This window comes from Erinaceus europaeus, chromosome 4, assembly GCF_950295315.1.
Source record: "Erinaceus europaeus chromosome 4, mEriEur2.1, whole genome shotgun sequence".
NCBI classification, from domain to species: Eukaryota; Metazoa; Chordata; class Mammalia; order Eulipotyphla; family Erinaceidae; genus Erinaceus; species Erinaceus europaeus.
In genome coordinates this window covers 35,985,856-36,046,803 of record NC_080165.1, presented here as the reverse complement: position 1 = coordinate 36,046,803, position 60,948 = coordinate 35,985,856, and the positions used below count along the sequence as shown (strand labels likewise).

The 60,948-nt window shown below is 38.5% G+C and overlaps 1 protein-coding gene and 2 pseudogenes across 1 annotated transcript; all 3 read right to left on the bottom strand.

The window, feature by feature from the left end:
• Positions 1 to 19,210: 19,210 nt before the first annotated feature.
• On the bottom strand, positions 19,211 to 20,152 carry LOC103127473 (putative olfactory receptor 2B8). Its single transcript, XM_007538374.2, has one exon. It carries the CDS (start codon positions 20,150 to 20,152, stop codon positions 19,211 to 19,213), a length of 942 nt encoding a protein of 313 aa, XP_007538436.2.
• Positions 20,153 to 45,213: 25,061 nt separating this feature from the next.
• LOC132538195 (putative olfactory receptor 2B8) lies at positions 45,214 to 46,167 on the bottom strand (annotated as a pseudogene).
• Positions 46,168 to 49,794: 3,627 nt separating this feature from the next.
• Positions 49,795 to 50,748, bottom strand: LOC132538194 (putative olfactory receptor 2B8; annotated as a pseudogene).
• Positions 50,749 to 60,948: the final 10,200 nt, after the last annotated feature.

Here is a 60,948-nt window from a genome sequence, read left to right as displayed (position 1 = left end):
TACTAGAGTAGATTATATTACAGCTAAATATATTAATATATTTTCTATTTCATACTGTAATTACAAACATACTGCAATAAATTAAATATCTAATAGAATTTTCTTCTAAAATAATCAATTGAATTTAGGTATTTTATTTGGTAAATTTCTATAGTATGTCCCTTTTGCCAAGTATCACTATTAAAATCACTATAACTATTTTGTTTCAAGCACAACTTCAACTGAAAATAAATTTGACAATTCCTAAAACAATAAAGAGAGCATTTTTCTTTCCACCCAAATTAGTTTACCAAATTAGTTTACCATTAGTTTACTAAGAAATTAGTTCTTTCCACCCAAATTTGTTTATCGCCATGTTCTAAGCTATTTTCCTATCTCACTTCCAAGTTAAGACAGTTCATATAGTGCTAAGAGTTGAAGCTTGGATATTTAGAATCAAGAAACAGGCTATATGAAATGAGAGCAAACTCTGATTTTTACCTAAGTTGGTTTATCCAGGAGTTTTTCTTAAACAAGATGATAGCTTCTCAGATGAATTCACACATGATCACAAGTACTGGAGATCGGCATTCTGCCTCTAATATGAAGATGAAGGAAGGCAATTTTGAACTGTGTTATTTTCCAAACAGAAGGACTTAGCTTTATGCCAGGGAGAATCTTATGAGTAACAAGAGAGAGTAGTATGAAACTGGACTGCACAGAGAAACAACCTCAGTTACCTTGCATTTGTCTCTGGGGATATACATCAGACATTGCTAATTAGCTATGTTGTAAGCTGTCCAGAGATAATATTCCTCAGAGAAAAGGCACCATCAAAAAGGGTGCCAGATTGTATATACTCCCCCTAATTTATAATTTCATATGTTTGAGAGAAAGCATAAAACTGCCTAGGCCGTACAGTTGCCAGGTTTGAATGATGCAGATTGTTTCATCAAAGATGTCCTTGAGGTTTAGGTGGGAAAGTGTTTCATCAATGTTTTCCCCTAAGTATTTGATAGTTTCCGGTCTGACATCCAAATCTTTGATCCATTTGGAGTTGATTTATGTTTCTGGTGAGATAAAGTGGTTCAATTTCATTCTTCTGCATGTTATAACCCAGTTTTCCCAGCACCATTTATTGAAGAGAGCCTCCTTTCTCCATTTAATACTTTGGGCCCCCTTATCAAAGATTAGATGTCCATAGGTGTTGGGGTTTAGATCTGGGCTTTCAATTCTGTTCCACTGGTCTGTGTGCCTATTTTTGTTCCAGTACCAGGCTGTTTTGATGATGATGGCATTATAATATAATTTGAGATCTGGGAGTGTGATGCCTCCATTTCTGTTTCTTTTCCTCAAGATGGTTTTGGCAATTCTAGGTGTTTTCAGGTTCCAGATAAATGAATGTAGTTTTTGTTCTATTTTCTTAAAGAAGCTTGGTGGAATTTGATGGGTATCACATTAAATTTGTATATGGCTCTGGGGAGACTATTCATTTTGATGATATTTATTCTTCCGATCCATGAGCATGGTATGTCTTTCCATTTCTTGGTATTAGTTTCTATTTCCTTGAAGAGTGACTCATAGTTTTCAATATACAAGTCTTTCACTTCTTTGATCAGCTTTACTCCTAGGTATTTTATTGATTTTGTTGCAACAGTGAATGGGAGTGATTTCTGGATGTCTTCTTCTTCAGTTTTAGTGTTTGCATAGAGAAATGCCTCTGATTTTTGTACATTGATTTTGTAGCCTGACACCTTGCTATATTGCCTAATAACTTCCAGTAATTTTCTACTGGATTCTTTAGGTTATTTCTACGTATACTATCATGTCATCTGCAAATAGTGAGAGTTTTACTTCTTCCTTTCCAATCTGTATTCCTTTGATTTCTTTCTCTTGCCTGATTGCTATGGCAAGAACTTCCAATCCAATGTTGAAGAGTAATGGTGATAGAGGGCAGCCCTGTCTAGTCACTGATCTGAGAGGAAATGCTTTCAACTTCTGTCCATTGAGTATGATGTTGGCTGTTGGTTTGCTATATATGGATTCCACTATCTTGAGGAATTTCCCGTCTATTCCCATTTTTTGTAGAGTTTTGAGCATGAATGGGTGTTGGATTTTGTCAAAGGCTTTCTCTGCATTTATTGAGATAATTATGTGGTTTTTGGCTTTGATTTTATTGATGTGGTGAATGACATTGATAGACTTATGGATGTTGAATCAGCCTTGCATTCCTTGGATGAATCCCACTTGGTCATCATGAACTATCTTTTTGATATGCTGCTGTATCTGGTTGGCCAAGATCTTGTTTAATATTTTGGCATCTATGTTCATCAGAGATATTTGTCTGTAGTTTTCCTTTTTGTGTGTGTCTCTATCTGCTTTTGGTATCAGAGTGATGTTGGCTTCATAGAAGGTGGAAGGGAGTGTCCCTGTTTCTTGATCTTATGGAAAAGCTTTAGAAGTATGGGTATTAACTGTTTCCTGAAGATTTTGTAGAATTCGTTTGTGAAGCCATCTGGTCCAGGACTTTTGTTATTGGGGAGATTCTTAATAACAGTTTCGATTTCTTTGTCTGTGACTGGTGCATTTAGGTTTTTTAGTTCTTCTTGGTTCAGTTTTGGAAGGGCATATGCTTCTAGGAATTCTTCCGTTTCTTCCAGATTTTCTAGCTTGGTGGCGTATAGTTCTTCATAGAAGTCTCGCATAATTTTCTGGATTTCTGTGGTGTCAGTTGTGATATCTCCTCTATCGTTTACAATTCTATGAATTTGAGTCTTCTCCCTTTTTTGTTTAGTGAGTCTGGCTAGGGGTTTGTCAACCTTGTTTAATTTTTCAAAAGAACCAACATTTGGCTTCATTGATCTTCTGTATGGTTCTCTTATTTTTGATGTTGTTTAGTTCTGCTCTAATTTTAGTGATTTCTGTCCTTCTGGTTGCTTTAGGATTCCTTTATTCCTCTTCCTCTAAGTCCTTAAGGTGTGCAGTAAGGTTGTTTATTTGGATTTTTTCTTGCTGTTTAATATGTGATTGTATGGCTCTGAGTTTCCCTCTCAGTACTGCTTTAGCTGTGTCCCAAGTTTTTGATAGCTTGTGTCTTCATTTTCAATTGTTTCCAGGAACATTTGTATTTCCTGCTTGAGTCTCTCTGACCCAGTGGTTCTTAAGCAGTTGTTGTTTAGTTTCCAAATTCTGTGACTTTTAATAATTTTCTGTTTGTTGTTAAATGTTAGTTTTACTCCACTGTGGTCTGAGAAGGTACTTGGGATGATTTTGATGCTCTTCAATTTATTGATGCTGTCTTTGTGTCCTAACATGTGGTCTATCCTTGAGTATGGTTGTATGGATTTGAAAAGAATGTGTATTCCAATTTTTTGGGGTGAAGAGCTCTGAAAATGTCCAAGATGTCTAGTCTGTCCATCTCTTCATTTAATTCTCTTGTTTCTTTGTTGATTCTGTGTTTTGTTGATCTGTCTAAGTGTGAGAATGGAGTGTTAAAGTCTCACACTGTTATTGTATTATTATTGATGTATTTTTGAAGTTCTTTGAGAAGGTGCTTGATGTATTTAGGTGGTCCCTCATTGGGTGCTTAGATGTCAATAATTTTTATATCTTCTTGGCTGATTGATCCTTTAGTCATTATGTAATGACCTTGCCTATCTTTTATTACTTCATTTAATTTAAAATCTATTGTGTCAGAGATGAGAATGGCTGTTCCTGCCTTTTTTTCTAGTCCATTAGCCTGCAGGATAGTTTTCCATCCTTTCACTTTGAGTCTGTGTTTATCTTTTGGGCCAAGTGGGATTCTTGCAAGCAGTATATGGTTGGGTTATATTTTCTGATCCATCCTCCCACTCTGTGCCTTTTGATGGGTGAGTTTAAGCCATTGACATTTACTGATATTATGGATTTAATGTGTTGTAGTGCCATTGTTCAACAAGTTTTCATTTGATATGTTGCAAGTAATATAGTGATGTTCTTGTTTATAAGAGGTCTTTTAGAACCTCTTTCAGGGCCAGTTTGGTGATGGTTGCTTCCTTTAACTGTTGTTTCTCTGAGAAGTTTTTGATGACTCCATCTAATTTGAATGAAAGTCTAGTGGGATATATTATCCTTGGTTGAAACCCTTTTTCATTCAGGGCTCGATAGATATCTCTTTTTTTCTTTTTTTTTTTTTAATTTCTTATTTAAGAAAGGATTAATGAACAAAAACATAAGGTAGGAGGGGTACAACTCCACACAATTCCCACCACCCAATCTCCATAACCCACCCCCTCCCATGATAGCTTTCCCATTCTCTTGCCCTCTGGGAGCATGGACCCAGGGTCGTTGAGGGTTGCAGAAGGTAGAAGGTCTGGCTTCTATAATTGCTTCCCCGCTGAACATGGGCGTTGACTGGTTGGTCCATACTCCCAGTCTGCCTCTCTCTTTCCCTAGTAAGGTGTGTCTCTGGGGAAGCTGTGCTCCAGGACACATTGGTTGGGTCTTCAATCCAGGGAAGCCTGGCCAGCATCATGGTGGCATCTGGAACCTGGTGATTGAAAAGAGAGTTAACATACGAAGCCAAACAAATTGTTGAGCAATCATGGATCCCAAGCTTGGAATAGTGTAGAGGAAGTGTTAGGGAGGTACTCACTGCAAACTCTAGTGTACTTCTGCTTTCAGGTATATATTTTGCAGTAGTTTATGGATACATGTGAACATAAGCTCTCTCTCACAGAAACTGGTGTATATCTAGGTTATGGGACTTTGTTAGAAAGTGAACTACCTGAGATGAAATTAGAGTGTACTATAAAAGGAAAGGTCTCACCCGAGTAATGAAGCTGAAGGGTTATCATTCCACACGTGAAGTCTCTGGACACAGTCTGAGCTGAAGCATGTTGAGGTGGCAATCGTTGCGTTGTCGATAGATATCTTGTCATTCTCTTCTGGCCTTTAGAGTTTGGGTGGAGAAGTCTGCTGATAGACTTATGGGTTTTCCCCTGTATGTGTTTTTTTGTTTTTTCTCTTGCAGCCTTTAGGATCCTTTCTTTATCCTTCCTTCTTTTCATTGTGACTATGATGTGTCTTGGTGTCTTCAGGTCTGGGTTTATTCTGTTTGGGACTCTGAACCTCTTGGATCTTAATGTCCTTTCTGTTGTTCAGGTCTGGGAAGTTTTCTTCTATAATTTCCTTTAGCATGCTTGTTTCCCCTTCCTCTCTTTCTTCCTCTGGCAGGCCAATTATACGAATGTTACTTCTTTTGAGATCATCCCATATGTCTCTGCTGTTGTTTTCAGTGTCTCTCAATCTCTTTTTTAGCTCTTTCACCTCTTTCTTAGTTTTCTCTAGCTCATCCTCTGTCTGACTAATTCTGTTTTCTGCTGCTAGTCTGCTTTCCCTTCCCTCTGCTGCTTTCTTCTTTACAGCGATTTCAGCTTTCAGTTCTCTAATTGCCTCAAGATAGTATTTTCCTTGAGGGTCTCATCTGTTGTTTCCCTAATACTGCTATTCCTTTCCTCCAAAGTTGTTTTCATTTCTGTGATTAATAAATTCATTATTGCTTACATGCTTTTCTTATCTATGGTTACTTCTGGCTGATTTGTAGTTTCTTCTAGTCTCTTGTCTTCATTCATTGTATTAGTAGTTTTATTTGCTCTTGATCTACCCATTTTTAATGTGTTTTTTAATTTATGTTCCGTTGTTCCTCAGTTGTTTTGTTTTATGTACAAGCCACACTACACTAAATACCTTTATGAAAAATGCAATCACCACCCTCAGAAATTACAATAGTAACTAAAGCAATGAATGAAGCAGTTTAACCATTACCAGTTGGTCCCACAATGTCTCCAGTTCAAGAAAAAATAGCAACCAAATCTAAATGTTAAAGAAAGAGAAAAGAAAAAAGAGATATCAGGAATAGACAATTATGCAAATCTACTGTCCACTGTAGACTCTAGGAGTAGCAAGAGGGGAAGGGGAAGTAGATCAGAGACACACACAAAGAGAGTCCACTCTGAGTCAGACTTCTTCCCTGAAATAGTACACAAATAAGTATCAGTGAATTCAGAAGGCAGAGGGAGGAGGAAGGGATAAAGGAAGACAGGGGGAAAAGGGAGAGAAAATAAAATAGAAAAGAAGGAAACAGAAAAAAAAAGCAGTGAAAGGAGAATTGTATTTTTTTTTTTGAATTGGCTTGGAGGTGGCAGAAGGGCGATAGTAGATAGAGGAGGTATGAAAAGTGAGACAAGTTTCTCTCACAGTAAGTGATAATTCTTGTCACCTAGCAATGGAAAGTATACTAAGAGTTAATTTTGGTCAACCTGAGGGAGGGGAAGAAAGGAATATGCATGTATATATAATATTATTTGTAAAATAGAACAGAGTAAAAAACCCAAGCAGTGGGTCTGCAGCTTGGACAACTCCCAGTTATCCTATGTTCATTGAGTCTAGACAGCTGATTGAGAAAGAAAACACAAAACAAAACAAATGAGAAAAAAAAAAAACTTTCAAGCAGTCTTTCCCAGGCTGGGTGAGGCTTGCTTGATTAGCTAATTGTCACTTGAATGTGTCTAAGTCCCTTACTCAGAGGAAAAACAAAAATAGCCTAGAAATTTGGAAGCAGGGTTTAATGGCACCCCGATGGGCCAGGAATCTTGGGAAAGAAAGGAGCTAAATGGGGAGCCTGCTAGCAGCAGCTCCCTACCCTTGGGGTCTGGTTATGGAGAGAGGGGAACTGAGAGAAATAATCAAGAAATTTCCTTTCTTTTTGCTCTAATTTTTAACCCAAATTGAATTATAGTCACCTCCCTCATCCACGTTTAGGATGCGTCCTTGCTTCTCCTGCTGAAGGCCAGGATTTCAAGGCTTTCTAGCAGTTGATGTCAGAGCCCATGGGTGCTGCTACTTTCCAATCACCATCTTGGCTCCGCCCTCTCAGCTTTCCTATTCTTTATCCCTCTGGGAGTATGGACCCAGGATCATTGTGGGATGCAGAGGGTGGAAGGTCTGGCTTCTGTAATTGCTTCTCTGCTGAACATGGGCATTGGCAGGTGGATCCATACTCCCAAACTATTTCTTTTCTTTTTTTTTTTTTTATTAAAGAAAGGATTAATTAACAAAACCATAAGGTAGGAGGGGTACAACTCCACACAATTCCCACCACCCAATATCCATAACCCACCCCCTCCCCTGATAGCTTTACCCTTCTCTATCCCTCGGGGAGCATGGACCCAGGGTCATTGAGGGTTGCAGAAGGTATAAGGTCTGGCTTCTGTAATTGCTTCCCCGCTTCTTCTTCTTCTAGCGTTTGCTTCCCTGCTGAACATGGGCATTGACTGGTCGGTCCATACTCCCAGTCTGCCTCTCTCTTTCCCTAGTAGGGTGGGTCTCTGGGGAAGCTGAGCTCCAGGACACATTGCTGGGGTCTTCAATCCAGGGAAGCCTGGCCAGCATCATGGTGGCATCTGGAACCTGGTGATTGAAAAGAGAGTTAACATACGAAGCCAAACAAATTGTTGAACAATCATGGACCCAAAGCTTAGAATAGTGTAGAGGAAGTGTTAGGGAGGTACTCACTGCAAACTCTAGTGTACTTCTGCTTTCAGGTATATATTTTGCAGTAGTTTATGGATACATGTGAACATAAGCTCTCTCTCACAGAAACTGGTGTATATCTAGGTTATGGGACTTTGTTAGAAAGTGAGCCACCTGAGATGAAATTAGAGTGTACTATAAAAGGAAAGGTCTCACCCGAGTAATGAAGCTGAAGGGTTATCATTCCACACATGAAGTCTCTGGACACAGTCTGAGCTGAAGCATGTTGAGGTGGCAATCGTTGCGTTGGTTAGGTTGTGATCGGCGGATGCAATATTATTTGGTATGGATTGGGAGAGGCATACAGGAAAGTGGGCCCTATCCAAAGGTTCAAGGACTGGGGGAAGTAGGGGTTCTATAGTGAAGATGTGAGGTTCCTGCTGTCTTAGGGTTCAAAAAGACAATCAATAGTTAATGTTATCATCACATTATTTGTTAGTTGGGTTAACTTTGAAAAGTCCTTTTGTTATGGCTTGCTGTACAGTATCCAGTATCTTGTATATAGCTGTGCTATTGGATGCTTCTAATCAACTGGGTCTAGGCTTTTGAGAGAGTCCGCATATCAAATACACAGCCTATATATTAAAAAGATTCAGTTTGTGTTTTGAAAAAATTAGACACATACAATTAATTTTCCCCCTCTCATATTAATTAACTACTGATTTATATGTCTACATTTTGCTAGGAATGTACATAAACACCATTCCCACCACCAAAAGACTGTGACCCATCCCTCCCACCCACTCCCACCCCCCACTGCCCCAGGAAGCTGCATGTCTACCCCTCACCACAGGGTTTTTACTTTGGTGCCCTACTTACAATTTGATCAGGTCCTGCTTTTAGTTTCCCTTTCAGATCTTCTTACTCAACTTCTGTTGATGAGTGGGATCATCCCATACTCATCTTTATCTTTCTGACTTAGTTCACTTAACATAATTCCTTCTAGCTCTGTCCAAGATGGGTCAGAGAAGGTGGGTTCATTGTTCTTGATAGCTGCATAGTATTCCATTGTGTATATATACCACAGATTTCTCAACCACTCATCTGTTGTTGGGTACCTGGTTTGCTTCCAGGTTTTAGCTATTATGAATTGTGCTGCTATGAACATAGGAGTACACATCTCTTTTTGGTTGGGTGTTATGGAGTCCTTGGGGTATAAGCCCAGGAGAGGAATTACCGGATCATATGGAAGGTCCATGTCTAGCCTTCTGAGAGTTTTCCAGAATGCTCTCCACAGAGGCTGTACCAATTTACATTCCCACCAGCAATGTAAAAGGGTTCCTCTGTCCCCACATCCTCTCCAGCATTTGTTGCTGCTGTCCTTTTTGATTTCCCAACCTGTTTCTTTCCCTAGTGGGGCAGGGATCTGGGGAAGCGGGGCTCCAAGACACAGGCATTTTTTGTTTATTGACAACCTGTAAAAAATCCAAATGCCCATCAATGGTCAATAAAATAGCTTTGAAGAACTAGGAAGGATTGCAGCAGTTCTCCATCTCTATCTCCCTAACTCCCTCTTCCATCTCAGTTTCTGTCTTTATCCTAAACAAATAAATAAAGTATTAAGTTAATTAGCTCACCGGGATTGTGCATGGGCTTTGGCATGTACTCAAGCCCAATCTCTACCATATTGGCCTAAGCTTTGGTGCTATGCTGTTTTCCTTTTCTCTCTCATTCTCTGTTGTCCTGTCTCTGCCTAAAAAGTCAGCCCAGAGTGGAGAAGCTCAGCATTGAAAATAAATAAATAAATAAGCCTGTTAATAGAAACAGGTAACTTCTGTGGTCAGGTACTGGCACCTTAGGTAAAATGCATACGTTACAATGCACAAGGACCTAAATTCAAGCTCCTGTTGCCTACCTATAGAAATGAAGCGGTAATGAAGGGGTATCCTTTACTTCCTAGCTCCCCTTCCCTCTCGATTTCTCTCTCTTTCTATCCAAATTAAGTAAATTATTTTTTAAAGGAAATTCTGATAACGTACTTTAAAAATATGCAACAACATACTCTATGTTTCACCTGAAGAAGATGAGTCCTGACATTGGGGTAGCTTGGAACATTCCTACTCATAACCACCGAATGTAAGCTCAGATCTACAGGGATCCAGAGGTCACATAGGCTCCTAAGCTGAATATGGGACCCAGATCACATCAAATCAATGGGGTTTACAGTCAACAATACTTACACACAATTCCCATATTTTTCCAGCCATGACATCATCTCCCCAGAAAATAACTTGGTCCACCTGCATATTAGATGTCAGGCTCAGAAAAAAGAAACTAGAATAGTTATAGGCCCTTTGGAATTAACTAAAATAGGACTACTAACTATATACAAAACAGAGACTCCCCACCCCAGCTCTTTATCTGAACTATTCCAGCCTTTAGGTTCATGATTAGTCAACAATTTGTTTGGCTCTATATGTTAACTCTTATTCCAGCCACCAGGTTCCAGATGCTAACAGGATGCCAACCAGACTTCCCTGGACAGTCAATCCCACCAATGTGTCCTGGAAGCCCACTTCCCCAAAGCCCCACCCCACTAGAGAAAGAGAGACAGGCTGGGATTATGGATCTACCTTTCAACACCCATGTTCAGCGGGAAAGCAATTACAGAAGCCAGACCTTCCCCCTTCTGCACCCTATAATGACCCTGGGTCCACATTCCCAGAAGGATAAAGAACAAGAAAGCTATCAGGGGGAAGAGATGGGATATGGAGTTATGGTGGTGGGAATTGTGTGAAGTTGTAACCCTCTTATCCTATGCTTTTTGTCAGTGTTTCTTTTTATTCAATTTTTTTATATTTATGTCCCTTTTGTTGCCCTTGTTTTTTATTGTTGTTGTAGTTATTAATGTTGTCATTGTTGTTAGATAGGACAGAGAGAAATGGAAAGAGGAGGGGAAGACAGAGAGGGGGAGAAGCAAGCCCCCTGCAGGTGGGGAGTCATGGGTTTGAACTGGGGTCCTTATGCCGGTCCTTGTGCTTTGCGCCATGTGCGCCACGTGCGCTTAACCTGCCGCGCTACTGCCCAACTCCCAAGTGTTTTCCTTTTTATAAATAATTTTTTTTTTAAAAAAAAACCGCAAGTAACTGGTTCAAACTAGGAGTTGGAAAAGTGGCTAAGGCATAGGAATGGTAAGCATAAGGTCTCAAGTTCCAACCTGGCATTGCATGTAATATAGTGATGCCCAGGTTCTGCTACCTCTCACTCTCATGAATAGGTAGATCTTTCTGTTAACGTACCAAGTGACAGTCACAGAGTAGAGCACTATACAGTGACCAATCTGAATATACCACTACTAAACAAATGTAATCATTTGAATTTTTGAATGTATCCCCACTATGTATTCAGGCATTCTTTCCCCTTCATATGTATTTTGCTGTCATCTTTGGAGTCTTCTTTCTAGATATTAGCACTTTTATAGCTACTCTTAATCTCTGTCCTATTGACAGGTTTGTTTTACTCTCCACCAGACCCAAAAATACACATTTACACAATTTTTAAGATCATTTTTCTTAATTTCCTTTATTTTTTTATTTTTATCATTTTTTACTTGATAGAACAGAGACAAATTGAAATGGAAAAGGGATGGAGACAAAGAGAGACAAACAGAGAGAATTGTAACACTGCTTGATCATTCTTGAAGCTTCTCTCTTTTGGTGGGGACCTGAGGCTTGAACTCAAGCTCTTGCACGTGGTAACATGTGGTGTATAACTAGGTGTGTCACAACTCAACTCCTTTAAAGTTTTCAGATATTATTTCATCATTTTATGGCAGGGGAGTAATGGTTTACAATAGTTGTTAGCATGTAGGCACAATTTTTCACCCCTCAGTGATAGGTGTCAGTGAAACACTCAACCCCAACTTATGTCCTTTTCCACTATCAAAAACCAGGACCCCAACATGATGTACATCTTTTCCTCTTCCTTTTTCCCAGAGTCCTGTGATCCGGTGCAATACATCACCTATAGTCTTAAGTTTCATTTTGTGTTTTACCTTTCTGTCCTTGTTTCTTATGTTCCACCTATATGTGAGATCACATATTTGTTCTCCTTTTTCTTATACACCTAACATGATTCCTTTAAGTTCTAAAATAAAGCAAAGAAGATGATTTAAAAAGTTTGAGGCATTCAATCAGCTTCCCCCTCTCATATTAATTAAATAGTGATTTATGAGACCACAAGTTAATAAGAATGTACATCAACACCTTACCGACCAGTAAAGGACTGTTTGGGTCTCTCCCCTCCCCCAAGTGAAGCTGAACATCTACTATCACCCTCCACCCTGAGATTTTTTACTTTGGTGCCCTACTCTAAATTCAGTCAGAGTCTGCTTGAGTTTTCCTTCTGTTCTTCTTTCTCAACTTCTGTCAATGAGTGGGATCATCTCATATGCATCTTTGTCTTTCTGATTTATCTCACTTAACACAATTCCTTCTAGCTCCATTCAAAAGGGGTCAAAGAAGGTGGATTCATTGTTCTTAATAGCTGCATAGTATTGCATTGTGTAAATAAACCACAACTTTCTCAGCCATTCATCTGTTGTTGGGCACCTGGTTTGCTTCCAGGTTTTAGCTATTATGAATTGTGTTGCTATGAACATAGGCTTGCACATATCTTTTTGGCCGGGTGTTATGGTGTCCTTGGGTTTTATCACTAAGAGAGGAATTATTGGGTCATATGGAAGGTCCATGTCTAGCCTTGTGAGAGTCCTCCAGACTGCTCTCCACAGGGGTTGGACCAATTTACATTCCCATCAGCAGTGCAGAAGGATTCTTTTGGCCCCACAACCTGCCCTCAATGTGGATCATCAAGGGGAAAGAATGTCCCATCTTCTGAAGGGAGGCTGTATAGCATACTCTACCACCTGAGGAAGGTGGGTCCTATATTGGGGCAGCTTGGAACATTCCTACTCATGACCACAGACTGTGAACTCATATCTACAGGGATGCAGAGGTCACATAGGCTCCTAAGCTGAATATGGACCCCTAATCAAATCGATGCAGTCTATAGTCAATAATATTTATACAGCTTTCCTATATTTGGGAGCTACTCTCTTCCCTGACCCAGATTTCTGGTCCTTTTTCCAGCCATGACATCATCACCCCATACAATATCTTGGGTCCACATGCCTATTAGAGGTAAGGCTCAGGATAAAACTAGTATAGTCATGGGCCCTTTGGATTATAAATAAAATAGGCCTGCAAGCTATCTTAAATACAGAGATCCCTATGCTCTATCTCAGGGGACCTGGACTATATCTAGGTTTGATGCTGACCAGACTTCCCTGGACAGACGACCCCATCAATGTGTACTGGAGCTCCACTTCCTCAGAGCCCCACCATACTAGGGAAAGAGAGAGGCAGACTGGGAGTATGAATCGACCAGTCAACGCACATGTTCAGCGGGGAAACAATTACAGAAGCCAGACCTTCCATCCTCTGCAACCCACAATGACCCTGGATCCATACTCCCAGAGAGATAGAGAATGCGAAGGCTATCAGGGGATGGGATGGGATATGGAGATCGGGTTATGGGAATTTGAGGAATTGTACCCCTCTTATTCTATGGCTTTGTTAATGTCTCCTTTCTTAAATAATAAAAATAAATAAATAAATAAATAAATAAAACAGAGACACCAAATTTTCATCTGAACTATTCCAGCCTTTAGGTTCATGATTAGTCAACAATTTGTTTGGCTCTATATGTTAACTCTTATTTCAGCCACCAGGTTCCAGATGCTAACAAGATGCCAACCAGACCTCCCTGGACAGACGACCCCACCAATACGTCCTGGAGCCTTGCTTCCCCCGGGCCCTGACCCACTAGAGAAAGAGAGACAGGCTGGGAGTATGGATCAACCTGCCAACACCCATGTTCAGCGGGAAAGCAATTACAGAAGCCAGACCTTCCACCTTCTGCACCCCATAATGACCCTGGGTCCATACTCCCAGAGGAATAAAGAATAAGCAAGCTATCAGAGGAGGGGAGGGAATATCGAGTACTGGTGGTGGGAATTGTGTGGAGTTGTACCCCTCTTATTCTGTGTTTTTTTATTGTTTCCTTTTTTATAAATAAAAATTAAAAATAAATGAATAACAAATTTCTTCCAGAAAAAAATAAGATGATTTAATCTCTTTTAACAACTGGGCAGTATTTCACTTTGTATATATGTTGATACTACAACTTTCTTAGTAACTCATTTATTGTTGGGCATATAAACTGCTTCAAAGTTTAGGTTGTTAGAATGAGTTATGCTGCTATAAACACAGGTCTACATATATGTCTTTGGATAGGTATTTTTGTTTCCTTTGGATAAATTCTCAGAATAGGAATTTCTGGGTCATAGGTTAGGTTCATTTCTAGTGTCCTGAGAAATCTCAAAACTATTTCAAACAAGGGCTGGGACAACTTGCATTCCCACCTGCAGTGTAGAAGGGATACTTTATCCCCACATTTCCAACACCTACTTCTGTCCTTTCCAATGTGTGATATCCTCACATGTATAAAGTGCTATTTTCTTTTTTGTTGTTGTTGTTTCTTTTTTTAATTTATTTTTAATTTAAGAGAGGATAAATTAACAAATCCATAGGGTAGGAGGGGTACAACTCCGCACAATTCCCACCACCCAATCTCCATAACCCACCCCCTCCCCTGATAGCTTTCCCATTCTCTATCCCTCTGGGAGCATGGACCTAGGGTCATTGTGGATTGCAGAAGGTGGAAAGTTTGGCTTCTGTAATTGCTTCCCGCTGAACATGGACATTGACTGGTCGGTCCATACTCCCAGTCTGCCTCTCTCTTTCCCTAGAAGGATGGGTCTCTGAGGAAGCAGAGCTCCTGGGGCACATTGGTGGGGTCTTCAGTCCAGGAAAGCCTGGCCGGCATCCTGATGGCATCTGGAACCTGGTGACTGAAAAGAGAGTTAACATATAAAGCCTAACAAATTGTTGAGCAATCATGGACCCAAAGCTTGGAACAGTGGAGAGGAAGTGTCAGGGAGGTATTCACTGCAAACTCTAGTGTACTTCTGCTTTCAGGTATATATTTTGCAGTAGTTTATGGATACATGTGAACATATGCTCTCTCTCACAGAAACTGGTGTATATCTAGGTTTTGGGACTTTGTTAGAAAGTGAACCACCTGGGATGGAATTAGAGAACACTATGAAAGGAAAGGTCTCACCCGAGTAATGAAGCTGAAGGGTTGTCATTCCACATGTGAAGTCTCTGGACACAGTCTGAGCTGAAGCATGTTGAGGTGGCAATCGTTGCGTTGATTAGGTTGCAATCAGCAGATGCAATATTATTTGATATGGATTGGGAGAGGCATATGGGAAAGTGGGCCCTATCCAAAGGTTCAAGGACTGGGGGAAGTAGGGGTTCTATAGTGGAGATGTGAGGTTCCTGTTGTCCTAGGGTTCAAAAAGACAGTGGATACTTAATGTTATTATCACATTATTTGGTAATTGGGTTAACTTTGAAAAATCCTTTTGTTAGGGTTTGCTGTACAGTACCCAGTATCTTCTTGTATATAGCTGTGCTATTGGTTGCTTCTGATCTACTTGGTCTAGGCTTTTGGGAGAGTCAGCACATCAAATACACATCCTATATATTAAAAAGGCTCAGTCTGTGTTTCAAAAACTTCGAGACATACAATTAATTTTTCCCCTCTCATATTAATTAACTAGTGATTTATATGACTACACTTTACTAGAAGTATACACAAACACCATTCCCACCACCAAAAATCTGTGACCCATCCCTCCCACCCACTCCCACCCCCCACTGGCCCAGGAAGCTGCATGTCTACCCCTCACCACAGGGTTTTTACTTTGGTGCCCTACTTACAATTTAGTCAGGTCCTGCTTTTAGTTTCCCTTTCAGATCTTCTTTCTCAACTTCTGTTGATGAGTGGGATCATCCCATACTCATCTTTATCTTTTTGACTTAGCTCACTTAATATAATTTCTTCTAGCTATGACCAAGATGGGTCAGAGAAGGTGGGTTCATTGTTCTTGATAGCTGCATAGTATTCCGTTGTGTATATATACCACAGATTTCTCAGCCACTCATCTGTTGTTGGGTACCTGGTTTGCTTCCAGGTTTTAGCGATTATGAATTGTGCTGCTATGAACATAGGAGTACACACCTTTTTGGTTGGGTGTTATGGAGTCCTTGGGGTATAAGCCCAGGAGAGGAACTACTGGATCATATGGAAGGTCCATGTCTAGCCTTCTGAGAGTTTTCCAGACTGCTCTCCGCAGAGGCTGGGCCAATTTGCATTCCCACCAGCAATACAAAAGGGTTCCTCTGTCCCCACAGCCTCTCCAGCATTTGTTGCTGCTGTCCTTTTTCATGTATGCCATTCTTACAGGAGTGAGGTGGTGTCTTAATGTTGTCTTAATTTGCATTTCTCTGACAATCAGTGACCTAGAGAAGTTTTTCATATGTTTGTTAGCCTTTTGGATCTCCTCTGAGGTGAATGTTTTGTTCATATCCCCTGCCCATTTTTGGATGGGGTCATTTGTTTTTTTGGTGCTAAGTTTGCTGAGCTCTTTATATATTTTGGTGATTAGTTTCTTGTCTGATGTATGGCATGTGAAGATCTTCTCCCATTCTGTGAGGGGGTCTCTCTGTTTGTTTAATAGTTTCTTTGGATGTGCAGAAGCTTTTCAATTTGATGTAGTCCCATTGGTTTGTTTCTGCTTTAGTCTTCCTTGCAATTGGGTTTGATTCATCAAAGATGTCCTTGAGGTGTAGGTGGGAAAGTGTTTTACCAATGTTTTCCTCTAAGTATTTGATTGTTTCTGGTCTAACATCCAGGTCTTTGATCCATTTGGAGTTGATTTTTGTTTCTGGTGAGATAAAGTGGTTCAATTTCATTCTTCTGCATGTTACAGCCTAGTTTTCCCAGCACCATTTATTGAAGGGAGCCTCCTTCTTCCATTTAATGCTTTGGGCCCCCTTATCAAAGATTAGATGTCCATAGCTGTGGGGAAAAAGCTATTTTCATTGTTGTCTTCTTTTGTATTTCTCTGATAATAAATGACATTGAGCATTTTTTCATGTCTTTGGCTCCATGGATTGATTTGTTAGTGAATATTCTGCATATGTTCTCTCCCCATCTTTTAATGGAGTTGTTTATTTGTTGCTGAGTTTAGTGAGCTCTATATAAATTTTTATTATTAGTCCTTAGTGTGAAGTATGTGTAAAGATTTTCAACACGCATAAGATGTCTTTTCTGTAGGGTGTGGGGAGCTTAATACTTTACAATACAGTTGTTGGCACAAGGGTACAATTTCTCATCTCAGAATAAGAGTCTGCAAAACACTCTCACACCCAAGTTAAGCCCATCAACATATAACAAGATTTGAAAGTTCCCCCTCTTGCCAATCCATTTTCCACCCTCCTTCTGCAGAGTTCTCTGGATGGATAGATAGATAGATAGATAGATAGATAGATAGATAGATAGATAGATTTAATTAAAGAGATAGAGAGAGATTGAGTGGGAAATGGAGGTTAGAGAAAGACACAGACTCCTTCAGCTATATTTCACCACTTATGAAACTTCCTCCCATCAGTGAGGATCTGGTATTTAATACCAGTTCTTTGAGCATGGTAGTATGTGCACTTTACTAAATGTGCTACTCTCTGGCATCTGTAGGGCATCTTTCTGTTTCAGTGATGGCTCTTTTTGCTGTGCAGACTTTTTAATTTGATGTTGTTCCACTGGTTTTTCATTTTCCTTGCTATTGTACTCTTCAAAGATATTTCTAAAGTATAGATGATGACATGTTATGGCAATATTATCTCCTGTGTTAGTAGATTTTTCTCTAGTGTTCATGTCTTTCATCCATTTGAAGTTGATATTTATGCATGGTGATTTTGGTGGTTCAGTTTCAATCATCTGAACATGTCAACACAATTTTCCTAGCACTATGTGTTAAAGAGACTCTCCTTTTTCCAGAACTTTTGGGGAAGTTCAGACAGGAGAGGGAGCATAGGGTGTCAGGGGTCTTGGCACATGATGCTGGGAAAGGACCTAAGCTAAGGGTCAGGGTGCTTAACAGACAACTATCACTTATGTATGGGCCAGCAACTGTGCTGAAATTCATTAATACACCAATAAATTTATTTTAAAAAGAGAACTGTGAAAGAAAATACCATGAAGTAATCTGAACATATTTTATCCTTTGAACATTGTTCAGCATTACTTTCATAAAATGTGTGTAGTCAAAAACCTGGGTCATACAATTTACAGATATAAAAATGCATAAACTTCATCATAAATGGGGAAGAAGATCAATAGCTCAAAAACTTAAAATAACCTGGGGAGAGGCTATAGCGCAGTGGTTTAAGCGCACATGCTGCAAAGCATAACAACTGGTGCAAGGATCCTGGTTTGAGCCCAGCTATCCATCTGTAGGGGGGTCGCTTCACAGGCGGTGAAGCAGGTCTGCAGGTGTCTATCTTTCTCTCCCTCCTCTCTGTCTTCCCCATTTCTCTCCATTTCTCTATGTCTATCCAACAAAAATGACAGCAACAACAATAAGAAGAACAACGATGAAACAAAAGGGAAAAAATAGCCCCCAGGAGCACTGGATTCGTGGTGCAGGAACTGAGCCCCAGCAATAACCCTGGAGGCAAAAAAAAAAAAATTAAATAACCAACTTCCATACTTCACATCTTATATCTCTCTAGCTATTTTCAAAATTATACACACTTCTATGTTATAGTAATTAACGCTAATATTACCACTAGCAAAACTGTATCACATTCATCACTCAGTTATTTTTGTGCACAAGCTTCTGTGAAAATAATCAAAAGGCTGCTACACTGATGAGGTCACACACTAATTTCTAAATGGTTTCACAAATTTAGACTTCAGCATATTTTATTAGAGATTAAAGTGTGCTTGTTTGATTAACATGTACTCCTATGTTCATAGCTGATTACTCACAATAGCCAAAAAGTGGAAGTAGCCCAAATGACTATTGGCAGGTAAGTGGCTAAAAAAAAACTATCTAAGCAGAGGTAGATAGTATAATGGTTATGCAAAGAGACTCTGATACCTGAGGTTCCAGTGTTACAGCTTCAATACCCTGCACCACCATAAAACAGAGCTGAGCAGTGCTCTGGTAGAATGAAAGAAAGATAGAAAGAAAGAAAGAAAGAAAGAAAGAAAGAAAGAAAGAAAGAAAGAAAGAAAGAAAGGGAAAGAAAGAGAAAGAATGAAAGAATGAGATGACAAAAGGAGGGTAAAAAGGAAGGAAGGAAGAAAGAAACTATCTAATATATGGTCCACAGAATACTACTCTGCAGTTAAAAAGGCATGATAGTATACCCTTTGAATGGAACTGGATGTAATCATTCTTAGAGAAATAAGTAATGAATTAAATAACAATTACCATATGGTTTCACCCTTATGTGGAATCTAGAGAACGTGGGGAAAAATAGAAGCAAGCAAACTATTTCTAAGACTTGTGAGAACAACGATGATTGTCTTTGAAAGGTAGGGGAGTAGAAACACAGACCTTTGACTCTGAGTGTGGTGTGGAACTAAACACTAATCTTAAATTCTTATATCCCACTATTAAACACACAAAAAATAAAATTCATTTGATTTATTTTGATATTCAAGTCATTAGTGTCCTCCACAATCATCTGAAGCTATAGACTTTCAGAAACACCTTCTTCATTGCTCCCTTTACATCCTTGTTCCTCAGTGTGTATATGAGGGGATTGATCATGGGTATAAAGACAGTGTAGAAGAGAGAGGTAAACTTGCCTTGATCCTGAGAGTAGTTGTTGCTGGGCTGGAGATAAGCATAGATGGCTGTGCCATAGAACAGAGAGACCACTATGAGGTGGGATCCACAGGTGCCAAAGGCTTTTCTCCTTCCAGCTGATGATTTTATTCTTAAGATGGCACTAACAATCTGACCATAGGATAAGGTGACCAATGCAACAGGAATGAGAAGAACAATGACACTGGCAAAGAACATTTCAGCCTCAGTCCTTGAAGTATCAATGCAGGCAAGCTTAATTAATGCAGGGATCTCACAAAGAAAGTGGTCTAATTTATTTTTCCCACAGAGTGGTATAAGGAAGGTCAGCACAGTCTGCAGTAAGGAATTGGAGAAACCAAAGATCCATGAAGCAGAAGCCAGGAGGGCACAGAGACAAGGGTGCATGATCACAGTGTACTGCAGGGGCCTGCAAACAGCTGCATAGCGGTCAAATGCCATGACTCCTAACAATACACACTCAGTACATCCCAACCCAAGAGAGCTATACAACTGAGCCACACAGCCACCAAAGGAGATAGATTTGTCAGCTCCACTGAGATTAACCAGGAATTGAGGAACAATACCAGTAGTGTAACATAGGTCCAGGAAGCTTAGGTTGGAGAGGAAAAAGTACATTGGGGTGTGAAGGTTTGGGTCTAAGTGGTACAGTGCAATGATAGTCATGTTTCCCAGTAAAGTGAAGCTATAGAAAATCAGAAGAACTACAAAGAGGACTAACTCCAGTTGAGGCCTGTCAGAGAAACCCAGTAGGATGAATCCAGTGAAAGAGCTGGCATTTTTCTGTTCCATCATTTGTTAGTGACTGTTTCCTGTCAAAAAAAATTATTTGACAATTTTTTTAAATCCATCTTTAAAAAATGGGTGAGAACAATTCATCTTAGTAAAAGTTATATGCCTACAGTGCACATGCAAATATTTAACGTAATTATAACTGACATGGTTTATGAAACAATTTAGTTTTATTCATCACAAAAAGCAAACATTCCTATCCAATGTGACAGCACCTTATCTGGAACCAGAAGAAAAAAAAAAAGCCAAAAGTCCTCAGGGAAAAACAAGGACAAGAGTGGAAGCTTCACATACTTTGTCTTCTAACTATACTAGAGGTCTATAGTCATCAAAACTGTGTGATAACAGTTTTGATGACAAAATAGCCACAGAAAACAGTGCAATAGACTGACAGCTCAGAATTCAGCCCTCATACATAGGGACAGTTATTTTATGACAAGAGGCTCGGAACAGAGAACAAAGAATCATTAATAAGTGCTGTTGGGAAAATTGGGTTACAACATTCAAAAGAATGGAACAGGACAACATATCCCACCATGCAAAAAAGAAAAAAGAAAGAAAGAAAGAAAGAAAGGAAGAGAGAAAGAAAAAATGAAGTAACTTAAAATTGATTAAAATTGTGAAATATCAGACCTGAAATTATAGTGGTTAAAATAAATGAATTTGGAAAAAAATAACCAGACTATTCCTTTTACAAGGTGGGGGTATGGGAGTGGGGGCCAACTGATGGGGCACAAAATTTTGGTGGGTTAAAAGCATGATGTGGGCGGGGGGGGCTAAGCGGTAGCATAATAGCACAGGGACCAGCATAAAGTTCTCAGTTCAAGGCCCCAGCTCCCCACCTGCAGGAAGTCACTTCATAGGCAGTGAAGCAGGTCTGTAGATGTCTATCTTTCGCTCCCCCCCCCCTACCTTCCCCTTCTTCTTCGATTTCTCTATTTCCTAACCAATAACAACAAGGGCAACAAAATGGGAATAATGGCCTCCTGGAGCAGTGGATTCATGGTGCAGACACTGAGCCTCAGCAGTAACAGTGGAGACAAAAAAATTAATAAAAACTCTTATGTGTATATGAAAATGCTCCTGCAATCTGATAATTCTGAAAAGTGTTAAATAATTAATAAAAATATATAAAACACTGGCAAAACATTCCACAATATTTGCTTCAGAGACAGCTTCAAAGATAACATTCCAAAAGCAAGGAATACAAAAACAAAGCATTAAAAACAAAAAGAATGGGACTACATCAGACTGAAAACTTCCACAGAGCAAAAAGATCCATCACTAAAACAAAAAGACACCCTACATATTCTTGCCTTTAGGTTCCTGATTAGTCAACAATTTGTTCTGCTTTATTTTTTTTTATTTATTAATTAGATAGAGACTGCCAAACATAGAGACGGTAGGGGGTAATAGAGAGGGAGACAGAGAAACACCTGCAACAAAACTTGACCACTCACAAAGCTTTCCCCATGCTGGTGGGGACCAGAGGCTCGAACCTGGATCCTTGTGCATTGTATCATGTGCACTCAACCAGATGTGCCACCACCCCGTACTTCTGCTTTATAGCTTAATTCTTTTTCAGCCACCAAGTTCCAGATGCTAACATGATGTCAATTGGACTTGCCTGAGAAGACAACCCCACCAATGTGTCCTGGAGCCCTTCCTCCCCAGAGCCCTGCCCCAGTGCGGAAAAAGAGATACAGGCTGGGAGTATGGGCTGACCTGCCAACACCCATGTTTAGTGGAGAAGCAGTTACAGAAGCCAGACCCTCTACCTTCTGCACCCCACAATGATCCTGGGTCCATACTCCTGGAAGGATAAAGAATAGGAAAGCTTTCAAGGGAGAGGTTGGGATTCGGAGTTCTGGTGATGGGAATTGTTTGGATATATATCCTTTTTATCTTGTGGTCTTGTCAATATTTCCACCTTATAAATAGAAAAGATATTTTTACATGCAGCAAACAAAGGACCAGTAGTGAAAATATATAAAGAGCACATACATCTTAGTAACAACAGCAAAATTAAAGCCTGGAAAGAAGACATAGACAAACTCTTTACCAAGCCATAATTTGGATCGCCAAAGACATATGAAAAAAATGCTTAAACTCTTTGACCATGAAAGAAATATAAATAAGATAGCAACGTGATACCACCTCACATCTGTCAGAATATCATACACTAAGCTCTCATACACTTACTCCTCATCTGCAGGGATGAGAAGGGGACACTTCACAAGAGGTGAAGCAGGTCTACAAGTACCAATCTTCCTCTCCCTAACCCCCTCAATTTCTCTCTGATCTATCTAATAATAAAAAAGAAAAAATGTGCTATCAGGAATGGTGAATTCATCATGTAGGCACCAAGGCACAGCAATAAACAGGGTGGCAGTAAAAACAATTTTTAAAAAGAATGACCTCAAACTATATTATAAAGCCATCATCATCAAAACAGCATGGCACTGGAACAAAAATAGGCACACAGACCAGTGGAACAGAATTGAAAACCTAGATCGAAATCCCCACACCTATGGACATCTAATCTTTGATAAGGGGGCCCAAAGCATTAAATGGAAGAAGGAGGCTCTCTTCAATAAATGGTGCTGGGAAAACTGGGCTGTAACATGCAGAAGAATGAAATTGAACCACTTTATCTAACCAGAAACAAAAATCAACTCCAAATGGATCAAAGAGCTACATGTCAGACCAGAAACAATCAAATACTTAGAGGAAAACATTGGTAAAACAATTTCCCACCTACACCTCAAGGACATCTTTGATGAATCAAACCCAATTGCAAGGAAGACTAAAGCAGAAACAAACCAATGGGACTACATCAAATTGAAAAGCTTTTGCACATCCAAAGAAACTATTAAACAAACAGAGAGACCCCTCACAGAATGGGAGAAGATCTTCACATGCCAGACATCAGACAAGAAACTAATCACCAAAATATATAAAGAGCTCAGCAAACTTAGCACCAAAAAAGCAAATGACCCCATCCAAAAATGGGTAGAAGATATGAATAAAACATTTACCTCAGAGGAGATCCAAAAGGTTAACAAACATATGAGAAACTGCTCTAGGTCACTGATTGTCAGAGAAATGCAAATTAAGACAACATTAAGACACCACCTCACTCCTGTAAGAATGGCATACATGAAAAAGGACAGCAGCAACAAATGCTGGAGAGGATGTGGGGACAGAGGAACCCTTTTGTATTGCTGGTGGGAATGTAAATTGGCCCAGCCTCTGTGGAGAGCAGTCTGGAAAACTCTCAGAAGGCTAGACATGGACCTTCCATATGATCCAGTAATTCCTTTCCTGGGCTTATACCCCAAGGACTCAACAACACCCAACCAAAAAGAGGTATGTAGTCCTATGTTCATAGCAGCACAATTCATAATAGCTAAAACCTGGAAGCAACCCAGGTGCCCAACAACAGATGAGTGGCTGAGAAAGCTGTGGTATATATACACAATGGAATACTAGCAGCTATCAAGAACAATCAACCCACCTTCTCTGACCCATCTTGGTCATAGCTAGAAGGAATTATGTTAAGTGAGCTAAATCAGAAAGATAAAGATGAGTATGTGATGATCCCACTCATCAACAGAAGTTGAGTAAGAAGATCTGAAAGGGAAACTAAAAACAGGATTTGACTAAATTGTAAGTATAGCACCAAAGTAAAAACCCTGTGGTGAGGGGTAGACATGCAGCTTCCTGGGCCAGTGGGTGGTGGGGGTGGGTGGGTGGGATGGGACATAGCCTTTTGGTGGTGGGAATGGTGTTTATGTACACTCCTAGTAAAGTGTAGTCATATAAATCACTAGTAAATTAATATGAGAGAGGGAAAATTAATTGTATGTCTCGAAGTTTTTAAAACACAGACTGAGTCTTTTTAATATATAGGCTGTGTATTTGAATCTGAATTTTTTACAGTAGACTCTGATGACCTGGAGGTTGTATAACTGTTATACAACTGAGGTGGAAAATGCATGTATCATCATATTGGAAATGGCAGGTCAATAAACATGTATAGCATCATAGGCAGAGTTCTGCATAAGAATAAAAGAAATTAAAATGCATACTGCTTGTTGAAGGAAAAATAAAGACATCAAGGGAACAAAAGAGAACAAAATTTCAAAGCATAAATCTCAACTGGAATACAGCATAAGTCTGGTCCAGTAGGAGCTTGGAGAAGGAGTCTCACATAGAACTATCTGTGGGAGTAGAAGCAGTCTGTCTTCATGTCTAGTACAATAACTATTATTATCATATTAACTACCTGAGCATTTACAACATGGTAACTATAGAATTGAATTGTCTGGACTGTGGAGTTGTGGGCCTAGGGCATGCCTTTCTTAGGAACCACATACTTTCACTCACACACTGGAAAGTGCAGACATAGACAAATGTGTTAGCTCAAAGTGAATGACTCAAGAGTTTCTGGAGAGACTTTCGGAGGCAGAGCTACGAGCAGCAGCTCTTTCTCTTTCTCTCCTCTTCTCTCCTCTCCCAGATCAACTAGGAATACCAAAGGGATACCGATACAAGACTGGACTAGAATGACCACAGGAACCCACTAAATTACCGGTGAGTACAAAAACGTGTGGCTGGTGACAGAGAGGAGCATAGGGAGAGATTAAGTGACTGCTAACAGTCAGCAGTTTATCAGTTGAGACACCACCTCCAATCTGCTCCACCAACAAGGGGACAGCTGAAGGGAGGAGAGTGTTGGGAACATGTGTGAGCCTGATAGAGCTTAGGGAGAACCACCCCCATCTTTGGATGGAGGTCTGAGAAGATAACCTCTTGGTAAGTCTCTCTCAACCAAGGTGAGCATAAGGGGGGAGACTCAGACGGTTCTTTCCTTCTTGACTCTCAGGTCCACAGATACCCCAGTACTTCCCTCCATTAACTGCAGGCCACATGGCCACAGATTCACTCATTCAAAGTCACCTTCTGATCACAGAAGAACACACCTTATCACACACTTAATCACACACCTCAGACCCCAGACAAGAGAAATTCCAAACTATATGGCCTTTTGATATCCATCTTCTCTCTGTCTCACCCTACGGGTTTAACCCCTATGCTTCTCTCAAATACCTTTGGGTAATTAAGTTGCTTATGTTATGGAAAATAACTATCTTGTATCTCATCAATTCCTGTCATACCAACCCCCTACCTTAGGGGCATGCTGACTGTTAAGAAACCTGTAATTTCTGTCATATTGCAACAATAATTACCTCCATTGCTTTTCTACTTAACTCATGTCAATTTTGCTAATAAACGGACTCTAGGATTCTGGGACTCAAGGACTCAGATTCTAGATTCACGCTAAGAGTCCCCTGGTGTCTTTTACTTCGTGTCACCCCTGTCGTGAGCGAGAAAGAACCAGCCCGTTACCTTTCCCCTGGAGGACACCCTGCCGGAGAAGGAGAGAGATACCCCGAAAGGAGAGGACTCCCCAGAGACTCACCAAGTGCAACTCTGAGTCTCCATTGCTACTGCCCTCAGAATCTGGAGCAGCGACAGGGAGGGATACCAGGGGACAGATATCTAACCAGGAAACTCAAGAGAAGACCCATACCTCGGTGGCATAGCTGAGGGGCTGTGAAAGTCTCTTTGCATAACCACTGGATTATCTCTGCCACATCCTTGTTTATCTCTTGGTCTGGAGTCAGTGATTAAGCTAAGAAGCCTATTGATAGTTTAAAAGCCCTCAGGCTCCCATAGCCTACAGGGAAGAAAAAAAAAGAGGCTTTTAAACCACTGAGCTTCAACTCAGGGAATAAAATACTATTGAAACAACTGTTAACTCTGTGAACCCTTTAATTAACTTACTTAGACACAAGTCAATCCAGGCAATAGTAATCAGTAATTTGAAAAGTACTGAGAGAGGAACTCATAACATAATACATAAAATGGTTAAAACAACAAGAAGAAATATTGGAGAAACGAACCAGGTTAAGAGTCCAGCTAAAAGTCCCCCAGAGGATGAAGCAAAATAACGAGTTCAACATCCAAACACTAGCTAAGGAAATAATCACAGGAGTGAATAAAGAATTTGAAAAAATTGTAATCAGAAATACAGGAACAACAAATGAGACTATGAAAGAAAATACTAATTATCTCATGGTTATTAGCTGAAAGCTGAAATCGCTGAGCTAAGAACACAACTACCTGAACAAGCTAAAACAGTATCAGAACAGGGCAACAAAATAGATGAACTCAAGAAAACAGTAGAGAGCAGAGAGAATAGAATCAATGAGGCTGGAGACAGAATTAGCAAGATCGAGGATGAATTAGAGACAACTAAAAAAGAAGTAAGAGATCTCAAAAACAGATTAAGTGATGCTGAAAACAATAACAGAGTCCTATGGGATGACTTCAAAAGAAACAATATACGCATTATTAGCATATCAGAGGAAGAAAGAGAAGGAGAGGAAGAAAGCATTCTCTAGGCCATAATAGCTGAAAACTTCTCTAGTCTAGACAACATCAAAGACATAAAGGTTCAAGAAGCCCAGAGGGTCTAAAACAGAATTAACCCAGACCTAAAGACACCAAGACATATCATGCTTAGAATGGAAAGGAATAGGGATAAAGAAAGGATCCCTTTTGGAAATCATCAGGCAATACAGTAAGGTATCAGGCTATAAAATTAACATTAAAAAGTCAGTGGCATTCCTCTATGCAAACACTAAGTTAGAAGAAATTGAAATCCAGAAATCCAGAAATCCAGAAATCCAGAAATCAATTGCTTTTACTATAGCAACAAAAACAATAAAATGCCTAGAAGTAAATCTAACCAAAGAAGTAAAATACTTGTATACTGAAAATTTTGAGTAACTACTCAGAGAAATTAAAAAAGAAATTAAAAAAGAAATTAAAAAAGACACAAAGAAGTGGAAAGATATTCCATGTTCATGGGTTGGACGAATTAACATCATCAAATGAATATATTACCCAGAGCCATCTACAAAATGAATATATTACCCAGAGCCATCTACAAATTTAATGCTATCGCCATCAAGGTACCAACCACATTTTTTAGGAGAATAGAACAAATGCTACTAATGTTTATCTGGAATCAGAAAAGACCTAGAATTGCCAAAACAATCTTGAGAAAAAAGAACAGAACCGGAGGCATCACACTCCCAGATTTCAAACTGTATTATAGGTCCATTGTCATCAAAACTGCTTGGTACTGGAACATGAATAGACACACTGACCAGTGGAATAGAATTGAGAGCCCGGAAGTGAGGCCCCACACCTATGGACATCTAATCTTTGACAAAGGTTCCCAGACTATTAAATGGGGAAAGGTGAGTCTCTTCAACAAATGGTGTTGGAAACAATGGGTTGAAACCTGCAGAAGAATGAAACTGAATCACTGTATTTCACCAAATACAAAAGTAAATTCCAAGTGGATAGAGGACTTGGATGTTAGACCAGAAACTATCAGATACTTAGAGGAAAATATTGGCAGAACTCTTTTCCACATAAATCTTAAAGACATCTTCAATGAAGTGAATCCAATTACAAAAAAGACTGAGGCAAGTATAAACCTATGGGACTACATCAAATTAAAAAGCTTCTTCACAGCAAAAGAAACCACTACCCAAACCAAGAGACCCCTCACAGAATGGGAGAAGATCTTCACATGCCATACATCAGACAAGAGTTTAATAACCAACATATATAAAGAGCTTGCCAAACTCAACAAGACAACAAATAACCCCATCCAAAAATGGGGGGAGGTTTTCGACAGAATATTCACCACAGAAGAGATCCAAAATGCCAAGAAACACATGAAAAAATGCTCTAAGACCCTGATTGTCAGAGAAATGCAAATAAAGACAACAATGAGATATCACTTCACTCCTGTGAGAATGTCATACATCACAAAAGGTAACAGCAGCAAATGCTGTAAAGGGTATGGGGTCAAAGGAACCCTCCTACACTGCTGGTGGGAATGTCAATTGGTCCAACCTCTGTGGAGAACAATCTGGAGAACTCTCAGAAGGCTAGAAATAGACCTTCCCTAGGATCCTGCAATTCCTCTCCTGGGGATATATCCTAAGGAACCCAACACATCCATCCAAAAATATCTGTGTACACATATGTTCTTGGCAGCACAATTTGTAATAGCCAAAACCTGGAAGCAACTCAGGTGTCCAACAACAGATGAGTGGCTGAGCAAGTTGTGGTATATATACACAATGGAATACTACTCAGCTGTAAAGAATAGTGACTTCACCATTTTCTGCCGATCTTGGATGGACATGACAAATTCATGTTAAGTGAAATAAGTCAGAAACAGAAGATGAATATGGGATGATCTCACTCTCAGGCAGAAATTGAAAAACAAGATCAGAAAAAAAAAAAACAAACACAAGTAGAACCTGAAATGGAATTGGCGTATTGCTCCAAAGTAAAAGACTCTGGGGTTGGGGGCGGTGGGGGGGGAAGAATACTAGTCCAAGAGGGATGATAGAGGACATAGTCAGGGTTGTATTGTTATATGGGAAACTGGGGAATGTTATGCATGTACAAACTATTGTATTTACTGTTGAATGTAAAACGTTAATTCCCCAATAAATAAAAAAAAATGGTGACTTCACCATTTACAGCCTATCTTGGATGGACCTTAAAAAAAAAAAAAAAGAATTGAATTTTAAATTTATTTAATTTCATTTGTATTTTTAAAATTAAACTACATGTATTTTTCACAATTATGGCCAGGTCCACTTATTTCTTTACTACTACATTCTGAAGTTTATCAAACTCAAATTATGCTATCAAGAAGAAATACTAAACAGACACAGAAAGTGCAATCTTTGAGCTCAATCACAAAACATACAAGTTTAGTTCACAAAAAATGACACAGAGAACTCCACTGTTTACACAACCTGACATTTTCATTTACCTTGCCTATCTAATAGTTCTCATCAATTTCATAGGAGCCTTGGAGCTCAATTTCTAGTCACTATCAACAAGTTGGCCTATCGGATCAGTAGGATTCCACTTTGATTATCAGAACATTCTACAGGACATAATGAGCAGTGGAATAGAATTGAGAACCCAGAAGTAAGCCACAGCACCTATGGACATTTAATCTTTGATAAAGGTGGCCAGACTGTCAAATGGGGAAAGCAGAGTCTCTTCAACAAATGGTGATGGAAAAAATGGGTTGAAACATGAAGAAGAATAAAGCTGAAACACTCACTATATTTCACCAAACACAAAAGTAAATTCCAAGTGGACCAAGGACCTAGATGTTAGACCAGAAACTATCAGATACATAGAGGAAAATATTGGCAGAACTCTTTTCTGCATAAATTTTAAAGACATCTTCAATGAAACGACCCAATTACATAGAAGACTAAGGCAAATATAAACCTGTTGGACTACATCAAATTAAAAAGCTTCTGCACAGCAAATGAAACCACTACCCAAACCAAGAGACCCCTCACAGAATGGGAGAAGAGCTTTACATGCCATACATCAGATACATCAGACAAGAGCTTAATAACCAAAATATATAAAGAGCTTACCAAACTCAAAAACAAGGTAACAGCCCCATCCAAAAAATGTGGAGAGGACATGGACAGAATAGTCACCACAGAAGAGATGCAAAAGGCCAAAAAAAAACATGAAAAAATGTTCCAAGTCTTTGAGTGTCAGAGAACTGCAAATCAAGATAACAATGAGATACCACTTCACTCCTGTGAGAAAGTCATACATCAGTAAAGGTAGCAGCAGCAAATGCCAGGGAGGTTGTCAAAGGAAGCCTCCTGCATGGCTGGTGGGAACGTCAATTGGTCCAATCTCTGTGGAGAACTCTCAGAAAGCTAGAAATGGACCTACCCTATGATCCTGCAATTCCTCTCCTGGGGATATATTCTAAGGAACCGAACACACTCACCCAAAAAGATCTGTGTACACATATGTTCTTAGCAGCACAATTTGTTATAGCCAAAACCTGGAAGCAACCCAGGTGTCCAACAACAGATGAGTGGCTGAGCAAGTTGTGGTATATATACACAATGGAATACTACTCAGCTATTAAAAATGGTGACTTCACCATTTTCAGCCAATCTTATATGGAGCTTGAAGAAATCATGTTAAGTGAAATAAATCAGAAACAGAAGGATGAATATAGGATGATCTCACTCTCAGGCAGAAGTTGAAAAGCAAGATCAGAAGAGAAAACACAAGTAGAACCTGAACTGGAATTGGCATATTGCATCTAATTAAAAAATCTGGGGTCCATGGGAAGAAGAATAATGGGATAAGAATAATTGGAATGTTCATATAATTTTTTTGGATTTGGTGTATTTTTTTAAATATTATTTATTGGGAGGGGGTTAGTGGTTTACAGTATATTCTTTAACACAGAGACAAAGTTTCGCATCTCCTGTTGACTGGTGTCTAAGAGACACAGCTGGATCCCAGAATACCTTTCTTCTGTCCTTTGCCTTCTGTGGAGTCCCCAGCTTTGGTGCAATATACAACATCCAATCTAAGTTTCATTTTATGTTTTGTCTTTCTGTTCTTTATTCTTAAGTCCATCTATAAATGATATTATAAAGTATTGGTCTTTCTGGCTTTCAAGCCCAAAATGATGCCCATGAGTTCTAATCATGACAATGCAAAGGAAATGAGTTCATCATTTACAACAACTACATAGTACTCCATTGTGTATATGTAACAAATCTTCCTTAGCCATACATCCTTCACTGAGCATCTGGGTTCTTCCAAATTTGGGCTATTACAAACTGCTGCTATGAACATAGACATGTATAGACCTTTTTGGATAGGTGTTTTTGTTTTGTTTTTCCTGGGAAAAGTCCTAGGAGAGGGAATGCTGGGTCATAAGGTCAATCCTTTTCTAGAATTCTTATAAATCTCAGACACTTTTCCATAGCTATTGAACCAACTTACATTCCTACAAGCAGTGTAAGAGGGACCCTTTCTGCCCACAGCCTCTCCAACAATTTGTGCTTGTTTTTTCTAATTTATGCACTACATCAACAAAAAGAAATCCAAAAACCATAACTATCTAAATAGATGCAGAGAAAGCCTAATGACAAGATCCAATATCTATCCATGGTTAAAACATTTAAAAGAATAGGAATAGGTAGAAAATTCCTCAAACTAGTTGAATCTATATGTAACAACTCTATAGCCAACATCAACTCAATGAAAAGAAACTGAAAGATTATAATCAGGTACAAGACAGGGCAGCCTACTGTGCCCATACTATTCAAAATAGTCTTGGAAGTCCTTGCCATAACAATCAGACAGGAGAGATTAAAGTGATATAAATTTTTTAAAAATACTTTTTAATTTATTTATTTTCCCTTTTGTTGCACTTGTTTTTTATTGTTGCTATAGTTATTATTGTTGTTGTTGTTATTGATGTCATCAGTGTTAGATAGGACAGAGAAAAATGGAGAGAGGAGGGGAAGACAGAGAGGGAGAGAGAAAGATAGACACCTGCAGACCAGCTTCACTGCCTGTGAAGCAACTCCCCTGCAGGTGAGGAGCCAGGGGCTCAAACCAGGATCCTTATGCAGGCTCTTTGCTTCACACCACGTGTGCTTAACCCGCTGTGCTACCACCGGACTCTCAAGTAATATAAATTCTTAAAAAAGAGGAAGTCTAACTGCCCATATTCATAAATGATATGATAGTATACACAGAAAAAAACACAAGAATCCAGCAGAAAACTCCAGAAAATTATCGAGTAATATAGTAAAGGTATCTGGCTACAAAATCAACACAGAAATCAGTGGCATTCTTCTATGCAAACACCAAACCAAAAGAAAAAGAAATCCAGACATCAATTTTAGTCACAACAGCAAAAACAATGAAATATATACCAAGGCATAAACACAACAAAAGAAATGAATGACATTTATGCTGAAAACTGTAAGACACTTCTCAAGTTACAAAGAAAAAAAAAGAAAAAGTTACAAAGAAATAAAAAGACATCCCATGCTCAGGGACTAGAACTAACATTGTCAAAATTACTATGCTAGTCTTGGCCACATAATCTTTTTTTTTTTTAATATTTTATTTATTTATTCCCTTTCATTGCCCTTGTTGTTTTATTATTGTAGTTATTATTGTTGTCGTAGTTGTTGGATAGGACAGAGAGAAATGGAGAGAGGTGGGGAAGACAGAGAGGGGGAGAGAAAGATAGACACCTGCAGACCTGCTTCACCACTTGTGAAGCGACTCCCCTACAGGTGGGGAGTCAGGGCTCAAACCGAGATCCTCAAGCCGGTCCTTGTGCTTTGCGCCACCTGCGCGTAACCTGCTGTGCTACAGCCTGACTCCCAGCCACGTAATCTTTTAGTTAATTTAATTAATTTAGATTTGTGTAGGTATGAAACAGTCTACTACTATTAGGAAAGTGAGATTTTCCTTTCATCTGAGAGCAATTCTCAAAAAAAATAATAAATGTAGCCATAAAAAGTAAGGTTTTATGAGTACACCAGGTACATTACACATCATACCAATGCAATTCCAGACATTGTCACTGCCTAATGCAATTAACATTTGAATCAGCTTGTCTCTACCTTACTGTGCTTCTCTTAAAATTGGTATTTATACTCAGTTGAAGAATAATAATCTCTTTAACATTAAACTGAGAAAAAAACTTCATTGAGGAAAATATTGGTGGAATTTTTTCCCATCTAAATCTCAAGACCACCTTTGATGATACAGAACCAATTGCAAGGAAGACTAAAACAAAAATAAACCAATGGAACAACATCAAATTGAAAAGCTTCTGCACAGCAAAAGAAACCACAACCTAAACAAAGAGACTCCTCACAGAATGGGAAAGATTACCATACATCAGAGAAGAGGCTAATAACCAAATATATAAAGACCACAACAAACTTAGCAGTGAAAAAGCAAATGATCTAATCCAGAAGTGGTGAGATGATAGGAACAGAATATTCCCTACAGAAGAGATGCAAAATTCCATCAGACATGGAAAATCACTCCAAGTGACTGATTGTCAGAGAAATGCAAATAAAGACAACAATAAGATACCACCTCACAAGAAACGACAGCAACAGCAAATGCTGGAAAGGTTGTGGGGGAAAGTAATCCTCCTGCTCTGCTGGTAGGAATATAAATTGTTCCAGTCCCTTTGGAGAGCAGTCTGGAAAACCCTCACAAGGCTAGAAATGGACTTTCCTAGGACTCATTAATTAATTCTTCTCCTAGGGATATATCCTAAGGAGTCAAACACAACCATCCAAAAAGATATGTGTACATCTATGTTCACAGGAAATTACCTATGTTGTTGTGTCCAACAACAAATGAGTGGCTGAGACAGTTGTGGTCTATATACACAAGGGAATACTACAGCTATTAAGAATAATGAATCCATCTTAGATGGAGCTAGAAGGAATTACATTAGGTGAGATAAGCCACATAAAAAAATATGAGTATAGGATGATCCCACTCATAAACAGAAGTTGAGAAAGAACAGAAAGGAAAATGTAAAGCAGAATTTGATCGAGTTTGGTGTATTGCACCAAAATAAAAATCTCTGGGGAGATCAGGGTGGGAAGTGTAGTTTTTTAGCTTCACTGTAGAAGGGTGTGGATAGGGACATAGATCTTTGGTGGTGGTAATGGTGTTAATATATATTCCTTTTAACTTATAGTCTTATAAATCATTATTTAATCAATATGAAAGGGGGAAATAGATTGAATGTCTAGAGCTTTTTAATGCATAGACTTCAGTTCTGAGTATATATTCCTTCAACCTAAGCACTCAAGGTTTCCAATGAGTAAACTGATTGAATTTTAACATTGGGCTTAAATTGTTAATGCATTTCTAATAATAGCTTTTTGGAATATTCAATCACCTATATCTTAGACCAAGAAGACCAGAAGTAACCAGTCTTATCAGTATCTAAGATATAGTTATTCGTAAACACCATTAAATCACACAAATCATGGCAAAGTCTTGTATAATATAGTAAATCCTAACCATGAGATTTTCAAAGTAAATCAAGTTTCCAAATAATTTCATTATAATTATACCTATTTCCTTCTTAAACTTAAGAGAGCAAGAAATCTTTCATGTTCTCTATAAGCCCATACTTATCCCCATTATGAAACCTCTGGGACTTTGCAGATTCTCCTTCATTCTTTTCTGGATCTATACCATTTGATACTGCATAAACTGATTTCCACCAAATCAATGCAGTCAGTGCTACCTCTACATATTCTACTTCAGACTGTGTCCAGAGACACTAGGCATGGAATGCCAACCCTCCAGCTCCAATACTCTGGTGAGACCTTTCCTAGCTCATAGGACTCCTTAGTTCTATTTCAGGTGGCATGCTTTCTAACAAAGTTACAGAACCTAGATCTAGACCAGGGCCCATGAGATAGGGCACATGTGCGATGTATCCACAAGTTGGAGGAATATACATACCTTAAAGTAAAAGTGCACAATAGTCTACAGTGACTCAACTAGTGCAGCAAACAAGTAAGAAGACCTAAAATAGACAGCATAAAGTACTTAATCAAGTATCTTCTACTTAGACCTAGATATCCTCCTCACCTAATCCTTATTTCCCTTTCCTCAATCACTTTAAGTCTAACCATGTCATATAAAGTAAGGACTACAAAAGCTGGATAAGGTCAAGAGAATAATACACTTAATGATGGCCCTTTTGGTCACTACCAGGCAATCCCATCATGTGGGGCCCTAGTCAGGAAATCCTACAATTCCCATATAGATATGATGGGTCTGGACCTCTAGTAGATCCCTCTCTCCATTATCATTGATCATCTCCATTAGGAACAATATCACAAACCCTCTTGTTGGCCTCTACAGGACATTGCCCTCAGTGTAGAACAACAGTGGTAGAAATTGGCCCCACTCTCTGGAGAAAGGCTGGGTCAACATACTCTGCCACTCAAGGAAGACTGGTCCTGAAATGAGTATAGTGTAGAATGCTCCTAGATTGTTCCTACTCATGACCACCGAATGTGAGCTCAGATCTACAAGGATCCAGAGGTCACATAGGTTCCTAAGCTGAATATGAGGCCCATGTCAGATAAAATATATGGGGTTTAACAGTCAACAATATTTATACAACTTTCCCATATTTGGAAGCTACTCTCTTTCCTGATCCAGCTTTCTGGTCCTTTTTCCAGCTATGACATCAACTCCCCAGACAATAACATGGATCCACCTACGTATCAGATGTCAGGCTTAGGGGAAAAAAAAAACTAATATAGTCATGGGCCCTTTGGAATATAACTAAAATAGGACTACTAACCATATACAAAACAGAGAGCCACCAACTCTTCATCTGAACTATTCTAGCCTTTAGGTTCATGATTAGTCAACAATTTGATTGGCTCTATATGTTCACTCTTTTTTCAGCCACCAGGCTCCAGATGCTAAGATGATGCCAACCAGACTACCCTGGACAGACGACCTCACCAATATGCCCTGGAACCCAACCTACCCAGAGTCCTACACAACTATGGAAAGATAGAAACAGGCTGGGGGTATGGATTCACCTGCCAATGCCCATGTCAGTGGAGAAGCAATTACAGAAGCCAGACCTCCCACCTCCTGCATCTCATAAAGAATTTTGGTCCATACTCCCAGAGGGATAAAGAACAGGGAAATTTCCAATGGAGGAGGAGGGGATATAGAACTCTGGTGGTGTGAATTGTATGAAAATGCACCACCTTTATACCACAATTTTGTCAGCCACTATTAAGTAACTAATAAAAATATATTTTAAAAAACTTCATTGATATGATTTTCACAAAATGAAACTTATTGATAGTTTAACATTTAATACATATTTTAAAATTTTCTCTACCTTTATGTAGCATTTAACCTAAACTATGGAAATAAGTTTTCCTTAGAGAGCAAATATTAATTTCACAGAGAATAATGAGGCAAAGGGAGAAAATGAAAGCAAATAGTCAAATATGTTTATATTCAAATATTCACAATACAGTATTGTTCTATTACTAGAATAGATTATATTACAGCTAAATATATTATACTGTAATGACAAACATACTACAATAAATTAAATATCTGATCGAATTTTCTTCTAAAATAATCAATTGAATTTAGGTATTTTATTTGGTAAATTTCTATAGTATGTCCCTTTTGCCAACTATTACTATGAAAACAATATAACTATTTTGTTTCAAGCACAACTTCAACTGAAAATAAATTTGACAATTCCTAAAACAATAAAGAGAGCATTTTTCTTTCCACCCTCATTAGTTTACCATATCACCAGGTCCTAAACTATTTTCCTATCTCACTTCCAAGTTAAGACAGTTCATATAGTGCTAAGAGTTGAAGCTTGGATATTTAGAATCAAGAAACAGGCTATATGGAATGAGAGCAAACTCTGATTTTTACCTAAGTTGGTTTATCCAGGAGTTTTTCTTAAACAAGATGATAGCTTCTCAGATGAATTCACATATGATCACAAGTACTGGAGATTGGCATTCTGCCTCTAAGATGAAGATGAAGGAAGGCAATTTTGAACTGTGTTATTTTCCAAACAGAAGGACTTAGCTTTATGCCAGGGAGAATCTTATGAGTAACAAGAGAGAGTAGTATGAAACTGGACTGCACAGAGAAACAACCTCAGTTACCTTGCATTTGTCTCTGGGGGTATACATCAGGCATTGCTAATTAGCTATGTTTGTAAGCTGTCCAGAGATAATATTCCTCAGAGAAAAGGCACTATCAAAAAGGATGCCAGAATATATCTAATCCCCCTAATTTGTAATTTCATATATTTGAGAGAAAGCATAAAACTGCCTAGACCTTACAGTTGACAGGTTTGAATGATGCAGATGTTTTACAAAACACAAGATTGTCACACTTCAAAAAAAAAATTCAATATATACCCATATTAGTAAATAAGAATTCATTTATTTCATGGTAACTATAAATGTGTAGATTTATTTTATATATTTTATTCATAGAAAATAAGAATTGCAGAATTATTTTTCTATCTATAGCCAGTTATTTCCCGTATAACTTTAAATCCCATATTTTTATAACCATCATCCCTAAAATACTGTATCCTGTGGAAAAAAATCCCTAGATTAGAATTTTCTCAATTTCTTCTGCTTCATAATCTCATCACAACATTTATTTAAGTGTGTAGTAAAGACAATACTACATAGGGTGTCCAGTTAAATAGACACTATGAACCTATTATGAAATATTTTGTTCCCAGTTTTCTCTTATTGCTGCAACGATTATATGGTAAAATCACTATAGGTAAAAGTTTGGCATTATTAAGTAATCTAACCTAAAGTACATTAGGAGAATAATATTCTTTAATGTAATCCTGGTCATGTGTACAAAGAGACAGATATAACAACAGCACTTTTTATGTCTTCGTGCTTTTTAAATTTATTTATAAAATGGAGATATTGACAATAGGATAAGAGGAATACATTTCCACACAATGCCCTCCCCCCCCCCCTGAGCTCCATATTCAAGCCCCTCCCTTGATGGCCTTCCTATTCTTTATCCCTCTGGGAGTATGGACCCAGGATCACTGTGGGATGCAGAGGGTGGAAGGTCTGGCTTTTGTAATTGCTTCTCTGCTGAACATAGGCATTGGCAGGTGGATCCATACTCCCAACCTATTTCTTTCCCTAGTGGGGCAGGGATCTGGGGAAGTGGGGCTCCAAGACACAGGCATTTTTTGTTTATTAACAACCTGTAAAAAATCCAAATGCCCATCAATGGTCAATAAAATAGCTTTGAAGAACTAGGAAGGATTGCTGCAGTTCTCCATCTCTATATCCCTAACTCCCTCTTCCATCTCAGTTTCTGTCTTTATCCTAAATAAATAAATAAAGTATTAAGTTAATTAGTTAATTAGCTCACCGGGATTGTGCATGGGCTTTGGCATGTACTCAAGCCCAATCTCTACCATATTGGCCTAAGCTTTGGTGCTATGCTGTTTTTCTTTTCTCTCTCATTCTCTGTTGTCCTATCTCTGCCTAAAAAGTCAGCCCAGAGTGGAGAAGCTCAGCATTGAAAATAAATAAATAAATAAGCCTGTTAATAGAAACAGGTAACTTCTGTGGTCAGGTACTGGCACCTTTGGTAAAATGCATACGTTACAATGCACAAGGACCTAAATTCAAGCTCCTGTTGCCTACCTATAGAAATGAAGCGGTAATGAAGGGGTATCCTTTACTTCCTAGCTCCCCTTCCCTCTCGATTTCTCTCTCTTTCTATCCAAATTAAGTAAATTATTTTTTAAAGGAAATTCTGATAACGTACTTTAAAAATATGCAACAACATACTCTATGTTTCACCTGAAGAAGATGAGTCCTGACATTGGGGTAGCTTGGAACATTCCTACTCATAACCACCGAATGTAAGCTCAGATCTACAGGGATCCAGAGGTCACATAGGCTCCTAAGCTGAATATGGGACCCAGATCACATCAAATCAATGGGGTTTACAGTCAACAATACTTACACACAATTCCCATATTTTTCCAGCCATGACATCATCTCCCCAGAAAATAACTTGGTCCACCTGCATATTAGATGTCAGGCTCAGAAAAAAGAAACTAGAATAGTTATAGGCCCTTTGGAATTAACTAAAATAGGACTACTAACTATATACAAAACAGAGACTCCCCACCCCAGCTCTTTATCTGAACTATTCCAGCCTTTAGGTTCATGATTAGTCAACAATTTGTTTGGCTCTATATGTTAACTCTTATTCCAGCCACCAGGTTCCAGATGCTAACAGGATGCCAACCAGACTTCCCTGGACAGTCAATCCCACCAATGTGTCCTGGAAGCCCACTTCCCCAAAGCCCCACCCCACTAGAGAAAGAGAGACAGGCTGGGATTATGGATCTACCTTTCAACACCCATGTTCAGCGGGAAAGCAATTACAGAAGCCAGACCTTCCCCCTTCTGCACCCTATAATGACCCTGGGTCCACATTCCCAGAAGGATAAAGAATAGGAAAGCTATCAGGGGAAGAGATGGGATATGGAGTTCTGGTGGTGGGAATTGTGTGGAGCTGTAACCCTCTTATCCTATGTTCTTTGTCAGTGTTTCTTTTTATTCAAATTTTTTATATTTATTTCCCTTTTGTTGCCCTTGTTTTTATTGTTGTTGTAGTTATTAATGTTGTCATTGTTGTTGGATAGGACAGAGATAAATGGAGAGAGGAGGGGAAGACAGAGAGGGGGAGAAGCAAGCCCCCTGCAGGTGGGGAATCATGGGTTTGAACTGGGGTCCTTATGCCGGTCCTTGTGCTTTGCGTCACGTGCGCTTAACCCACTGCGCTACTGCCCAACTCCCGTTTACTTTTTATAAATAAAAATTAAAAAAAAAAAACGTAAGTAATTGTTTCAGACTAGGAGTTGGAAAAATGACTAAGGCATAGGAATGGTAAGCATAAGGTCTCAAGTTCCAACCTGGCATTGCATGTAGTATAGTGATGCCCAGGTTCTGCTACCTCTCACTCTCATGAATAGGTAGATCTTTCTGTTAACGTACCAAGTGACAGTCACAGAGTAGAGCACTATACAGTGACCAATCTGAATATACCACTACTAAACAAATGTAATCATTTGAATTTTTGAATGTATCCCCTCTGTGTATTCAGGCATTCTTTCCCCTTCATATGTATTTTGCTGTCATCTTTGGAGTCTTCTTTCTAGATATTAGCACTTTTATAGCTACTCTTAATCTCTGTCCTATTGACAGGTTTGTTTTACTCTCCACCAGACCCAAAAATACACATTCACACAATTTTTAAGATCATTTAACTTAATTTCCTTTATTTTTTAATTTTTATCATTTTTTACTTGATAGAACAGAGACAAATTGAAATGGAAAGGGGATGGAGACAAAGAGAGACAAACAGAGAGAACTGTAACACTGCTTGATCATTCTTGAAGCTTCTCTCTTTTGGTGGGGACCTGAGGCTTGAACTCAAGCTCTTGCACGTGGTAATATGTGGTGTATAACTAGGTGTGTCACAACTCAACTCCTTTAAAGTTTTCAGATATTATTTCATCATTTTATGGCAGGGGAGTAATGGTTTACAATATAGTTGTTAGCACGTAGGCACAATTCTTCACCCCTCAGTGATAGGTGTCAGTGAAACACTCAACCCCAACTTATGTCCTTTTCCACCATCAAAAACCAGGACCCCAACATGATGTACATCCTTTCCTCTTCCTTTTTCCCAGAGTCCTGTGATCCGGTGCAATACATCACCTATAGTCTAAGTTTCATTTTGTGTTTTACCTTTCTGTCCTTGTTTCTTATGTTCTACCTATATGTGAGATCACATATTTGTTCTCCTTTTTCCTATCCACCTAACATGATTCCTTTAAGTTCTATCTAAAATAAAGCAAAGAAGATGATTTAAAAGGTTTGAGACATTCAATCAGTTTCCCCCTCTCATATTAATTAAATAGTGATTTATGAGACCACAAGTTAATAAGAATGTACATCAACACCCTTCCACCACTAAAAGACTGTTTGGGTCTCCCCCCTCCCCAAAAGTCTGCTTTGAGTTTCCCTTTCTGTTCTTCTTTCTCAACTTCTGTCTAGGAGTGGAATCACCCCATATGCATCTTTGTCTTTCTGACTTATCTCACTTAATGTAATTCCTTCTAGCTCTGTCCAAAATGGGTCAAAGAAGGTGGATTCATTGCTCTTAATAGCTGCATAGTATTCCATTGTGTAAACAAACCACAGCTTTCTCATCCGTTCATCTGTTTTGGGGCACCTGGTTTGCTTCCATGTTTTAGCTATTATGAATTGTGTTGCTATAAATATAGGTTTGCACATATGTTTTTGGTCGGGTGTTATGGTGTCCTTGGAGTATATCCCTAAGAGAGGAATTACTGAGTCATATTGAAGGTCTATGTCTAGCCCTCTGAGGGTCCTCCAGACTGCTCTCCACAGGGGTTGGACCAATTTACATTCCCATCAGCAGTGCATAAGGGTTCTTTTGACACTACAACCTGCCCTCAATGTGGATCAATAATGGGAAAGAATGTTCCGTGTTCTGAAGGGAGGCTGTATAACATACTCTATCTACCACCTGAGGAAGATGGGCCCTGAAATTGGGGCAGCTTAGAACATTCCTACTTATGACCACAGACTATGAACTCAGATCTACAGGGATGCAGAGGCTCCTAAGCTGAATATGGACCCCTAATCAAATCGATGCAGTCTATAGTCAACAATATGTATACATCTTTCCTATATTTGGAAGCTACTCTCTTCCCTGATCCAGATTTCTGGTCCTTTTTCCAGCAATGACATCATCTCCACATAAAATAACTTGGGTCCACTTGCATATCAGAGGTAAGGCTCAGGAAAAAACTAGTATAGTCATGGGACCTTTGGAATATAACTAAAATAGGCCTACAAGCTATCTTAAAAATAGAGACCCCAAATTTTCATCTGAACTATTCCAGACTTTAGGTTCATGATTATTCAACAATTTGTTTGGCTTTATATGTTAACTCTTATTTCAGCCACCAAGTTCTGATGCTAACATGATGCCAACCAGACCTCCCTGGAGAGACAAACCCACTAATATGTCCTGGAGCCCTGCTTCCCCAGGGCCCTGACCCACTAGAGACAGGCTGGGAGTATGGATCCAATTGCCAATACCCATGTTCAGCAGGAAAACAATTACAGAAGCCAGACCTTCCACCTTCTGTACCCCATAGTGACCCTGGGTCCATACTCCCACAGCATTAAAGAATAGGCAAGCTATCAGGGGAGGGGATGTGATATGGAGTTCTGGTGGTGGGAATTGTGTGGAGTTGTACCCCTCTTATTCTGTGTTTTTGTCAGTGTTTCCTTTTTTATAAATAAAAATTAAAAATGAATGAATAACAAATAAATTTCTTCTGGAAAAAATAAGATGATTTAATCTCTTTTAACAACAAATAAGATGATTTAATCTCTTTTAACAACTGGGCAGTATTTCACTTTGTATATATGTTGATACTACAACTTTCTTAGTCACTCATTTATTGTTGGGCATATCAACTGCTTCCAAGTTTAGGTTGTTATAATGAGTTATGCTGCTATAAACACAGGTCTACATATATGTCTTTGGGTAGGTATTTTTGTTTCCTTTGGATAAATTCTCAGAATAGGAATTTCTGGGTCATAAGTTAGGTTCATTTCTAGTGTCCTGAGAAATCTCAAAACTATTTCAAACAAGGGCTGGGACAACTTGCATTCCCACCTGCAGTGTAGAAGGGATACTTTATCCCCACATTTCCAACACCTATATCTGTCCTTTCCAATGTGTGATATCCTCACAGGTATAAAATGCTATTTTCATTGTTGTCTTCTTTTGTATTTCTCTGATAAAAAATGACATTAAGCATTTTTTCATATGTCTTTGGCCCTATGGATTGATATATTAGTGAATATTCTGCATATGTTCTCTCCCCATCTTTTAATGGAGTTGTTTATTTGTTGCTGAGTTTAGTAAGCTCTATAAATTTTGATTATTAGCCCTTAGTGTGAAGTATGGAGTGTAAAGATTTTCACCATGCATAGGATGTCTATTCTGTAGGGTGTGGGAGCTTAATAGTTTACAATATAGTTGTTGGCACACAGGTACAATTTCTCATTTCACCAAAATAAGAGTCTGCAAAACACTCTCACACCCAAGTTAAGCCCATCAACATATAACAAGATTTGAATGTCCTCCCTCCTGCCAATTCCTTTTCCACCCTCCTTCTACAGAGTTCTCTGGGTAGAGAGACAGATAGATAGATTGATTGATTGATTGAGAGAGAGAGAGAAATAGAGTGGGAGATGGAGGTTAGAGAAGGACACAGACTCCTTAAGCTATATTTCACCACTTATGAAACTTCCTCCCATCAGTGAGGATCTGGTATTAATACCAGTTCTTTGAGCATGGTAGTATGTGCACTTTACTAAATGTGCTACTCTCCAGCATCTGTAGGGCATCTTTCTGTTTCGGTGATGGCTCTTTTTGCTGTGCAGACTTTTTAATTTGATGTTGTTCCACTGATTTTTCGTTTTCCTTGCTATTGTACTCTTCAAAGATATTTCTAAAGTATAGATGATGTCATATTATGGCAATATTATCTCCAGTGTTAGTAGATTTTTCTCAGGTGTCCATGTCTTTCATTCATTTGAAGTTGATATTTATGCATGGGGATTTTGGTGGTTCAGTTTCAATCATCTGAACATGTCAAGACAATTTTCCTAGCACTATGCGTTAAGGAGACTCTCTTTTTTCCAGAACTTTTGGGGGAAGAACAGACAGGAGAGAGTACATAGGGTGTCGGGGGTCTTGGCACACAATGTTGGGAAAAGACCTAAGCTAAGGGTCAGAGTGTTTAACAGACAACTATCACTTATCTATGGGCCAACAACTGTGCTGAAAATCATTAATACACCAATAAATTTATTTTAAAAAGAGAACTGTGAAAGAAAAATACCATGAAATAATCTGGACATATTTTTTCCTTTGAACATTGTGCTGCATTACTTTCATAAAATGTGTGTAGTCAAAAACCTGGGTCATACAATTTACAGATATAAAAATGCATAAACTTCATCATAAATGGGGAAGAAGATCAATAGCTCAAAAACTTAAAATAACCTTGGGGCAAGCTATAGCACAGTGGGTTAAGCACACATGCCACGAAGCACAACAAAGACCGCAAGGATCCCGGTTTGAGCCCAGCTCTCCACCTGTAGGGGAGTCACTTCACAGGCGGTGAAGCAGGTCTGCAGGTGTCTATCTTTCTCTCCCTCCTCTCTGTCTTCCCCATTTCTCTCCATTTCTCTATGTCTATCCAACAAAAATGACAGCAACAACAATAAGAAGAACAACGATGAAACAAAAGGGAAAAAATAGCCCCCAGGAGCACTGGATTCGTGGTGCAGGAACTGAGCCCCAGCAATAACCCTGGAGGCAAAAAAAAAAAAATTAAATAACCAACTTCCATACTTCACATCTTATATCTCTCTAGCTATTTTCAAAATTATACACACTTCTATGTTATAGTAATTAACGCTAATATTACCACTAGCAAAACTGTATCGCATTCATCACTCAGTTATTTTTGTAAACAGGCTTCTGTGAAAATAAGCTAAAGGCTGCTACACTGATGAGGTCATAGACTAATTTCTAAATGGTTTCACAAATTTAGACTTCAGAATATTTTATTAGAGATTAAAGTGTGCTTGTTTGATTAATATGTACTCCTATGTTCATAGCTGATTACTCATAATAGCCAAAAAATGGAAGCAGCCCAAATGACTATTTGCAAGTAAGTGGCTAAAAAAAAGCTATCTAAGCAGAGGTAGATAGCATAATGGCTATGCAAAGAGACTCTGATACCTGAGGCTCCAAAGTTACAACTTCAATTCCCTGCACCACCATAAACCAGAGCTGAGCAGTGCTCTGGTAGAAAGAAAGAAAGAAAGAAAGAAAGAAAGAAAGAAAGAAAGAAAGAAAGAAAGAAAGAAAGAAAGAAAGAAAGAAAGAAAGAGAGAAAGAGAGAAAGAAAGAGAGGGAGGAAGGATGGAAGGAAGGAAGGAAGGAAGGAAGGAAGGAAGGAAGGAAGGAAGAAATATCTAATTTATGGTCCACGGAACACTACTCTGCAGTTAAAAAGGCATGATAGTATGCCCTTTGAATGGAACTGGATGTGATCATTCTAAGAGAAATAAGTAAAGAATTAAATGACAACTACCATATGGTTTCACCCTTATGTGGAATCTAGAGAACGTGGGGAAAAAACAGAAGCAAGCAAACTATTTCTAAGACTTGTGAGAACAACCATGATTGTCTTTGAAAGGTAGGGAAGTAGAAACACAGACCTTTGACTCTGAGTGTGGTGTGGAACTACACAATATAATCTTAAAATCTTATATCCCACTATTAAACACACAAAAATAAATTCATTTGATGTATTTTGATATTCAAGTCGTTAGTGTCCTCCACAATCATCTGAAGCTATAGACTTTCAGAAACACCTTCTTCATTGCTCCCTTTACATCCTTGTTCCTCAGTGTGTATATGAGGGGATTGATCATGGGTATAAAGACAGTGTAGAAGAGAGAGGTAAACTTGCCTTGATCCTGAGAGTAGTTGTTGCTGGGCTGGAGATAAGCATAGATGGCTGTGCCATAGAACAGAGAGACCACTATGAGGTGGGATCCACAGGTGCCAAAGGCTTTTCTCCTTCCAGCTGATGATTTTATTCTTAAGATGGCACTAACAATACGACTATAAGATAAAGTGATTAATGCAACGGGAATGAGAAGAATGATGACACCAACAAAGAATAGGTCAGCCTCAATCCTTGTGGTATCAACACAGGCAAGCTTGATCAATGCAGGAACCTCACAAAAGAAGTGGTCTAATTTATTTCTCCCACAGAGTGATATAAGGAAGGTCAGCACAGTCTGCAATAAGGAGTTGGAGAAGCCAAGGATCCATGAAGCAGAAGCCAGGAAGGCACAGAGACGAGGGTGCATGATCACAGTGTACTGCAGGGGCCTGCAAATAGCTGCATAGCGGTCAAATGCCATGACTCCTAACAATACACACTCAGTACCTCCCAACCCAAGAGAGCTATACAGCTGAGCCACACAACCACCAAAGGAGATAGATTTGTCAACTCCACTGAGATTAACCAAAAGCTGAGGGACTGTGCTAGTAGTGTAACACAGGTCCAGGAAGCTTAGGTTGGAGAGGAAAAAGTACATAGGTGTGTGAAGGTTTGGGTCCAGGTAAGACAGTACAATGATAGCTGTGTTTCCCAGTAAAATGAAGCTATAGAAGATCAAAAGGACAGTGAAGAGGACTAACTCCAGTTGAGGCCTGTCAGAGAAACCCAGTAGGATGAATCCAGTGAAAGAGCTGCCATTTTTCTGTGCCATCATTTGTTAGTACATGTTTCCTGTCAATACAAAGAATTCATCAATTTCTAGAATGTACCTTCAAATAAAGTGAATGGTAGTTTCTCATGATGATAGCTATATGCCGGGATCTTGTATGCCACTATTTATTGTATTCAAATGCAATGTATGTGTATATATACATTTCTTATTTATTATTTACCTTAATTGTTAGTGAGACAAATGAAAGAGAGAACAAGAACATTGCTCAGCTGTGTCATAATGCAGTTCTAGGGATTGAACTTGGAAACTATGGGATGTCAATCATGTATGTTGGTGCCCTAATACTTTGCCACCTATCTTCTCCTAATATGTGTGTGTGTATGTGTGTGTACTGTACATATAAATAGCAAATATATATTTATTTAAATATAATTATAAAATTAATTTTAAGTATCTGTTCATTGTAACTGGCACATCTTATATAAACTTAATTCCACATCATCATAAAACAACAGTGTTTATATTAATATAATAATTAAATAGTATATAATGTTATTGTACCAATCAAGAATGAAGGTTTTTTTCATATAGGATCTAATAGGATTGAAATCATTATATATACATATATATATACATATATATATATGAAAATAGAATAAAACATGTAGAATGATGAAAAATAAGAAAGGAACGCATGTGGAGATAGATTAATTTAACTATGTCCCTTGTAAATTTACACAATCAGATTTGTACATATTTCACATGAAATATATTTTGTTACAGAATAACTTCTAAATTCATTCTATATAAGGAATTTATAGCCTATAACATACTTATACAATGTAGTAATTACATTTACAATGTCGCTTATAGTTCTGCAAATGTACAAATTTGATTAGTCTGCCTATCTTCTTACTGTTTAACCTAATACATTTGTGAATGCTGTTCTGAGCTTTATGTATGATCATAAGTAACTGAATACTCAATGAGATAGAGTCTAAAAATACCAACATATAATTAGATAGTTTAATTCTTTGCCTCAAAATGTCTACTGTAATTTAGGAAGAACTCTTGTAAACTTAATGTCTATGCGTAGTTAGTTGGAAATCAATTTATAAAATACATTGACCAAAATTTCCTTTTCATTCTGTTAATTTCATTTTCACATACTACCAACAATTCAAATGTGTGAAATTATAATGAAGGAGATAGGAATATTGGCTATGGTATTCTAATGAAGACAAACATGTTAAGCTTATTAAACAATAATTTAGCTTATGTCAAAACAATAATTCTGGGGCCAGGTGGTGACAAAGCTAGTTGAGTGCACATGTTACAGTGCACAAGGACCCGGGTTTAAACCCCCGGTCCCTACCTGCAGGGGGAAAGCTTTGCAAGTGGTGAAGTAGGTCTGCAGGTGTCTGTCTCTCTCTCCCTCTCTATCTCCGTCCTCTCAGTTTCTGGCTGTCTCTATCAAATAAATAAATGAAGGTAATAAAAAAATTTTAACTTTAAAAAAGCAACAATAATGCTTTAGACTGCTCCCTGCAGCAATATAAATAGACAAATACACAGAGATACAGATACATTGTCAAAACAATGACAGATCAAAGAGATAGAACTAAAAACTGTAGAGATAGTAAAGCAATTGTGCATCAGACTTTCTTTCCTGAGACCCAAAGGCCCCAGGTTCAATGCCTATCACCACCATAAGACGCAGCTGACCAGTGCTCTGGTCCCTGTGACTATCTCATGGAAATAAATAAAATCCTTTGTCAAAAGAAATATAAATTAAACTCATATTTAAATTAACACAAGAAAAGCCATAAAGAAAATGAGATTTCAACATTATAAAATTCAATGACAACCCACACCTATGGACATCTAATCTTTGATAAGGGGGCCCAAAGGATTAAATGGAAAAAGGAGGCTCTCTTCAATAAATGGTGCTGGGAAAACTGGGTTGAAACATGCAGAAGAATGAAATTGAACCACTTTATCTCACCAGAAACAAAAATCAACTCCAAATGGATCAAAGACCTAGATGTCAGACCAGAAACAATCAAATACTTAGAGGAAAACATTGGTAAAACACTTTCCCACATACACCTCAAGGACATCTTTGATGAATCAAACCCAATTGCAAGGAAGACCAAAGCAGAAACAAACCAATGGGACTACATCAAATTGAAAAGCTTCTGCACATCCAAAGAAACTATTAAACAAACAGAGAGACCCCTCACAGAATGGGAGAAGATCTTCACATGCCAGACATCAGACAAGAAACTAATCACCAAAATATATAAAGAGCTCAAAAACTTAAAATAACCTTGGGGCAAGCTACAGCACAGTGGGTTAAGCACACATGCCACGAAGCACAACAAAGACCGCAAGGATCCCGGTTTGAGCCCAGCTCTCCACCTGTAGGGGAGTCACTTCACAGGCGGTGAAGCAGGTCTGCAGGTGTCTATCTTTCTCTCCCTCCTCTCTGTCTTCCCCATTTCTCTCCATTTCTCTATGTCTATCCAACAAAAATGACAGCAACAACAATAAGAAGAACAACGATGAAACAAAAGGGAAAAAATAGCCCCCAGGAGCACTGGATTCGTGGTGCAGGAACTGAGCCCCAGCAATAACCCTGGAGGCAAAAAAAAAAAAATTAAATAACCAACTTCCATACTTCACATCTTATATCTCTCTAGCTATTTTCAAAATTATACACACTTCTATGTTATAGTAATTAACGCTAATATTACCACTAGCAAAACTGTATCGCATTCATCACTCAGTTATTTTTGTAAACAGGCTTCTGTGAAAATAAGCTAAAGGCTGCTACACTGATGAGGTCATAGACTAATTTCTAAATGGTTTCACAAATTTAGACTTCAGAATATTTTATTAGAGATTAAAGTGTGCTTGTTTGATTAATATGTACTCCTATGTTCATAGCTGATTACTCATAATAGCCAAAAAATGGAAGCAGCCCAAATGACTATTTGCAAGTAAGTGGCTAAAAAAAAGCTATCTAAGCAGAGGTAGATAGCATAATGGCTATGCAAAGAGACTCTGATACCTGAGGCTCCAAAGTTACAACTTCAATTCCCTGCACCACCATAAACCAGAGCTGAGCAGTGCTCTGGTAGAAAGAAAGAAAGAAAGAAAGAAAGAAAGAAAGAAAGAAAGAAAGAAAGAAAGAAAGAAAGAAAGAAAGAAAGAAAGAAAGAAAGAAAGAGAGAAAGAAAGAGAGGGAGGAAGGATGGAAGGAAGGAAGGAAGGAAGGAAGGAAGGAAGGAAGGAAGGAAGAAATATCTAATTTATGGTCCACGGAACACTACTCTGCAGTTAAAAAGGCATGATAGTATGCCCTTTGAATGGAACTGGATGTGATCATTCTAAGAGAAATAAGTAAAGAATTAAATGACAACTACCATATGGTTTCACCCTTATGTGGAATCTAGAGAACGTGGGGAAAAAACAGAAGCAAGCAAACTATTTCTAAGACTTGTGAGAACAACCATGATTGTCTTTGAAAGGTAGGGAAGTAGAAACACAGACCTTTGACTCTGAGTGTGGTGTGGAACTACACAATATAATCTTAAAATCTTATATCCCACTATTAAACACACAAAAATAAATTCATTTGATGTATTTTGATATTCAAGTCGTTAGTGTCCTCCACAATCATCTGAAGCTATAGACTTTCAGAAACACCTTCTTCATTGCTCCCTTTACATCCTTGTTCCTCAGTGTGTATATGAGGGGATTGATCATGGGTATAAAGACAGTGTAGAAGAGAGAGGTAAACTTGCCTTGATCCTGAGAGTAGTTGTTGCTGGGCTGGAGATAAGCATAGATGGCTGTGCCATAGAACAGAGAGACCACTATGAGGTGGGATCCACAGGTGCCAAAGGCTTTTCTCCTTCCAGCTGATGATTTTATTCTTAAGATGGCACTAACAATACGACTATAAGATAAAGTGATTAATGCAACGGGAATGAGAAGAATGATGACACCAACAAAGAATAGGTCAGCCTCAATCCTTGTGGTATCAACACAGGCAAGCTTGATCAATGCAGGAACCTCACAAAAGAAGTGGTCTAATTTATTTCTCCCACAGAGTGATATAAGGAAGGTCAGCACAGTCTGCAATAAGGAGTTGGAGAAGCCAAGGATCCATGAAGCAGAAGCCAGGAAGGCACAGAGACGAGGGTGCATGATCACAGTGTACTGCAGGGGCCTGCAAATAGCTGCATAGCGGTCAAATGCCATGACTCCTAACAATACACACTCAGTACCTCCCAACCCAAGAGAGCTATACAGCTGAGCCACACAACCACCAAAGGAGATAGATTTGTCAACTCCACTGAGATTAACCAAAAGCTGAGGGACTGTGCTAGTAGTGTAACACAGGTCCAGGAAGCTTAGGTTGGAGAGGAAAAAGTACATAGGTGTGTGAAGGTTTGGGTCCAGGTAAGACAGTACAATGATAGCTGTGTTTCCCAGTAAAATGAAGCTATAGAAGATCAAAAGGACAGTGAAGAGGACTAACTCCAGTTGAGGCCTGTCAGAGAAACCCAGTAGGATGAATCCAGTGAAAGAGCTGCCATTTTTCTGTGCCATCATTTGTTAGTACATGTTTCCTGTCAATACAAAGAATTCATCAATTTCTAGAATGTACCTTCAAATAAAGTGAATGGTAGTTTCTCATGATGATAGCTATATGCCGGGATCTTGTATGCCACTATTTATTGTATTCAAATGCAATGTATGTGTATATATACATTTCTTATTTATTATTTACCTTAATTGTTAGTGAGACAAATGAAAGAGAGAACAAGAACATTGCTCAGCTGTGTCATAATGCAGTTCTAGGGATTGAACTTGGAAACTATGGGATGTCAATCATGTATGTTGGTGCCCTAATACTTTGCCACCTATCTTCTCCTAATATGTGTGTGTGTATGTGTGTGTACTGTACATATAAATAGCAAATATATATTTATTTAAATATAATTATAAAATTAATTTTAAGTATCTGTTCATTGTAACTGGCACATCTTATATAAACTTAATTCCACATCATCATAAAACAACAGTGTTTATATTAATATAATAATTAAATAGTATATAATGTTATTGTGCCAATCAAGAATGAAGGTTTTTTTCATATAGGATCTAATAGGATTGAAATCATTATATATACATATATATATACATATATATATATGAAAATAGAATAAAACATGTAGAATGATGAAAAATAAGAAAGGAACGCATGTGGAGATAGATTAATTTAACTATGTCCCTTGTAAATTTACACAATCAGATTTGTACATATTTCACATGAAATATATTTTGTTACAGAATAACTTCTAAATTCATTCTATATAAGGAATTTATAGCCTATAACATACTTATACAATGTAGTAATTACATTTACAATGTCGCTTATAGTTCTGCAAATGTACAAATTTGATTAGTCTGCCTATCTTCTTACTGTTTAACCTAATACATTTGTGAATGCTGTTCTGAGCTTTATGTATGATCATAAGTAACTGAATACTCAATGAGATAGAGTCTAAAAATACCAACATATAATTAGATAGTTTAATTCTTTGCCTCAAAATGTCTACTGTAATTTAGGAAGAACTTTTGTAAACTTAATGTCTATGCGTAGTTAGTTGGAAATCAATTTATAAAATACATTGACCAAAATTTCCTTTTCATTCTGTTAATTTCATTTTCACATACTACCAACAATTCAAACGTGTGAAATTATAATGAAGGAGATAGGAATATTGGCTATGGTATTCTAATGAAGACAAACATGTTAAGCTTATTAAACAATAATTTAGCTTATGTCAAAACAATAATTCTGGGGCCAGGTGGTGACAAAGCTAGTTGAGTGCACATGTTACAGTGCACAAGGACCCGGGTTTAAACCCCCGGTCCCTACCTGCAGGGGGAAAGCTTTGCAAGTGGTGAAGTAGGTCTGCAGGTGTCTGTCTCTCTCTCCCTCTCTATCTCCGTCCTCTCAGTTTCTGGCTGTCTCTATCAAATAAATAAATGAAGGTAATAAAAAAATTTTAACTTTAAAAAAGCAACAATAATGCTTTAGACTGCTCCCTGCAGCAATATAAATAGACAAATACACAGAGATACAGATACATTGTCAAAACAATGACAGATCAAAGAGATAGAACTAAAAACTGTAGAGATAGTAAAGCAATTGTGCATCAGACTTTCTTTCCTGAGACCCAAAGGCCCCAGGTTCAATGCCTATCACCACCATAAGACGCAGCTGACCAGTGCTCTGGTCCCTGTGACTATCTCATGGAAATAAATAAAATCCTTTGTCAAAAGAAATATAAATTAAACTCATATTTAAATTAACACAAGAAAAGCCATAAAGAAAATGAGATTTCAACATTATAAAATTCAATGACAACCCACACCTATGGACATCTAATCTTTGATAAGGGGGCCCAAAGGATTAAATGGAAAAAGGAGGCTCTCTTCAATAAATGGTGCTGGGAAAACTGGGTTGTAACATGCAGAAGAATGGAATTGAACCACTTTATCTCACCAGAAACAAAAATCAACTCCAAATGGATCAAAGACCTACATGTCAGACCAGAAACAATCAAATACTTAGAGGAAAACATTGGTAAAACACTTTCCCACCTACACCTCAAGGACATCTTTGATGAATCAAACCCAATTGCAAGGAAGACTAAAGCAGTAACAAACCAATGGAACTACATCAAATTGAAAAGCTTCTGCACATCCAAAGAAACTATTAAACAAACAGAGAGACCCTTCACAGAATGGGAAAAGATCTTCACATGCCATACATCAGACAAGAAACTAATCACCAAAATATACAAAGAGCTCGGCAAACTTAGCACCAAAAAAAGCAAATGACCCCATCCAAAAATGGGCAGAGGATATGAACAAAACATTCACCTCAGAGGAGATCCAAAAGGCTAACAAACATATGAAAAACTTCTCTAGGTCACTGATTGTCAGAGAAATGCAAATTAAGACAACACTAAGATACCACCTCACTCCTGTAAGGATGGCATACATCAAAAAGGACAGCAGCAACAAATGCTGGAGAGGTTGTGGGGACAGAGGAACCCTTTTACATTGCTGGTGGGAATGTAAATTGGCCCAGCCTCTGTGGAGAGCAGTCTGGAAAATTCTCAGAAGGCTAGACATGGATCTTCCATATGATCCAGTAATTCCTTTCCTGGGCTTATACCCCAAGGACTCCATAACACCCAACCAAAAAGAGGTGTGTACTCCTATGTTCATAGCAGCACAATTCATAATAGCTAAAACCTGGAAGCAACCCAGGTGCCCAACAGCAGATGAGTGGCTGAGAAAGCTGTGGTATATATACACAATGGAATACTACGCAGCTATCAAGAACAATGAACCCACCTTCTCTGACCCATCTTGGACAGAGCTAGAAAGAATTATGTTAAGTGAGCTAAGTCAGAAAGATAAAGATGAGTATGTGATGATCCCACTCATCAACAGAAGTTGAGAAAGAAGATCTGAAAGGGAAACTAAAAGCAGGACCTGACCAAATTGTAAGTAGGGCACCAAAGTAAAAACCCTGTGGTGAGGGGTAGACATGCAGCTTCCTGAGCCAGTAGGGGGTTGGAGTGGGTGGGAGGGATGGGTCACAGTCTTTTGGTGGTGGTAATGGTGTTTATGTACACTCCTAGTAAAATGTAGTCATATAAATCAGTAGTTAATTAATATGAGAGGGGGAAAATTATTGTATGTCTCGAAGTTTTTCAAAACACAAACTGAATCTTTTTAATATATAGGTTGTGTAATTGATATGCAGACTCTCTCAAAAGCCTAGACCAAGTAGATCAGAAGCAACCAATAGCACAGCTATATACAAGATACTGGGTACTGTACAGCAAACCCTAACAAAAGGACTTTTCAAAGTTAACCCAATTACCAATTAATGTGATGATAACATTAACTATCCATTGTCCTTTTGAACCCTAAGACAGCAGGAACCTCACATCTCCACTATAGAGCCTCTACTTCCCCCAGTCCTGGAACCCTTAGATAGGGCCCACTTTCCCTTATGCCTCTCCCAATCCGTATCAAATAATATTGCATCTGCCGATCACAACCTAACCAACGCAATGATTGCCACCTCAACATGCTTCACTTCAGACTGTGTCCAGAGACTTCACGTGTGGAATGACAACCCTTCAGCTTCATTACTGAGGTGAGACCTTTCCTTTCATAGTATACTCTAATTCCATTTCAGGTGGTTCACTTTCTAACAACGTCCCAAAACCTAGATATACACCAGTTTCTGTGAGAGAGCATATGTTCACACGTATCCATAAACTACTACAAAATATATACTAGAGTTTGCAGTGAGTACCCCCCCCCTAACACTTCCTCTCCACTATTCCAAGCTTTGGGTCCATGATTGCTCAACAATTTTCTTGGCTTTGTATGTTAACTCTCTTTTCAGTCACCAGGTTCCAGATGCCATCAGGATGCCAGCCAGGCTTCCCTGGACTAAGGACCCCACCAATGTGTCCTGGAGCTCTGCTTTCCCAGAGACCCACCCTACTAGGGAAAGAGAGAGGCAGACTGGGAGTATGGACCGACCAGTCAACGCCCATGTTCAGCAGGGAAGCAATTACAGAAGCCAGACCTTCTACCTTCTGTAACCCACAATGACCCTGGGTCCATGCTCCCAGAGGGATGGAGAATGGGAAAGCTATCAGGGGAGGGGGTGGGATATGGAGATTGGGTGGTGGGAATTGTATGGAGTTGTACCCCTCCTATCCTATGGTTTTGTTAATTAATCCTTTCTTAAATTAAAAAAAAACTAATGACACTCATTTACATGAGTTGATTTCATACATGCACCTTTCTAGGAACTATCTTGAAGAGTTAGCTACATGAGACCAAACAAGTTACTAGCTCTGACCATTTTTTCCTGCTAATTAGTGTTGTGTAGGCATAGTCATACAGCAACGTTAGTAGCATCTGAAAATTATTTACTCAGTCACAGTCATATGATTACGTTGTTAGTAATTTCTTAAACTCTCTAAGGATTTTTTCCCTTTTTTTTTGTCTTTAGTGAGGGGATTAATGGTTTACAGTCAACAGTAAAATATAGTAGTTTGTACATGTATAACATTTCTCAGTTTTCTGCATAACGCTCTAACCCCCCACTTAGGTCCTTCTTCACCATCATGTTCCAGGACCTGAACACTCCCTTCCCTGAGCCCCTCACTCCTCCACTTCAGAGTGTTTTACTTTGGTGCAATACACTAAATCCAGTCCAAGTTCTGCTTTGTGTTTTCACTTCTGTTTCTAAATTTTTTTTAATCTGACTCTGTTTTGATACAGCCACATTGATTTCTTAAAGAAACTGGGAGCAGAAGCCAGGAGATACTTCAACAAATAACTTTAAGCTCAACAATTAAATGTCCTATACATATTATAGGTATTTTGTACCTCTTTACAAGAGGAAAACATATTTAAAAGCTACAAGCACTAATAATAAATGTTAACATAGAGAAAAACACTGTGCAATTTAAGAGAAAATAGGAGCCAGACTGGGAAGACAGCGTAATGATTATGCAAAATACCTGTATGCCTGTAGCTCTGAGGTCCCAGGTTCAATCCCCAGCACCACCATAAGCCAGACTTGAGCAGTATTCTGGCATCTCTCAGTATTTTCCTCTCTGTATCTCTCTCTAATTGAAGTAAACTAAATAAAATATATCAACAAAATAAAAATAAGTAGACTTTATAATCTAAAAAAAAGGGGGAAAGGGAGAGGAGCTAAAGGAAGGGAAGAGTAGCAAATAGTTAAATACCTTTACATAAATATGTATATTACTTTTGAATTACTGAAGTATGTATTTTATTATGGTAAGATATGCTGTATTTACTTTGTTTTCCATAAGTACATATTAAAATGTTTGAGTATACCACAAAGAGATTAAATGCCTAAAAAAGAACAGTTAGATTCTCAAATGATAAGTTTACTTTTCATATTTGGTTAATGTCTTTCCTTAACCAACTAACATAATACAAACAAATCTAGCTTTTTGTTTCAGGAACTACTTCAACTGAAAATAAACTAATGCATACTCCTAAAGCAATAATGACCAAGTTCCATTCTGTTCACCTTTATTTATCCTACAACTGAGTAGTCAAAGTTCTTTCCCTACCTGATCTCCAAGTCCCTACCTTTAATGTAGCATTGGAAAATTGTCACCTGGACTTGAACAATCAGGAAGCAGACTTGTAGAATGAGTAGAAAAGCTAATTATACCAACACTGCAATCACTGCATCATTCAGAAATTTTTCTTCAGCTGAGGATATTTTCACTTGATAATTTATCTTCACATAGTACCACAGATGTGAATTCAAGGAGGTAAAAAGATGAAGAAAGGCAATTTTGAACCTCGTTATTTTCTAAATATTTACAAATAGGCTATATGTCAGAGAGAAGCTTTTAGGCAACAGGAGAGGGTGCTATGAGACTATGACCAGCTGTTAGGGAAAAATATCTGCTTGCTTGGCAGAATCTAAAGATGTGTCTCCTATACAATTATTAGCAGCTATATTGAGCTGTCCAGAGACAATAATCATCAGGGGAAAAGAATATCAACAGTAATGAGAGGAGACACCTAGACTATTTTCTTATTTTATATATTTGTCAGAGGACATATATGACTGCCTAGACCTCCCAATTATTATACTTCTCATTTTGAGTGATTTAGTTGTTTTATCTAACACAATTTTCAGCAAAACTATAAAATATATTTAGCAATAATTATATAAGAATAAATAGAAATTCATTCAGTTGATGTTAAATGTAAATACATAAATACATTATTCTCTCATTTTATACATTAACAATAAATAAATGTAATTAGTTTTCTATGTGCCATAAATAAATCTCATTTTTATTTATAATGTTCAGCCAATACAAACTAATCTGTATACAAAAAAAAAAAACCTTAGAGTAAAATTTTCTCAGTTAATTCTACTAATGTCATAATATTTATTTTAAACATAGAAATGACCTGTATGGAGATCATGTATGATACAGCAAATCTTAACAATGGGATTTTCAAAGTCAACCCAATTGCCAAATAATCTGATTACAGCAACAATTACCTTTTTTAAAATTTCTTTATTGGGGGATAAATGTTTTACATTTGACAGTAAATACAATAGTTTGTACATGCATAACATTTCCCAGTTTTCCACATAGCAATACAACCACCACTAGGTCCTCTGTCATCCTTTTTTGACCTGTCCCCCACCCACAACAGAGTCTTACTTTGGTGCAATACACCAACTCCAGTTCATATTCTACTTGTGTTTTCTCTTCTGATCTTGCTTTCAACTTCTGTCTAAGAGTTAGATCATTCCATATTCATCCTTCTGTTTCTGACTTATTTCACTAACATGAATTATTCAAGGTCCATCCAAGATCGGCTGAAAACGGTGAAGTCATCATTTTTTATAGCCGAGTAGTATTCCGTTGTGTATGTAGACCACAACTTATTCAGCCATTCATCTGTGATTGGAAACTTGGGTTCCTTCCAGGTTTTTGGCTATTACAAATTGTGCTGCTAAGAACATATGTGTATAAAGATCTTTTTGAATGGGTGTGTTGGGTTCCTAATGAAATATCCCCAGGAGAGGAATTGCAGGATCATGGAGTAGGTCCATTTATAGCCTTCTGAGTTCTCCAGACTGTTCTCCACAGAGGTTGAACCAATTGACATTCCCACCAGCAGTGCAGGAGGGTTCCTTTGACCCCACAGCCCCTCCAGCATTTGTTGCTGCTACCTTTTCTGATGTATAACATTTTCACAGGAGTGAGGTGGTATCTCATTGTTGTCTTTATTTGCATTTCTCTGACAATCAAAGACTTGGAGCATTTTTTCTTTTTTTTTTCAATAAAATTTTTTTTAGTTTTTTTGTACATGCATAACATTCCCTGGTTTCCCATATAACAATACAACCCCCAGTAGGTCCTCTGAATCCTTCTTGGACCTGTATTCTCCCCACCCACCCACCTCAGAGTCTTTTACTTTGGTGTGATATGCCAATTCCATTTCAGGTTCTACTTGTGTTTTCGTTTCTGATCTTGTTTTTCAACTTCTGCCTGAGAGTGAGATCATCCCATATTCATCATTCTGTTTCTGACTTATTTCACTCAACATGATTTTTTCAAGGTCTATCCAAGATCGGCTGAAAATGGTGAAGTCACCATTTTTAATAGCTGAGTAGTATTCCATTGTGTATATATACCACAACCTGCTCAGCCACTCATCTGTTGTTGGACACCTGGGTTGCTTCCAGGTTTTGGCTATTACAAATTGTGCTGCCAAGAACATATATGTACACAGATCTTTTTGGATGGATATTTTGTGTTCCTTAGGATATATCCCCAGGAGAGGAATTCCAGGATCATAGGGTAGGTCCATTTCTAGCCTTCTGAGAGTTCTCCAGAATGCTCTCCACAGAGGTTGAACCAGTTGACATTCCCACCAGCAGTGTAGGAGGGTTCCTTTGACCCCACACCCTCTCCAGCATTTGCTGCTGTTATTTTTCTGATGTATGACATTCTCACAGGAGTGAAGTGGTATCTTGTTGTTGTCTCTATTTGCATTTCTCTGACACTCAAAGACTTGGAGCATTTTTTCATGTGTTTCTCAGCCTTTTGGATCTCGTCTGTGGTGACTATTCTGTCCATGTCCTCTCCACATTTTGATGATGTTAATTCTTCCAACCCACGAACATGGAATATCTTTCCACTTCTTTGTGTCTTTTTCAATTTCCTTGCATAGTGACTCATAATTTTCAGTATACAAGTCTTGCACTTCTTTGGTTAGGTTTACTCATACATATTTTATTGTTTTTGTTGCTATAGTAAAATGAATTGATATCTGGATTTCAACTTCTTCTAACTTACTGTTTTCATAGAGAAATGCCACCAACTTTTGTATGTTAATTTTGTAGCCTGACACCTTACTGTATTGTCTGATGATTTCCAAAGGCTTCATGGTTGATTTCCAAAAGCTTCTTGATTCCTTAGGTTTTTCTATGTATACTGTCATGTCATCTGCAAATAGGGAGAATTTGACTTCTTCTCTTCCAATCTGTATGCCTTTAATTCCTTGCTCCTGCCTAATTGCTATGGCAAGAACTTACAACACTATGTAGAATAGTAATGGTGATAGTGGGCAGGCCTGTCTAATACCTGATCTGAGTGGAAAAGCTTCCAGTTTTTCACCATTGAGTATGATGTTGGCTATAGGTTTGCTATATATTGACTCCACTATCTTCAGAAATTTTCCATCTATTCCCATTTTTTTTTCCTCCAGGGTTATTGCTGGGCTCGGTGCCTGCACCATGAATCCACCGCTCCTGGGGGCCATTTTTTCCCCTTTTTGTTGCCCTAGTTGTTGCAGCCTCGTTGCGGTCATTATTGCCATTGTTGACGTTGCTTTGTTGTTGGATAGGACAGAGAGAAATGGAGAGAGGAGGGGAAGACAGAGAGGAGGAGACAAAGATAGACACCTGAAGACCTGCTTCACTGCCCGTGAAGTGACTCCCCTGCAGGTGGGGATCCGGGGGCTCGAACTGGGATCCTTATGCCGGTCCCTGCGCTTTGCGCCACATGCGCTTAACCCACTGCGCCACCACCCGACTCCCCTATTCCCATTTTTTGTAGTGTTTTGATCATTTTATTTCAGGGCAGGCTTGATGATAGTTGATTCCTTCAACTGTTGCTTGTCTGAGAAGGTTCTGATGCTTCCATCTAGTCTGAATGACAGTCTGGCAGGATATAGTATTCTTGGTTGAAAGCCTTTCTCATTGAGCACTTGATAGATATCCTGCCATTCTCTTCTGGCCTGTAGTGTTTCTGTGGAAAAGTCTGCTGCTAACCTTATGGGTTTTCCTCTGTAGGTGGCTCTTTGTTTTTCTCTTGCAGCCTTCAGGATCCTTTATTTATCCTTATTCCTTTTCATGCTAAATATGATGTGTCTTGGTGTCTTTAAGTCTGGGTTTATTCTGTTTGGGACCCAGGGCTTCTTGAACCTTTATGTCTTTTATGTTGTCTATATTAGGGAAGTTCTCAGCTATTATGGCCTGAAGAATTTTTTCTTCCCACCCTCTCTTTCTTCCTCTGGTAAGCCAATAATGCCTATATTATTTCTTTTGAAATCATCCCATAGGTCCCTGTTGTTGTTTTCAGTATCTCTCTTAATCTGTTTTTGAGATCTCTTGCTTCTTTTTTAGTTGTCTCTAATTTGTCCTCGATCTTGCTTATTCTGTCTTCAGTCTCATTTATTCTATTCTCTCTGCCTCTACTGCTTTCTGGAGTTCATCTATTTTGTGACTCTGTTCTGATACTGTTTTAGCTTGTTCAGCTTGTTGTGTTCTTAGTTCAGCTATTTCAGCTTCCAGCTTCCTAATAACCTTGAGATAATTATTGTTTTCTTCCAGCGTCTCATTGATTGTTTCTGCACTTCTGATAACAATTCTTTCAGACTCTTTACTCACTCTTGTGACTATTTCCTTAATTATTGTTTGGATGTTGAACTCATTATTTTGTGCTTCAATCTTAGGGGGGTTTTTAGCTGAACACTTGTCCTGGTTCATTTCTCCAATGTTTCTTCTTATTGGTTTGACCATTCTACATAGTATGTTATGAGGTCCCTCTCTCAGTACTTTTCAAATTACTGACCACTCTTGCCTGGGTTGACTTGTGTCTAAGTAAGGTACTTAAAGAGTTCACAGTT

What these genes read in the sequence shown, in the direction of transcription:
- LOC103127473 (XM_007538374.2), bottom strand. Translation starts at nt 20,152, where the DNA reads ATGATGGAACAGAAAAATGCCAGCTCTTTCACTGGATTCATCCTACTG.